General features: G+C 36.0%; 2 protein-coding genes, 1 non-coding gene and 2 pseudogenes across 3 annotated transcripts; 2 read left to right on the top strand and 3 right to left on the bottom strand.

Moving 5' to 3' along the window:
- Positions 1-18,027: 18,027 nt before the first annotated feature.
- Positions 18,028-20,332, top strand: LOC139900843 (transcription factor bHLH91-like; annotated as a pseudogene).
- A 325-nt stretch (positions 20,333-20,657) lies between these two features.
- On the bottom strand, positions 20,658-30,813 carry LOC139897250 (protein transport protein SEC23 C-like; annotated as a pseudogene).
- Positions 30,814-36,673: 5,860 nt separating this feature from the next.
- On the bottom strand, positions 36,674-37,141 carry LOC139900842 (uncharacterized). The gene has a single exon (XM_071883595.1). The coding sequence runs from the start codon at positions 37,139-37,141 to the stop codon at positions 36,674-36,676; it is 468 nt and encodes a 155-aa protein (XP_071739696.1).
- Positions 37,142-37,192: 51 nt separating this feature from the next.
- Positions 37,193-38,437, bottom strand: LOC139900841 (uncharacterized). The gene is made up of 4 exons (XM_071883594.1): positions 38,183-38,437; positions 37,963-38,100; positions 37,527-37,701; positions 37,193-37,461 (listed from the first exon to the last, which is right to left on the bottom strand). The coding sequence occupies exons 1-4, from the start codon at positions 38,435-38,437 to the stop codon at positions 37,193-37,195; spliced, it is 837 nt and encodes a 278-aa protein (XP_071739695.1).
- A 20,635-nt stretch (positions 38,438-59,072) lies between these two features.
- Positions 59,073-59,179, top strand: LOC139903478 (small nucleolar RNA R71). Its single transcript, XR_011778295.1, has one exon. It is a non-coding gene; the product is annotated as a small nucleolar RNA R71 (small nucleolar RNA).
- The last annotated feature ends 12,910 nt before the right edge of the window (positions 59,180-72,089 follow it).

The following is a 72,089-nucleotide window of genomic DNA, read 5'->3' as shown; positions in this document are numbered from 1 at the left end:
TACATATACATATATAATATACCTACTTGCAAACACTTACACAAATACCTCATACACGCTAGCAATTTATATAGCATACCATCGCAAAGTATAACGCTACAATCTTCAAGACCACAAGCTAGCACAACAATAGCATATATAACTCGAATAATATAATACGCCACACAACAACACATAACCATGGTTAACTAATAGTACGGGGGAATGGTACTTCGAATTTCCCATCGGTGTTCCCAACAACCGTTAGTGTACAACGGAGTATAACACTAACCCCTGAGTAGTATCGTACACGCGAACTTTAACCCACCCGTCACGTGAAATGTGGCATCGAACACGCGAACCTTAAACCCACACTTCATGCCCACACACATGATTATATGGTATCGAACACGCGAACTTTAACCCATACATCATGCCCACACACACACACACACACATATGGTATGGCATCGAACACGCGAACTTTAACCCATACCACATGCTAATACGATGCGGTATCGAACACGCGAACTTTAAACCCACATCTTACCCTACACAGATAAATACATTATATACACACATGTATAATCATTCCACTCACCTCGAAATGCCCGCAAGTCATGTATGTTAATCGCCTCCAAACGCAACCGAGCAAACCTTTTACCTATATTACGCATATAGATATACAAACAATGTACATACATTCTCCACAAGAGAATTCGACGCCAAAGCCCTTAACCAAGGGTTTATACCTACCTCCACAAATCCGCTCATTTAGACACATAAAGTGGACTTCACCAATTACCACTACGGGTGGTAATTCCGACCCATTCAAAAACGTCATTTAACACTTAACAAAAACGTTTAACATCCATTTAATCCAAACTAGTGTCATCGTCAATTTTGACCCAATTCGAAGACAACCCGTTTTGACATAAGTCCAAAAATGCCCAAACTAACCAATAATCACTAACACAATTGAAAATGGCCCTAATATACCAACTAAATCAATTCACAAGTGTTAAACACTTATCTTACCCAATTTGACACATAAACCCTAATTTTGACCCAATTCAAAACTAGTCTTCCAAACATACCCAAATGGGTTCCAATACTTCCATAATCACTAAACTAAGTGATTACATTCAAGATCAAAGTCTAATCATAGCCAAAACGTCAACCAACCCAAAACCCGCCAAGTATCAAAAATAACAGGTCACAATAAACCCATTTCGTCATCTAAATGGGTTTCACAACTAAACAAGCTCAAACCCTAAATGTACACAAGAATCTTAACAATTAGACTCAGAGTTAGAGCTTACCAACACTACCAAAACGTAGCCGTGAACGAGGTGAACAACATTAACTCTTGCACCTTAACCCGAAATCAACATCCTTCTTCTCCAATGGAGCTTTCCCTCTCTAAAACTCTCCCTCTCTCTAGGGTTTGGAGTGTAAGTGAGGATGGATGTGAAAAATGATCCAAAAGTGGATCTAAAACTGATATTAAAGCCTCAAATCCGTCCACAAGTGAAGAGACCAAAGTACCCCTTTTAATTTGAGTAAAATAGAGCTGCTGGCCCGTCAGGCCTCTTGGACGGCGTCCAAAAAGGTTGGACGGCATCCCAATGAACTGAGTCTGAAACGGAAACTTGTTTTGGTCATAACTTTCAAACCGTAACTCCGTTTTCGACGAATCAAATATCGTTGGAAACGTAATGAGATTTACTATCCAATGGTAAGGTTTTAGAACCTCAACTCCAATTTTATTTGGGATCCAAATATACGCTTACATGCCTCGCATTTCGAATGACGTTCGAAATAACGCGTAACTGAAAAACGGGTGTTACATAATTACCCCGTCTTTAATATTTAGCCCAACATCACGATTACTTTGATCTAAATAATCATAATAATAACTTAGCTACGAGACATTAATTTAAAAAGGTTGAACATAACTTACAATTATTAATAATAGCGTAGCGTTACACGGACAGAATTTCGACTTACACACTTACAACATTCGCTAACATACCCTTATTATTATTAATCTTAAATTAAAATTAAAATTATAAATTATAAATTATATATATATATATATATATATATATATATATATATATATATATATATATATCGCAAGAGAGAGAGATTGAAAAATTGTGTAAAAATTCGGCCAAAACACGCGAACTTTATAGGACCTGAGCTGATACAGTATGCCATGCGACCGCATGGCTTTTACACTTCCTGGCCATGCGATCACATGGCCGCCTTTTCCTGGTGACATATGCTTCCAAAAACGTGGGCTTCTCGAGTTTTATATAATATATATAATATAATATATATAATTTTATATAATTAATTATATATTATATTATATTCTTGTACTCCGTTGACTTGTAATTTTAGCTCCGTTGCGTCGCGCGTTGAGAGTTGACTCTGGTCCCGGTTCCGGATTTTCGAACGTCCTTGCGTACAATTTAATATCTTGTACTTTGCGTTTTGCGGCTCGTACTCTTGTAACTTTTAGACGTTTCTCATCAATAATTTGAACCTCGTGATTTGTACTTTGTACTTTTTAGCTTTTTGGTCGTTTGTGTCTTCAAATCGTCGAATCTGTCTTTTGTCTTCACCTTTTAATCTTTAAATGAATATCACTTGTAAATAGAATAATTGCAACTAAAAGCTTGTCTTTCTTGAGGGATAATGCTATGAAATATATGTTCGTTTTTAGCATTATCAACGAGTTTGAACAAAAATCCTCAATTCGATTATCATTAGTTACACTTGCTAGGTGTAAGCGAGAACTTATGTTATATGGCCATATGGGTTTGACAAACCCTCATTCGGACGGTTCGCTACCATTATTCGGATGAAATATATTTTCGAGAAACAGTGTATGTTCTAACACTATTGTGATGGGGTTCTATGGATGGAAAGTTAAGCCTTGATAATTGGGTGCTCGTGATAACAATTTTAGAATGGTTTACTATTATTTGAATGATATAAATCTTGTGGTTCATTTGTACTTACTTACTTAAACCTATGATTTCACCAACGTTTTCGTTGACAGATTTCTATGTTTTTCTCAGGTCCTTGAACGTTTTTTGATACATGCTTCCGCTCATTACTTTTGATACTTGCTTGGATGTCGAGTATACATGCATACGTAGAGCGTCTTTTGACTTAACTTAATTTGTGTCGCATAGGTTTCAATTGTACTTATAACATTGTAACATGTTTGGTCATTGAACCTACTTTTGTAAACCTTAAAACATCTTTATAATTGAAATGAATGCGACATATTTTTGGTCAAACGTTGTTTTAAAAGACTTATGACCACGTGACGGGAACTAAGTAGACGGCGCCGTCAATGACGATTTTGTCGGGTCGCTACAGTACATGTGTTGGACATTAATGTGTGCTTACACATTAATCATGCAATATGTTATATTGCAAGTAAGCTTGCTAAAGCTAAAATCATAGTGTTGTGCAAATATCCATATGATTGATCTTAGAATAACTATTTCTTGTTATATGTGAGTATTACTTGCTACTTGCTAATATGTTTGATACTCATTAATTTGTCTACTTTTTAACATTCTCTTAAACTTGTTACGTGAACACTAGGATTCAAATAACTAGTTTACTTCAATGAATTAAGTGTAAAATGGTTAACAAACAATAATGGCCAATAATCTATTTGGTCTTGTCTAAGTATAACATTATGTAACATGTCTAAGTACAACTTAACATTGATGTCTTTACACACTTAATGTTTAACTTAGAAAGACATCTTTCAATTAATCTTTATTTAATCTTGAAATGAATATGATTTGTGATTAACTGAAACTAGAAAGTTAATGACATGTTGACTAGTCTTTAGGATTGAACCAAATGCATTAATGAACCTAACTAAGTCTTGACCAAACTGAGATTACCTAAAATGACAATCAAGACACTTCTCCAAGAATGTTGGGTTTACCACATTTGGAGTGTTATGTCATTTTCACATAATAAGACCAAATCTCACACACTTAATGCATATAGTACTTGTATAGGATATTGGGTTTCTTTTGCAGGTGCTAGATGAAGTAAAGATTCCAAAATATGGTGTTCAAATCTGAGTCGAACGGATATACAACGGATACATATTTTGGACTGAGGCACGCACGGTCGAACCACGGTCGACCGTGCCAGTGACCGTGTGATAACGGCTAGTTTTTGAATTACACTATAAATAGCAAGGATTGGAGAGCATTTGAAGCTGACCCTCTTACACATTTCAAAGGCTTATTTTTAGATATCACAAGGGCTTTAATTACTACTCAAATGTGATCAAGCAAGAGAAGATTCTATAATCTTATATATATATAGAATTTGGTTGTTGTAAACTTACTAATCAAAATTGTTTATCTTGTGAGTTTACTAAGTGTGATGTATGTCCTAGAATTGTCTTAGGATCATCATTACAAATTGTATGAGTCTTGTAACTTCAATTAGTAGAAGCATAGGCTAGCTTAGTGATCTACTTCCTTAAAAGGACTTAGGAAGTTGATTAATCTTATTTAGAGATTAGTGCTTGTCCAAGTTGAAGACAAGTTGAGCTAGGTTGGAGTGGGTCTTTCAAAGGGATAGAAAGATTAGGTTTGTTGTCAACCAAAGAAGGTGAAGACTTGTAAATTGGATCTTCACCGGGTTTGGAGAAAAGTGCTTAGTGAAGCAAGAAATCTCGATTAGTGTAATCGAGTGGATTAAGGTGGATTAGTTAACATCCACCCGAACTACTATAAATCGGTGTATCTGTGTTCTTTACATTACTCTACTTATCATTTTGAACATAAACACCACACACATCAAGATTGAGTTGAATTCAGAGGTGGAGCCAGAGTTCCAAGTTACTGGGTGCACTAAATAAAACGTATATATAATTCCATTACACCTATAGTTAAAAGAAGAAGCTAAAGCCACAAACATTTTTACAAAAAGAACATATGGGTAATACTTATTAATTAAAATCAAATAACAATTATTAATTACATCATAAAATATGTATTACCTTATTTTATATAATTATACATACAAACTGTTTAATACATTATAATTAGGAGAAATGGAATTGTTAGATACGAACTCTTTTAAATTTGAAATTGTTTATATGTTTTAACTTTAATGGTCAAAGGTCAATACTTATAATTTCCTACGGAAGACACGTGTTCATTTAAGTCATTTGTGATAATTGTAAACAAGTTGAGGGCTAGTTTGTAAAACTAATACATAGTAGAAGGGCTAATATGAAATAATAGTCATCTCTCTCATATTCTTATCTAGCCGTCCCCCATTTCTCCTCTGTTTTATTTACATTCTATTTCTTCAACATTTTATGATATAACTACATAAAACATACAAAGGCTCCCCTAATCTAACGCTCCTTGTATTTTGGTGCACCATGTAATCACTCGCACAGCCCAGTGTGAACGTCGTCGCTGGGTGCACTAGTTAAAAAGCACACACTTTTTGTAACATCCCGCCTTTTTCCATTTACTTTTCCGTTATACTAATTTAAACTCCGTTATATGTTTATAACATCTCCTGTTAATACGCGTTTTAAAATATTCTGTTTAAGTATTTTCCGCACCCGACTACAAACTCGAGGGACTAAAATTGACACGGGGCAAACTAGTTGACTAGGTCAACTAGTCCACCCCAATCACCACCATTCAACCATCTCCCTCTCTCTCTCTTTCTCTCTAGCAAGAACACACACACATTTACCAAATTCATTCAATCATCATCTAAATTCGACCTAGGAGGCTTACAACAAAATAAATTACATATTCGTGATCCTCTCTTCATCCTCTTCATTTTGGTACCAACTTCATCTCGTTTGGGTAACATTTCTAAAACTCTAGATTTCTCTAAATTCGTGTTTTTGACTTGAAATGGTGCTAGTTAGTGTCTATGGCTCATTGTGATGTCGTGTATGTAATTTGTATGCTCGATCTCGTTGTTTTAGTATAACTAGCATGAACTTGAATTTTGGTGTGTTGTTCTTGAATTTTGGATGATCATATGTTGTTAGATGTTAAAAGTTCATGTTCTAATTGTGTTCCTAGTATCACTAGCTTCAATTTGATGTGTAGGTTGCTTGAGAAAACTCCATAAACTTGATTAGTGATTTTTGGTGAATTTGGGTTAGGGTTTGATAAGCTTGAAATGAATAGATGATACATTGAATGCCATGAATTATTGTTAGTAAGTAGTTAGTTGTATTGTATGCTCGATTACCTACAAAACGGCGTGTTGTATGTATGCATTAAATGCCCGAATCATAAATGTGCACTTATCAAATTCGAGTATTAAATGTGTGCATTAATCGATCATTTATTTTGGAAAGCCGATTGTTACAAATAATGTTTTTGGTTAGTGAAATATATTTAGTTGTGTTCTTTGTCAAATTACCTTTCCAACGATATAAGGTGCGAGTTCTAAGAGTTAGCGGTTTGTAATTTATGCTTGAAAGAGTTTTGATTTGGGATTTGAACAATTGAGACTGACCAGGTACCAGCGCACGGCCAATGCCGCGGCGCGGCCAGCTTATGTCGCGGCGCGACATAAGCCGTGGTCAGGTTCTGACCTCCATGTCCAAAATACGAAAAATGTTTGGCATACTACGGACCTCCGATTCACATGAAACTTGTTCTAACATGCTCATATATGATTAAAAACCTCAGAAAAATAGTTCGGGACCCGACCCGAACATGTTGACTTTTTCGTTGACTTTGACCCGACCAAGTTGACTTTTAATCAAACTTAACCAAATATTTGTGCAATCGTTCTAACATGCTTTTATACTTGTACCTTGCATGAAACATGACAATTTGATTCACATGCTATTATGATCGAGTCTTAACGAGCCATAGGACTAATTGAACATCTTTAACCTATCGTGTTTACCGTTATTGATACAACCTATTGTTTAGGTCAAGACTAGCATTGTTCTTTGCACACGTTTACTTGTTGAAGTACTTTACTACTCGTGCACTCAAGGTGAGATCATAGTCCCACTTTTACTCTTTTTGAACTTACATTTGGGATGAGAAAACATAAACATTTCTTTACTAAGTGAACACAAGTACAGGAAAACAAACATTCTACATACGAGTTTAGAACAAAATCCTCAATTCGGTTATCATTAGTTACACTTGCCGGGTGTAAGCGAGAACTTATGTTGTATGGATCCATATGGGTTTGACAAACCCTCATTCAAACGGTTCGCTACCGTTTACGAATGAAATATATTTTCGAGAAACAGTGTATGTTCTAGCACTAAGTGATGGGGTTCTATGGAAGGAATGTTAAGCATTGATAATTGGGTGCTCGTGAAACAAACTTTTGGAATGTATTACTATTATTTCATTGATGCAAATCTTGTGGTTCATTTGTACTTACTTACTTAAACCTATGATTTCACTAACGTTTTCATTGACAGATTTCTATGTTTTTCTCAGGTCCTTGAACGATACATGATACATGCTTCCGCTCATTATTTTGATACTTGCATTGGATGTCGAGTATATATGCATACACGGAGCGTCTTTTGGCTACTTTTAAATTGTGTCGCATAAGTTTCATTTGTACTTATAACTTTGTAACGTAACTTGTGGTGGAACTATTCTCGTAAACTTTGAACAATCTTTACATTTGAAATGAATGCGACATATCTTTTGGTCAAACGTTGTTTTAAAGACTTATGACCACGTAACGGGACCTAAGTAGACGGCGCCGTCAATGATGATTTTGTCGGGTCGCTACAGATGGTATCAGAGCGTTGGTTGTAGGGATTTAGAGTTCATTGGTGTCGACCCCGAGTCATAGGGTACATTGGTGAGTCTAGACTACAACCGGCATATAGACTTGAAGTAGGAATTACTTGACTACTTGTGCATTTATACTCGAACGCTTCTACTCATATCTACTCTTAGTTCATCTTAATCTCACGTTGTTTAATTTGATTGACACGCCACCTTGACTATATGAAATGATGTCGAATGCACATATGAATCAGGGTAATATAATTTCCGGGATTATATTACGGTGACTCATATGAACGTTCCGACATTATGACATAAAGAATTTAAGGCGAGTCGAGGAAAAACTTCTCTTTATCTTTATTCTATATCACGGTTAGTATTATTGAGAATACTAATCAATGATATTCTTGTGTCTTGAAGGAACAATGGCTCCTCGTCGTGTACGCCGCAATGAAACTCCCGAACAAGCTCTCGAACGGATGATAGCTACCGCCGTAGATGCGGCCATGGCCGGTCACTCATCCAACAACAATAATAATAACAACCACAACAACAACAACAACAACAACAACAATGGAGCCGGTAACTCAAACGAAGGATGCTCCTATAAAGCTTTCATGGGGTGCAAACCTCACACTTTTGATGGAACCGGGGGACCGGTCGTGCTCACCCGATGGTTTGAGCAAACGGAAGCCGTCTTTAGCATAAGCGGTTGTCGGGACCAAGACAAGGTCAAATACTCCACTCACACCTTCGCCGGTGTCGCTCTTACATGGTGGAATACTTATGTACAATCGGTGGGTACCGATGAAGCTCACGCCCTCTCTTGGGCCGACTTGAGGGAAAAGATGATTGTCGAATATTTCCCTCGTGAAGAAACCCGAAGGCTCGAACAAGAGCTAAGAACTTTAAAGGCGATCGGAAATGATCTCAAGGCTTATAATCAACGATTTTCTGAACTAGCCTTGATGTGCCCAAATCTTGTGAACCCCGAAGCTTTAAGGGTTGAACTTTACATGGATGGTCTTCCAAAGAGCATCAAACACGGAGTAATGTCATCCAAACCCCCTAATCATCAAGAAGCTTTGAACATGGCCCGCAAATTGATAGAGACAGTGGATGAAATCGTAGTACCGGCACCTAAAGCCAAGGACAAGTCGGGTAACAACAAAAGAAAATGAGAAGCTCCCCAATCAAGCAACAACAACTTTGCCAAGAAATCTTTCACCTCCGACGGCAAGAAGGGTTATGCCGGAATTCTACCTCTTTGCAACAAATGCAACAAACATCACTTTGGCGAATGTAGTAAGCTAATTTGTCATTGGTGCCAAGGAATTGGTCATAAGGCCAACGATTGTAAAAGTGCCACTCCCGTCGCTCGAAAGTGGCCCAATGCACCAAAGACGGGCACTTGTTACGAATGTGGCCAAACGGGCCATTATAGAAATGCATGCCCGAAGAGGAAAGATAACCCCAATACGCGCGGCCGAGCTTTCAACATCAACACCGAGGAAGCCCGGGATGACACTGAACTAGTCACGGGTACGTTTCTTCTCAACAATTCTTATGTCTCTTGCTTATTCGATTCGGGTGCCGATAAATGCTTTGTATCCAAGACTTTGACTCATTCTTTTAGCACTCCACCTCTTCCATTAGATACCACTTATACCATTGAAGTGGCTAACGGGAAACTATTAAGTGCCGACACATATTACCGGGGGTGTACGTTAAACATTTTGGGTAAGGAATTTAAAATTGACTTGATACCCATGGAACTAGGAAGCTTTGATGTAATAATCGGTATGAATTGGTTAGTCAAAACGAAATCTCACATCCTTTGTGATCTTAACGCAATCCGAATTCCTATCGAGAATGGTGAACCTTTGATTGTTTATGGCGATAAGAGTTGCACCAGACTCAACCTCGTTTCGTGCCTTAAAGTTAGAAAACTACTCCGTAAGGGTTGTTTTGCGATCCTTGCCCACGTTAAGAAAGTCGAGTCCGATGAGAAGCATATCGATGATGTGCCAATTGTTAGTGACTTTTCTGATGTATTTCCCAACGAATTGCCGGGTCTTCCACCTCATCGACCGATTGAATTCCAAATCGATCTTATTCCGGGAGCCGCACCCGTAGCACGTGCACCGTATAGACTTGCTCCATCCGAAATGCAAGAATTGCAAAGTCAAATCCAAGAACTACTTGACCGTGGTTTTATCCAACCTAGCCATTCACCTTGGGGCGCTCCGATTTTGTTTGTTAAAAAGAAATACGGATCCCTACGAATGTGCATTGATTATCGTGAACTAAATAAATTGACGGTTAAGAACCGATATCCTCTTCCTCACATCGATGACCTCTTTGATCAACTACAAGGGTCTTGTGTATATTCGAAAATCGATCTCCGCTCGGGTTATCATCAATTAAGGGTTAAGGGGGAAGATGTCTCCAAAACCGCTTTCCGGACTCGTTATGGTAGTTATGAATTCCTCGTCATGCCATTTGGTCTCACTAATGCACCGGCGGTGTTCATGGATCTTATGAACCGCGTGTGCAAATCGTATCTCGATAAATTCGTTATTGTGTTCATCGATGATATATTGATCTATTGTAAAAATGAAAAAGAGCACGAACAACATCTCCGACTTGTGCTTGAACTCTTGAGACAAGAACGACTTTATGCCAAATTCTCCAAGTGTGAATTTTGGTTGAAGGAAGTTCAATTTCTTGGTCATGTTGTAAGTGATCAAGGTATTAAAGTCGATCCCACGAAGGTCGAAGCCATTAGTAAATGGGAGACTCCTACTACTCCTACTCACATTCGTCAATTCTTGAGTCTCGCCGGGTACTATCGTAGATTCATCGAAAACTTCTCTTTGGTTGCACGTCCTCTAACCGCATTAACTCACAAGGGAAAGAAATTCATTTGGGCGACCGAGCAAGAATCCGAGTTCCAAATCTTGAAGACAAAGCTAACCACCGCTCCTATCTTGTCACTTCCCGAAGGCAATGATGATTTTGTTGTATATTGCGATGCCTCGAAACATGGTTTTGGGTGTGTATTGATGCAACGAAAGAAAGTCATTGCTTATGCCTCCCGACAACTCAAAATTCATGAACGAAACTACACGACGCATGATCTCGAACTCGGAGCCGTTGTCTTTGCACTTAAAATGTGGAGACACTATCTTTATGGAACCAAGAGTACTATCTTTACCGACCACAAAAGTCTCCAACACATTTTCGATCAAAAGCAACTAAACATGAGACAACGACGGTGGATTGAAACTTTGAACGATTACGATTGCGAGCTTCGTTACCATCCCGGGAAGGCAAACGTAGTAACCGATGCCTTAAGTTGAAAAGAAAGAGCGGTGCCTCTTCGTGTCCGAGCTTTAAACATCACCATTCACAGCAACCTCAATAGTCAAATTCGTGTAGCCCAAGATGAGGCCCTCAAGGATGAAAACCTTTCACACGAGCTCTTGAACATTCTCGTCTCTCGATTCGAAATTAGGGAGACCGGACTCCGATATTTCGCTGGAAGGATTTGGGTGCCTAGTTATGGGGACCTACGAACCCTTATTTTAGATGAAGCCCATAAGTCACGATACTCGATTCACCCCGGTGCCAATAAGATGTACCACGACCTTAAACAACTATATTGGTGGCCGAACATCAAAAGGGACGTAGCTACTTATGTTTCCAAGTGTTTGACATGTTCCAAAGTCAAAGCCGAACACCAAAGACCGTCCGGACTACTTCAACAACCCGAGATCCCGCAATGGAAGTGGGAAAGAATAACGATGGATTTTATCACCAAACTACCAAAAACGACGGGCGGTTATGATACCATTTGGGTTATTGTTGACCGTCTCACCAAATCCGCACACTTCCTTGCCATGAAAGAAACGGACAAAATGGAGAAACTTGCACAACTTTACATTAAGGAGATCGTAGCCCGACACGGTGTACCTTTATCGATTATCTCCGACCGAGATGGCCGTTTCGTTTCTAGATTTTGGCGTACATTGCAAGAAGCGTTGGGAACGCGTTTAGACATGAGCACCGCATATCATCCTCAAACCGATGGACAAAGCGAATGTACAATTCAAACCTTGGAAGACATGTTACGAGCTTGTGTGGTTGATTTCGGAAAAGCTTGAGACAAGCACTTACCTCTCGCCGAGTTCTCTTATAACAATAGTTATCACGCGAGTATTAAAGCCGCACCTTTTGGAGCGCTATATGGCCGCAAATGTCGTTCACCTCTTTGTTGGGCCGAGGTAGGCGACGTGCAAATCACCGGACCCGAACTCATTCACGAAACCACCGAGAAAATCGTTCAAATCCGAGATAGGCTTAGGACGGCCCGAAGTCGTCAAAAGAGCTATACCGACAAACGACGAAACGATCTTGAATTTCAAGTCGGTGACCGAGTAATGTTAAAAGTCGCACCTTGGAAGGGTGTAATCCGTTTTGGGAAACGCGGGAAGCTAAATCCGCGGTATATTGGTCCTTTCGAAATCTTGGAGCGTATTGGAACCGTTGCTTATCGTTTAGATCTTCCGCCTCAACTGAGTTCCGTTCATCCTACCTTCCATGTATCTAACTTGAAAAAGTGTCTTGCCGAACCCGATATCGTCATCCCTCTCGAGGAACTTACTATTGATGACAAACTTCATTTTGTGGAGGAACCGGTTGAAATTGTGGACACCTCCGTCAAGACATTGAAACAAAGCTGAATCCCGATTGTTAAAGTCCGTTGGAACGCCAAAAGGGGACCCGAGTTTACTTGGGAAAGACAAGATCAAATGCAAAGGAAGTATCCTCATCTATTCGTGAATTCAGAAACGCAAGATCTCGAGGAAGAAACAACGACTACTACGCCTACTTAAATTTCGGGACGAAATTTCTTTTAAGGAGTAGGTAATGTAACATCCCGACTTTTTCCATTTACTTTTCCGTTATACTAATTTAAACTCCGTTATATGTTTATAACATCTCCCGTTAATACGCGTTTTAAAATATTCCGTTTAAGTATTTTCCGCACCCGACTACAAACTCGAGGGACTAAAATTGACACGGGGCAAACTAGTTGACTAGGTCAACTAGTCCACCCCAATCACCACCATTCAACCATCTCCCTCTCTCTCTCTTTCTCTCTAGCAAGAACACACACACATTTACCAAATTCATTCAATCATCATCTAAATTCGACCTAGGAGGCTTACAACAAAATAAATTACATATTCGTGATCCTCTCTTCATCCTCTTCATTTTGGTACCAACTTCATCTCGTTTGGGTAACATTTCTAAAACTCTAGATTTCTCTAAATTCGTGTTTTTGACTTGAAATGGTATTAGTTAGTGTCTATGGCGCATTGTGATGTCGTGTATGTAATTTGTATGCTCGATCTCGTTGTTTTAGTATAACTAGCATGAACTTGAATTTTGGTGTGTTGTTCTTGAATTTTGGATGATCATATGTTGTTAGATGTTAAAAGTTCATGTTCTAATTGTGTTCCTAGTATCACTAGCTTCAATTTGATGTGTAGGTTGCTTGAGAAAACTCCATAAACTTGATTAGTGATTTTTGGTGAATTTGGGTTAGGGTTTGATAAGCTTGAAATGAATAGATGATACATTGAATGCCATGAATTATTGTTAGTAAGTAGTTAGTTGTATTGTATGCTCGATTACCTACAAAACGGCGTGTTGTATGTATGCATTAAATGCCCGAATCATAAATGTGCACTTATCAAATTCGAGTATTAAATGTGTGCATTAATCGATCATTTATTTTGGAAAGCCGATTGTTACAAATAATGTTTTTGGTTGGTGAAATATATTTAGTTGTGTTCTTTGTCAAATTACCTTTCCAACGATATAAGGTGCGAGTTCTAAGAGTTAGCGGTTTGTAATTTATGCTTGAAAGAGTTTTGATTTGGGGCTTGAACAATTGAGACTGACCAGGTACCAGCGCACGGCCAATGCCGCGGCGCGGCCAGCTTATGTCGCGGCGCGACATAAGCCGTGGTCAGGTTCTGACCTCCATGTCCAAAATACGAAAAATGTTTGGCATACTACGGACCTTCGATTCACATGAAACTTGTTCTAACATACTCATATATGATTAAAAACCTCAGAAAAATAGTTCGGGGCCCAACCCGAACATGTTGACTTTTTCGTTGACTTTGACCCGACCAAGTTGACTTTTAATCAAACTTAACCAAATATTTGTGCAATCGTTCTAACATGCTTTTATACTTGTACCTTGCATGAAACATGACAATTTGATTCACATGCTATTATGATCGAGTCTTAACGAGCCATAGGACTAATTGAACATCTTTGACCTATCGTGTTTACCGTTATTGATACAACCTATTGTTTAGGTCAAGACTAGCATTGTTCTTTGCACACGTTTACTTGTTGAAGTACTTTACTACTCGTGCACTCAAGGTGAGATCATAGTCCCACTTTTACTCTTTTTGAACTTACATTTGGGATGAGAAAACATAAACATTTCTTTACTAAGTGAACACAAGTACAGGAAAACAAACATTCTACATACGAGTTTAGAACAAAATCCTCAATTCGATTATCATTAGTTACACTTTCCGGGTGTAAGCGAGAACTTATGTTGTATGGATCCATATGGGTTTGACAAACCCTCATTCAAACGGTTCGCTACCGTTTACGAATGAAATATATTTTCGAGAAACATTGTATGTTCTAGCACTAAGTGATGGGGTTCTATGGAAGGAATGTTAAGCATTGATAATTGGGTGCTCGTGAAACAAACTTTTGGAATGTATTACTATTATTTCATTGATGCAAATCTTGTGGTTCATTTGTACTTACTTACTTAAACCTATGATTTCACCAACGTTTTCGTTGACAGATTTCTATGTTTTTCTCAGGTCCTTGAACGATACATGATACATGCTTCCGCTCATTATTTTGATACTTGCATTGGATGTCGAGTATATATGCATACACGGAGCGTCTTTTGGCTACTTTTAAATTGTGTCGCATAAGTTTCATTTGTACTTATAACTTTGTAACGTAACTTGTGGTAGAACTATTCTCGTAAACTTTGAACAATCTTTACATTTGAAATGAATGCGACATATCTTTTGGTCAAACGTTGTTTTAAAGACTTATGACCACGTAACGGGACCTAAGTAGACGGCGCCGTCAATGACGATTTTGTCGGGTCGCTACACTTTTAACCTCATTTTAATTCACTGGACAACCCGTTAGACAATTCTTGGACTGGTGACTGGTGGCACGTGCCACCATAGTCTATATGGTGGCTCCGCCTCTGGTTGAATTGGTTGATCATAGTTAATCAAATTTAGTGATCAATCGAAAAAGTGTTAAAAATGTATTAAGTAACTATTCACCCCCTCTAGTTACTTACAGCTTTATTTATCGTTTTGCTTTAGTTTATCCATTTATTGTCGTGGGTTATGTAATTGACGATACGATCATCACATGTTCTCGTTAGGGTCCACTAAATTTCTAGCAGTTAATTGGTATTCCTACACTACCATTCATGTAGTATATGATATTTTTCTTGCTTTTTGTTTTCAAAACCCTTTCCCTCCCTTAGACTATCCCTAATGCATTGTCACCAGCACTCTCTGACCATGATTTTGGCATCAGTGATGCTGGCTAATGCCGCTAACGCGGGGTCGGCGTCACCGGTGACCTTACGTTGACGTTTGTCAACCAAGTAACGAAGGATAGAGATGGCGTTTGAGTATTTTCAACCAATCACAATTTAACACGGAAATATTTATATTACTAATTTATCTTTTTTTTCACTCAATTTTCAATCATATTTTTCCAAATCATCAAAAACCTTTTCATTCACTTAAATTTGAAAATAATCACTATTTACTTTCACTCTATGACATTACCACCTCATAGTCAAAAAATTATTTTTCATCAAACAGTGCATCATCTGACTAGACATCACTGTCACTTTAGTTCACGGTTAAAATTGGTCTTAGCAAATGTTTTAAACCATAAAATTCAAAAACTAACAATAATAAGCAAACATCCATATTGCGAATGGCACCTCATGCTGCTACTTTTCTTAGTTTGCAGGTTTGGTCACACTGATGCACATAGTGTACTACCTGCATGTATCATTGTACATTATTTAACTCTGTTTCTGGAGTAGTATATAATTATACATATTTATACATTTTTTTTTTATTAAGTTTGCAATAAGAAAATAATTGATACTATATACTCTCAACTTTTCATTATATGTGTTTTGTATGAAAACACTGACAAGTTGTAGAAAACTCTACTAGCTTCACCAATTAAATATCATCTCTCCATAATAACTTTCATTTGATTAAATAAAAATAAATTGGACACTTAGATTTTGGATAATCGAAAATAAAAATGTAAACATTATTTGAATTAAAATAAAAAATAAAAAATGATTGGTAAAAGAACTTTCGGGCATAGATAACGGCTCATCCATGTACTTTGTGTCATGGGTTAGAGGGAGATCATGAGTTCGATGTTTAATAATGACATGATTTTCTTTAAAACAATTGAACACTAATAATGGTGGTATATATTGACCATATAGGAGGTTTTATCGGATTCGTTCACGGACCTCTATCCAGAAACACTGCCCGAATGGCTGTGTTCCTGGGTACCGTCGATCGAATTCGGGTTTCCGCCCGAATGTGTGTTATACGTGTAAATGATGAGAGTCATTGAAATAAATAATTTAGTGATTTCAAAAAATTGTCGTTTAAAAAAAATTTGATTGGTAAAAAAGGAGAATGATACGATGAAAAGAAACATGTACAAATAAAATCAGATCAAAAGATCAGTAATGCAGGTGGTGGGCCCTACCAGAATCCCCCAAATAACAGACTTTCTCATTCTGTTGCTTGTTGCTTCTTCTGGTAATTCCTTTTTACCAACAGAAAGTTGCTATACAATTTTTTTTTTTTTTTTACACTATTATTTTACGTTAATTAACTTTCTTTTTGCTATACATTATTTTATCTCACTTAATTAACTTTATTTTACTTTCTTTCACTTTAAATCACTTCTATTTATTTCATTTAGCACGGTACAATTTTATGCAAACAAATAATCTATTTCGGCCATACTAAACATGGTAAACATGATAGCTTATGACTTATATACTTATCATTTACTGGGTATTATATAACCAATTTAATGAGTAGATCCCAATGGGAAGGCACACACATAGCTTATGACTTAAACCCACAATATAAAACATCACACCATATGACTATGATCCAAAGTTTTTTTAATAATTGATTAAATATTTCCTTTTCCTAAGGACGTAAATTTATATAATGGTAACACTATAAACAAGTTTCCCATTTCCCATATTGAAATTATAAACTATAATTATATTAGTACATATGACTTAGATTAGTATGTGTTTAAAGAAGGCTCTTAGATAGGTATTGGTAAATGGTAGTCTCACCGCGAAGTTTAATATCAAACGAGGGTTACGTCAAGGTGATCCGTTAAGTCTTTTTTTTTTTTTTTTTCTTTTTCTTATAATCATGGAAGAGCCACATTTGTGTTTAAAAAACAAGGTGGATGAAGGTATGATATCAGGAACATGTGTTGAGCTCTCGGGTTCTAAATTATTGCATCTTTTTTATGCGGATGACGCGGTGATCATCTCAGTTTGGAACAAAGAAAGTCTCGACGATACGATTCAACTGCTTAACGATTCCTATTGTTATTCAGGGTTGAAAATACATGTTTCGAAGTCCACTTATTTGGTCTCGGGATGCAGGACACGGTGATTGATGATTTTGTTCACGATTTCGGTTGCTCTAGAGGTAAGTACCCGTTTACATATTTAGGTCTTCCTCTTGAGGTAACTATGAACACATTCAATTATTCCCGACTTAACTCATTAGTCCTTACAATCCCCGACTATAGCTTTTACGATCATTTTAGTGTACGAAAACATTCGCATGTGTTTAAACTAAATTTATTGTGCACCAATTTGTTTGTTACTCGCAATATTTAGTACTTCTTTCTTTACAAAAATCAATTTTATTTTAGTACTATATATATAGGTGCATAGTACTTGTGTAAATATCATCTTCACTTCCAGTCCCCTGCTCACAACCTGCTTCCATTTCTCTTTCTAAAAATTTCAATTCTTTTTTGTTTCTCTCACTAAAAAACTTCCATAAAAATGCTTGAGAATTCAGACATGTTTGAATCAACATCTTGTTATGATCCAAACTCAATAATAACCAACCAACAATTCCTTAATATTGATCATCATAACCATCAAAATTTCTCAAATTTCAACAACAATCAACTTCCCAATTTCCCACAATCCTTCAACATTCAAAACCAACAAAAACAAATCAATAATTACAATTATCATAATAACAACAATTGTTTGACTAGTCAAACTCCACCACCTGACCTTCTAAATCTTTTCCAATTACCAAAATGTTCATCGTCAAAATCATTTTCTAACCCGACCCACATTGATCAAGTTTCGGGTCAAGTTATGTGTGACCCATTAACTCCTTTGAATAATCTTGTTCCACAACCTCCATTCTTCAGAGAATTGGTAAATTCGCTCCCAAACGGGTTTAATTTGTCGGGTTATGGGTCGGTTTTTGGAGAAATGGGTGGTGTTCATGAGCAAATGTATCAGGAAGGTGATTCAGTTTTGGAATTTGGTGGTGGAATCATTACTGGCAAAAATGGAGATAATAAAAATAACAAAAGTACTAAACATTTTGATACTGAAAAACATAGAAGGGTACATATGAATGGCAAGTTTGAAGCTTTGAAGAATTTAGTCCCTAATCCTACTAAGGTATGATTAATTTTAATGAAACCCTTAATTAATTTTCAATTATTAAAATAAATAAAATAATAATGAAATTGAAACTTGCTTGTTTGTATAATTACTTGCTAGTAGTCTATGCATTTTACTTTACTTTATGTAATGTAATTGTAATAATGTTAACTTAATCTTGAGTTAAACCCTGTATAATTTTGGTGATATTGATGGTATTTGAGTAGTTTGGTTTATGTGAAATATGTTTAATTGTTGAATTAATTATGGGTATTATGTGATTATGTGTAAGAATGATCGAGCATCGATAATTGGAGACGCGATTGAATACATAAACGAGCTCAAGAGAACAGTTGAAGAACTAAAGATTTTGGTAGATAGGAAAAGGTGCAATAGAGGTAGGATGAAAAGGCACAAAACAGAAGACGATTCGGCTTTAGACGTCGAGAGTATTTACACGAGGAGTAACGGTTTTGGGGGTGGCGATACGGGTCATGATCAGCAGGGTTATAATGGTAATTCAAGTTCTTCGATAAGGAGTTCATGGCTACAAAGGAAATCGAAGAACACTGAAGTCGATGTTCGAATTGTTGATGATGAAGTTACAATTAAGTTGGTGCAACAAAAGAGGGTGAATTGTTTGTTATTTGTTTCAAAAGTTATTGATGAACTTCAACTTGATTTACATTGGTGATTTCTATAGCTATTTGTTCAATACCAAGGTACAACCTTTTTAACACATGAGATGCATTGTTAAGTTGTATAGTACAACCCATTTGTGTAAAAGAATTTGGGGTTAATTCTCGGAAATTTTTACTATTGTGAATGACATGTGCAGATTTGTGAAGGGTCCTCTGTTTATGCAAGTGCTATAGCAAATAAGCTAATTGAGGTGGTGGACAAACAGTATGCAACTAACCCCAGTCATTTTCAGCTACTAGGTAAGAAATTAACACAAGGTACAACAGTTTATGCGTAATGTACAACATTTTAGGCACGAGGTACAACTCTTTTTTTGCATAATGTACAATTCACTCGATAGAAATGAGAGGGATGCACTTTTTACATGGTGTTTCTACATTTGGACATACAAGTATCCCTTGTATATCTGCCTTTTTCTTCTTTCAGGTCTATGTTTACTTCATATTTGAATTTTGAAGATTAGAATATGTCTATTTATCTACCGTTATGCTTTACTTACAAAATACTAAAATCATTTTTAGTATAGTTGTAATTCATGTCTGTAAATAAGGTTACAAAAAGTTCATACTGAATTATGGTTAGCATATTCTGTTACTTTATCCCATTTACTTAGAAGATGTGATTGAATCAACTTAGTTATAATGATACAACAACAAGGTTAAGAAAATTGCATCTTGGTATTACAAGTCCACACAAAATGTATGCTTTCACAAAGGCAATTTTTTTTTTTTTTTTTTTTTTTTTGTATTTACATAAAAATTAATTAATGTTAACTGTTTGTTCGTTAATTTTGCAGATTAATGAGGAAAGACAGCAAGAGTTGGTAGGATGGATTTATTTTGAGAAATTTTGGTTCAAGTTTAGATTCAGACTTCAGGAGCAATTTACAAGTAGTGAACTAATTAGAAATAAGTGCAAGGGCATTTTGGGCACTTGGCAATATTATTTGATTATGGCTTTTGAAAATGACTTACAATAGGGGTTTATCATAGTTATATATGATACATTAATTCGATTCGATTATAGAAACTTGTTTTGTTATGTTTAATATGAAATGGAATTACTATTTACTATTACTATCCTTGTTGAAATTAAGCCCAATGAGTACCATAGAGGCATTACAGTTTTAATTGAACAAAAGTAAGTCTAACAGAGTGTCAACAAATTATTTTTAAGTGTTTATTTCTTATAACACAGAAAAAAAAAAAAAAAAGATAGACATTTTCTGAATAGGTATTTAGACTTGATAATCAGCTATACAACTAAAAAAAGATATCCAAAACACTCCCCAAGTATCTATCATGTGGAAGAAAAAACATGTTACCTGTATACAAATTGTGAGATAAATATATTTCTTCAAACTTAGTAAACATGTGCAAAAACTACAATACTACAAGAGAAATGAAATGAAATACTGTACAATCTACTTGGATGTGCAATCTTAAAAAATTGTAGAAAACTATGGTGTACACTGTTCTAGAATCATTTATTGAACTGCCAGTCGTTGAAGATGGTCTAAAAAGATTTCAAAGCTGACATCATCCGTAAAGAGAACATCGCCACCTGGCATAGGAGGAACATCTGAATTATATGTAGCCGATGGGTTTAGTTTTGCCAGTAGAAAACGAGCCTGCACAATTCGTACAATTAAAAACGAATATTTTCCTTCAATACTAAATCTTATTAATGCGATCGGTTCGCAAAGCGAGTCGGAAACTCAGATAATTCCCAAAAAAAAAAAATAATAAAATAAAAATGTATTACCTGAGAGCCATGTTGATCACAAACGACTAAACGAGGTACTGGGAATCGATCCTTTACTATAGCTTCAGCATCATCAAGAGGAGCTTGCAACAATTGAGCAAAAACCTGCAATTTAATAAGAATTATAGTTACAACAACAACAACAACAACAATACCCAATTCCACTAAAGTGGAGTATGGGGGAGGTTAGATGTAGGCAGTCCTTTCATCTACCCTAAAGTAAAAGGGAAGTCATTCTTCTACCCAGGATACCTATCGGTCCCCAGGTAGAGGAAGTCGTCCCTCCCTATTCTGTAGAGCAGAGAGGCTGCTTCCTAGGGACCTCCGACCAGAAAGAACCATGAAATCCGATATGTGAAGTAAAAATATACAAGTAAAGTTGGCAAAATAGAAGCTTTACCATGAATAATGTATACTCCAATACGATATATATAGGTAAATAAAGCATATAACAATATTGAGTAATATAAAATATAAGTAAAATATGTGAGTGTCAAATATGCAAGTATAACAAGTAATGTAAGTACAATAAGTATACGTAAACATGTTGGTAAGAAGCATATAGGTATAATATGCAGTATAAAATAGATGGTATACTATGTAGACATAGACAAATAAGTATGCTATGTTAGCATAAAAGCATGTGATATGTAAGTACGTATAAATTAATTGCTATATAATGTAATACAAACATGTAACCATATAGTGCAATAAAACATGTGAATATGCTACAATAAGTATAGATATATTATATATCCATAAAACATGTCCAACCAATACGTAAAGTCCCACGAAAAAAAAAAAAAAAGACATACATGAAGTGCACACAAGCAAGTAGGCAAGAAATATAATATAAATATATAAGATAAATAAACACCATGTAGAACCTAGTCATCTATTCTAATTCTACTCCTCCACAAATTCCTATCAGAAGTCATGTCCTCGGTCAATAAGAGCTCCTTCATGTCAAGCTTCAATCTATCCTCCAACCTACGTTTGGGTCTACCCCTTCTCCTTAAGCCCCCAACAACGAGGGTCTCGACTCTCCTAACCGGGGCTAAAAGTGGGCGCCTCATAACATGCCCGAACCATCTAAGTCGTCCTTCCCTCAACTTGTTGGTTATGTTCCCAACTTCCAAGTTCTCCCTAAAAACTCCATTTGGTATCATATCTAGCATGGTCTTGCCACACGTCCACCTAAGCATCCTCATTTCTGCCACCTCCATCCTCCTCTCTTGGGCTTTCGTCATTGGCCAACACTCTGAGCCGTACAACATGGCCGGTCTGATTGCTACCTTGAAAATTTTCCCTTTCAATTTAAGGGGTACCTTCTTGTCGCACAACACCCCTTTCGCTGCCCTCCACTTCAACCATCCTACTCGTATACGATGCGTCATGTCCTCATCTATCCTTCCCGATTTGTGAAGCATCGAGCCTAAATATCTAAAGGACTCTTGTGGAGGTAAAATCTGATCCCCAATTCTGACATCCACTAAATCCTCTTGTTCTTCTTCGCCCGTCTTGAAATCGCATCTAAGGTACTCCGATTTAAGTCTGCTAATCCGTAGGCCATTTGATTCTAGTGCAGTCCTCCACTGCTCTAGCCTTCTGTTAAGCTCCTCCTGGGAATCCGAAACTAAAACAATATCGTCGGCGAATATTAGGCACCATGGGATGTTATCTTGTATCCTCTTAGTTAGTTCGTCTAGGATCAAAGCGAAAAGATATGGGCTAAGGACCGATCCCTGATGTAAACCTACCTCTACAGGGAAAAACTCTGTGTTTCCCACTGCCGTGTGTACGCGAGTCTTCGCCCCATCGTACATATCTCTAATAGTTCTTATATATCTACTTGGGACACCCCTAGCGTTAAGAGTCTTCCAAATCAGCTCGCGCGGGACACAGTCATAAGCCTTTTCCAGGTCTAAGAACGTCATGTGTAGGTTCTTTTGTTTTTCCCTATACTTCTCCATAAGGCTTCTAACGATGTGAATCGCCTCAATCGACGAGCGTCCTGGCATGAAACCGAATTGGTTCTCTGAAACCTTTGCTCGCGTCGGAGCCTCGTCTCAATCACTCTCTCCCAAAGCTTCATAGTATGACTAAGTAACTTTATGCCTCTGTAATTACTACATATTTGTGCATCTCCCTTGTTCTTGTAAATGGGGATGACCTCACTGAGTCTCCATTCCATAGGCATCTTTGCGCTTCTAAACGTCGTGTTGAAAAGGTTTGTCAACCATCTAACCCCATCGCCTCCTAGGCACCTCCACGCCTCAATCGGGATTTGGTCTGGTCCTACTGCTTTGTTTCTCCCCATCTTTCGTAGGGCTGATCTAACTTCCTCCTGGTTAATCCTCGTGCAGTAACAGTTGTTTTGATATTCACGAACCTCGCGGAGTTCCCCGTTCCACTCTGTTCTTTCCCTACCAAAAAGGGATGCAAAATACTCTTCCCATCTTTTCTTAATAAGGTCTTCTCTCACTATACTTTGACCCGCTTCATCCTTGATATATTTGACGTTAACTAAGTCCCTGCCTCTTCGCTCCCTAGCTTTAGCTATTCTATATATGTCATTGGCTCCCTCTTTAGAGTCTAGTTTCCTATATAAATCTTCATAAGCTTTGTCTTTTGCAATTGCTACGGCCTTCTTTGCTTCTCTTTTAGCTTCTTTATATCTTTCTTCTACCCTAGTTCTCTCTGCAGGTGTCCCTTCTCCAAAAGTAATGAGCTCCCTAAACCTCATCTGCTTTAACACGACTTTCGTTTGGACATCGTCACTAAGCCACCACGATTCTCTACTACTCTTATGGGCTCTCGATGTCCCTAATGCCATCCCTAAAGCTTCTTTTGCCACCTCTCTGATAGTGGACGCCATGCGGTTCCATAACTGGTCCACGTTAGCAGGGGCTACGTTATCCCCTTCTACACTCAATCTATCGGCCACAGTCGTTCTAAAAGTCTCTGCCTTCGCTCCATGTAGGTTCTTCCAAAGGATTCTATGTTGCACAACCTTAGCCCTCCTACGAACTCTTCCCCGGGTAACTAGGTCCATGATCAACAATCTGTGCTGGGAGGAGCACGTATATGCTGGAAGGACCTTACAGTCCCTACATGTCCTAAGTTCCCCTTTACGAAGGAGCAAAAAGTCAATCTGGGTGCAACGGCCCCCGCTATAAAAAGTGGCTAACTGAGCATCCCTCTTCTTGAAAAAAGAGTTAGCTACAACCAACTCGTGGGCAATGGCAAACTCAACGATTGAGCGCCCTTCTTCATTTCTAGGACCAAACCCAAAACCCCCATGGGCTCCCTCGTAACCTTCTGCCTCCACTCCTATGTGTCCATTCAGATCACCTCCTATAATTAGTCGATGATCCGCTGGGCACCCCCTCACTACCTCATCTAACAATTCCCAAAAACTCTTCTTTTCCGCATCACTTAAACCCACATGAGGTGCGTACGCGCTAATGACCGTGAAAGTTTCCTCCTTAATAATTAGACTAACCGACATAATCCTATCGCTAAACCTACCCACGTCAACAACGTTATCCTTATGTAGATTTCCCAAAAAGATACCTACCCCGTTCCGTGCTATCCTAGAACCCGAGTACCACAACCTATAGTCCTTAATATCCACTGCCCCTTCACCCTTCCATCTAGTCTCTTGAACACACCCTATGTCCACATTACACTTAAGAAAGGTATCAATGAGCGCAATCCTCTTACCCGTCAAGGTTCCTATATTCCAACTACCCACTCTAATCCTACCAAGGGTGGCCACCCTACTACCGCCTCTAACCCCTCTGGACCTACCCACCCCTAAACTAGGAGGACATGACCTCAAGTTACCATAGGTATGCGTAAGATCTATATTAACCTATATACCAAAAGATGACCCAAGTAGAGACTAAAAATAAGAAAATATGACTATGCTAAAAAGTATTTGTTATTACTTATGATATTAAGAACAGAAAATAAAATAAAATATAGATGTATGCTATGGATAATATAAAGATTTCAAAAGGAAAAGCAAGTGTAACAGTGATATCACTACAAATATAAATATATCAGTATAGTCTATATAAATATAAATATATCAATATATGTCTAGACAGAAATACGTTTATACTTTTACACCTAATAAATACAAGTATAAGAAAGCAAGTAAAACAGTGATATTAGTAATAGACAAGAATCAGATAGCAGTTAACACAAAGATAAATTGAGAGAGAGAAACGTAACCAGCCGGAAAATTTAATTTCCGGTAACAGGCGGCGGTGGTGGCGGTGGCGGTCAGCGGGAGTAATGCGGTGAGGCAAAGGGTGGTAATATTCTATGCGAAAAAACCTTCTTGGGCCAGGAATGGGGTCTGTGATTGTTCACTCGTCGGGATTTGACCGGAAAAGCTTGTAAATTGGCCGGAAAAATCGACCTACGGCGAATGTTCTTGGCGGCGCGTGGGACCTCCGACGCCGACGAGACTGGTCTGGTTCTGATCGTTAGCTATAATCGAGTTAAATAGGAGTGGTGGTGTCTTCTTAAAATCGACAGATTTGATGAATTAGACTAGCAAATTTTTGGCACTCTTGGTACAAAGTTTACGTTGGAGAAAAAAGCGGAAGAGAAAAAAGCGACAGAGTAGAATTATAGTTAGAAAATTAATTAAACGAAAATTAAATAAACGAAATATTAATATTAATTAAACATAAAACAGTATACCTTGTGTTCGGGCTCGTTTTGGTAGCCAGCTTTTCGCCACTGAGCAATAGTAGACCCATGAAATACAACGACCGTAAAATACGAATCTAAAAGAAGGATCCGGTCAGCAGCAATGGATGCCACATCTAAGAGAGCCGGTTCCGCACCAGAATTAAAAGCGTACGATATTAAAGAAGGCTGAATCATCACAACTGAATTTGCAACATTTTCTCGGTTCATAATCATTCTAAAATATGCCGTCTCATCTGGGCTGTTATTAAACACCTGTAGAACAATTAAGAACATCTCAACTTACAATTTTGGATACTTTATAACTTTAGTACAATTATAGCACCTGAACAAATTGAGATCGTCTCAAATTAAATACAAATTGAGGAATAATTGATAAACGTGGAGATAGGACAAAAGAAGATGGACTGTCTTTCTGATAGTCCCCAAAGCGAGAACATAATTGTATCAATGTTTTATCAAGCCACCTTATGGGATCAAATTCGGCCTGCATATTGTAAAAAGACAAAAGAGTTTAGTTGATGAAAGAATCAATAAATACATCGTCATACCGAAATCATCACCCCTGAATGTAAACTATATATGTTGCAACATTTGAAGTAAGAATACCAATAGTCAGGTATTATATTTGGTCAAATAGCTTGATGATGCACATCATATAGTCAGGTATTTATGCTATATGTTTAGGGTCACCAAGTGGCAGCCTTAATTATTTCACTCTTCCCGCTTCTTTATTTGCAGTTCTCGTTTTCAGTTTCTTACTTATAAAGATGATTTACTGGGCAAAATCTTTCTTTTCCTACAGTAACTACATCATATTTAGAAAACTACAAAAGGTAAGCGATATTTGGGCACATAAACTATTAAGTTAACTGCAGCTTGACTACTTGACCAATCCAGTATCCATGGTTACAAACGACGGTTGCGGCAGATGTTGTGACGGTTTGGTAGCTAGCCCGTCCCGTTTAGCCCAAAAACGTTTAATTAGTCGGTCAACGCTAAAAAGTATGGTAAACGTCGGTGAATGTTGGGTCAAAGTCGGTCAAAAGTTGACTTTTGGTCTGACCTTGTTTTGGTGTAAACGAAAATCCCAAGCCCATTCAAATATTAGCTTGAAAAAACACTAATTAACATAGTATCTCTTAAAGATAAATTAATAAATACAATATCACATTATAGAAAACATTTACATATTTAATATATTTTTATTTATAAGTCAACGTTGGTCAATGTCCGTCTCGACCTTTCATGATCCTGACCGAATCGTATCGTCTCGCGTCTTTTTCAACCTTGCCAGTATCTAATAAATTTTAGTGTGTTTCAGAAAAGAATAAATTACCTCTGTTTCCATTTTAAAAGAAACTAAGCGTCCCATGACGACAGCAGCAGCTTCTTGGTCGAAACCAGCAATTAAATCCTACATATGCAAAACCAAGTTCATATTTTTTGCCAGTCAACAAGTATATATCACTTTTTGAAATAATAAAAAACCCGCCATAAAGAGAAGTTGAAAAAAAACGAGAGTACCTTAATATACAAACAAATCAAGACACAAAAATAATCCGAAAAAATGTTCAACAATTTTAATGAAATATGCAGATGAATTTGACATCAAACAATATCTATGATGAATTAAAACAGCAACATGTCAAATAACCGGTAAACTTTACGAATTTTGATCCTTAATTTGCCATGCAAGAATTCTATACGGATACTAATAAGGTCAAATACTCGTTTCTCATAATCATTATAAAAGTTAAAATAAAATGGGTTGAAATTGCCACCTGTATGTTTCCTGGTCCGGTTACCCATCTTCTCGAGAGGGTGGTGACTCGAAGCCTCATTTGTCCATTGCTATGCTGATAACTGTCTCAGATTACGAGTAGCAACTCAATTCACGTTCTAACAACCAACAAAACAGGCACATAGTATTAAAAAAAAATTCAATCCGTCCTTACTAAGTCAAAAATTGGAAATAAAACTGATTGTTTGCAGCTTGACCAATAACATCCGGTTTTCCTTTTTCACGATATCAAATATTAAGCACAACGAAGTCGATTTGTCGAGACCGCACATCTTCCAAGCAGTAGTACCCCCTTGACCAATAATATTGTCGGAGCACAACGGACCTTTCTGCACAAAAACAAGATTCAGTCAACTATATTGAATATCTAATAATAAATAATAAAAACCATAATTTTAAAATCGCAAAATGAAATATGAACCTTTTCAAGTGACGCGCATGGACCAAGAACCCCTTGAATTTTGATATCCTTTGAGACGTTCACCTCGAATATACCACTGCGTATATTGAAAACTTCATTAAAAACAAAAATTAAGTAAAATAATAGTCTCATGCACTAACAAACACGACAAGCAAAAGGTGAAAACGTTACTTGGATGCTAGACCCAAGTCATTGTCACCGGATTGAAATACACGCAGGAGAGAATCTTTAAAAACGGTATGGCCAAAGCTTTCGGCAAACACAACAAGTCCTCCCGTTTTTTCAACCGCAACTTTAAGTTCAGCGACCCCAACCTAAAAGAAATAAACTTTTAGGTCAACTTAGTCAAGGTTTCAAATATCCATGATCAGGGAATACTTGGTTGGAACTTTTTAGGGAGTACTCGGATTTTGACCAAGTTTGACTTTGATCGATTTTGACTTATTTTTGACCAATTTTGACTGAGTTTGACTGATTTTCCGAGTAGTCCCGAGTAATCCATAAGTTTTGACCGATTTTGACCAAGTTTGAACGAGTACTCCCCAAGTTGCATAAACCGAGTACTCATCAAGTAATTCCGAGTTCTGCAAAACTGAACTTTGCTAAAATTTCATTTAAATAAACATAAACAAAGACATTAATTAAAGCATACTAAATAAAGAAACTGAGTATATATTGACCAAAACCAGTGACAATTTCTAGTTATTTCTGGATTCTTAAATCTCTGTTACAGTTGTATTAATGCATAACTAAAAAAGAAAATATATTAAGCAAATATAACCTGATCAAGAGCACAAGCAAACACATCAAGAACATGTCCTTGATTTACAAGCTGTTTTGCAAGTCCTTCATATAACTTCACTGCTTTGTGAAAAAACGGAGCAGCATCTTTATCCAAATCCTTGTGAGAATGGATAGGTTCAGACAAGGCTTTCGATACAATCTAAAAAACAAATAGATATCATCAACACTTTTGTGACAATCAGAAAAATATATTATACATAAACATAACATTAAAGAATGTTATAGACTGTGACAATAATACTCACAGAACCTGGCCCTTCAGTTGCTGGCCCACCCAAAAACGCCATAATTCTAGCCCCGGAACCAGGAACACATACACCCAACAAATGAGCGGCAACGGTTAGCGCAGTGCCAGTTGACCTTGGTGCCCTTTGATCTACAGGAACAGGCCAAGGATCTTTTTGAAGCTCATCTAATACCTATCATAATATCAAGTTAAACTTCCACATTCACACAAATGCTTTAAAGTTTCCACTTCAACACAATTGAAACAAGCAACTAAACATAACAAACAACTTCAAAAAGCCCCATAACAATATAAACAAATAACTACGTTAAAAAAATAGCAACATATTTGAAGATGTACCGATTCGTGTAGTACAACAACATTATCCGATCCCACCTAGGCGGGGTACGCCCTGTTCGGGCTACCTGAGAGGGCGAGTAATCTGACCCCATACTGATGTACCCAGCAAAGCAGGATTTCTCCCTGGCTGTTTCGAACCCATCCCTAGCCACCACTAAATATTCGTCCTAGACAAGGTTCGAACCTGAGACTTCTTGCAAGGAACTCAGGGCCTCCCTGGCCACCACTAAATATTCGTCCTAGACAAGGTTCGAACATGAGAGCTCTTGCAAGGAACTCAGAGCACCAACCACTGGGCTATCTAGTGATGTTTGTTGTAATATAATAGAAATAAGATACATTACGAAAATTACCGGTACTATTAAATATACTAAGGTACTATTAAATATACAAAAGTGGATATTTGTACCGTTTAATGCAGTGTGCTATTGAATTCATTCTAGTCATTATCCCTATAATTAACAGTACACAAAAGTTTAACTACATTATATACAAACTCTACATAATGTAGTCCAAAAAACATACCGAATTCAGCGCGAATTCACAATCTGCAGCGGGCAACAAGAACCTATTAATACTTTCATGCGAAAGTCCATCTCTAAAGCCAGCAACAACACCTGTAGCCGGTCTCGGCTTCTTCAAAAAGAATCCCATTTGTTCCAAAACCTGATCTTTACTAATCTCCTTAGCTCCATTAAACACATAAACCTTATTCATCTTACCAAAAAAACCCAATTCATGAACACAAACATATCTCCCAAAAGTAATCAACCCCACAAGTGAATTCCCAGGTATTTCCCCAATCACCCTCTCAAGCCCTAATCTTAAAAACCCAATTTCCTCCTCAATCATTCAAGTGTCAATCACAAAGAAGAAAACTTGAGGGACTAATTGTGTAAATTGCGACACGGGTCTTTCGTTTTGAGGTTCATATTCAATTGTAGTGTATTGGGGAAACAATTCAGCCGGAAGATTGTCTTCGGAAATTGATTGGTAGTGATGGGGGAAGTGATTCCGGTGAAGACAAAATGAACAGATCCAGATTTTGGTTGAGAAATCAACGATTGAAAATGGGTTTAAAACCGATCGACAGTTTTTGCAACGAAGAGGTGAGTAGGGTAGAAGAGGGGTGGTGTTTGGTAAGGGTTTGATTGGTGTGTAAATTGCTGATATTGGGATTACAGATTGAGAAGCTTCTTGTTTGGTTCCTGGGATTACATTCCATGGCATCCGTACACCATCTTGGGTTTCTAAATCCAAGAATTCTGTCATCTTTTTAATGAACTGAATTTGATTACTTTAATATTTTGGGGTGATGGTGATCAGTGAGTGCAGTCGAGTTTAATTTGCAGGAAGAATAGAAATCAACTAGAAAAAGGAGCCGCCTGATGCCGCGGGGTTTTGGATTGCGTATTCATAGTTAACGGAGCGTATTATAAGTGTGTATATGTATTGAATATAGTCCGATATATTGAGCGTTTTTTTCAAGTGTCCGTTTCGCGTATAGTTAGTCCCGTTGTGTTCGTAAGATTTTTTTGAGTTGAACGATGGGTTCGGAAAAATTTAACTCGTACCGAGCGAAAAGATAGGACCCGCTAAAGATTCGGGTGGAATTTGTTTCTTTTATTTTAATAAAAATGTATATTTACATTTTTTTACCGATGAGAAAATGAAAATTAGAGGGGTCATTGTGTAATTTGAGGCAAAGGTGAGGGGTCGATTGTAGTGTGAACGCAAACACAAAACTACAATCTAAAACAATTGAAACTACAAAAATCTTCATGAGTTTTAGAATGTAAGGGTAAAAAATCTTCATGAGTTTTAGAATGTAGGGGTAATATATCAATTAAAAAGTGAGTGACATTTTAAACCCCGCAAGTTTAGTACTTTACAAATAATACCCCTAACTTTTCGATAAATTACATATTACGACGAATGTTTTATATTTACGGGGTTTGGCTTCGTCTATTTGTATTCATCAACATATCACGTTATGCGTTCATGTTTCGTATATTATTTTATATAAAATAATAATATACAAAGCGAGAAAAATCCTTGTTTTGGTCCTTTTCCAGCACACAATGCAACACATCAATTAAAGACACGACGCACCAAATATTCACTGATATTATTTCGTCCAGTCTAGGCACATGATGTGGTGCATCATGCAATAGATGTGGCGCATCCATCGGTCCATTTCTACCATTCAGTTTGCAATTTGCAAACTAGTTTCCTCGGCTCTAGCTATCTCGTTACCCCTTTGACAGACGTGTACTCCATACTTTTCGAATCCGTTTTAGGGCAATGAAAAGATAGCTACCACTTTCACCTTAGTAAATTCAGTCCACTAAAATGATTCGTTGATAACACTAAAATAAATAACAACTCTCCTCCATTTTAGTGTAATCCTTGATTTACTAAAAATTAACATACGGACAAATCAATACATCAATGGAAATGTTTCAAAAATTAAATTTCCACCTAATATATTACACAGTTCAAGTATATTTAAAAATAGGGTGCTCGTAAACCCATCAATCCAATTTAATAAGAGAAGATAATATACACATCAGTTTCATACTTTCTACAATAAAACTTGACAATTTTATAAGCCCTGTGTTTCAGTTCATTCATGAATATATCAAAAGCTAAGTCCTAAGCTTTTTTGAAGCGACAAATTTTATGTTCATATTGGTAGTTTTCTTTAATCTTGTTCCCGCACTATAATGTTTCAATAAAATTACTAAGAGTTATAATTAAACCTTACTTTATCTTACGGGTCCGAACACATACCTTAGGATCATATTATACATGTGTTTCAATCTTCAGATTGTAGTCTTTCCACATTGAATTCAGCTCTTAGCATTGTACTATAAGGAAATTGGGTATCCCATTTTGAAAGATCTAAATTGGACTTCAATCCCACATCATTAGCCTACTTGTGCGCACTTAAGTCTCCGGCTAATTCTTTTGGCAAGTGATTTTGTAAAATTTTGTATTGATCCAACAAAATTCACTTATATCACTTCATTCGTGATCAACCACGAAACACAATTTGTCTAAGGCATAAGTATCTAGATTTTTCCTTTTGTGCATTTGACGATATGCCTTAGTCATAGGGCACCCCATAACTAGGGACCAAAATGACCTTTAATCTCATTCATTTCGACTTCAATTAATTTCTCTTAGTCATCCTTTTATCCAAGGACTTACCAAATTCTTACTTTACCATATGAAACTTACAAGTACTCAAGTTAATTGATTGATTAGTCATAACACATGTCCACTTTTCACAACTCACAAACGTAAACCTATAATTTGTACACCCTTAATAATGTATCTCCGTTATCATCATGCACACAATTATTACCATTACATTGGATAGTGAGATTATAATTATAAACATACTTTAGTCAACTTCTTCTAAGACCAAGAAGAAATGACAACAAGTTTATAGTTTCAATAATCTCAACATTAATTTCTTAATTCAAGATACCACATCTATACCAAGTGTAAAGTCCAACAACTTGTAGTTGTATCACCATATTGATCAATAGTAAACTCAAAACATTCTTAATATACTTTAAGGATTCTCATTGTGTATTAAACCATAATTCATGGTTGAGTTCTACAAGTACTAAAATACTTAAGCCACATCACAATGTATTATACTAGACCAAAAATGTTTTTGGACAACTGTTAGAATCACCCGGGGGGACTTAACTACACACGCGTTCATCTCCTACACAGTTATACCCGCCCCCCAACTGCGTGCCCAGGAGGAAACCTGCACCAATCCCATACGGGGCATGGACGGTGAAACCCCTTCCCCTTTACCGCCCAACCCGATGTGGGAAAGGTGTCATTGGTGGAACTTCTTGGCAGGGATGAAATTGTGGGTTAATATGTAGCCAATAGGGGTCGAACTTCTGACCTCTCCTAAAGGAGGCAGACCACCAACCGCTGGACCACATCACAACTTCTATGCTAGACCAAAATTATGCTTAACTTTTTCAACACTTGTACTATATTGGTCACTTGATGTAATCACATACATCATACCACCAAATTTCCAAAGCATAAATTACATTCAATATCGTACCGGTATTTTTGGTCTATTAAGCAACATCTAATCCTCATTCCATATAACAACATATTTGTTTCATTAACTTATACCATCTTGATAGACCATCAAATGATTTGTGGACATAACTCAAATGAAAATCATTGATAAAGACTTCATGATTATTTTATTCGGTAACAAAACGGTCATTTGACAACCATATATAAGATTGTTTTTGTGACTTTTACAGTGGATTAACACCATCCGACAAATAGCCCCATAGATGTCACCAATCAAACCATTGTCTTACCAACTATAAGTTTTAACAACCCATAAGTCCATAACCACCATAGAATAATATAATATCTATCCGTCCATTACAATAATTATTAACTATTATCAATTCTTGAACCGTTGTAAAACAACCATTTTTAAATGCATAGAAAACTAATAGTTATCCTTTCACTTTGATAATTACTTAAAACCAAGAGTTACCCGCACCAGTAACATGGTATCATATATAAGTTTTTAGTGCTAATTTCAAGTGTATTTGTTCTTATAGTTTTCAATGCTTTTTGTCTATTAGGGTGTGGTTCAAATGGGCAAATAAAGCTTGTAAGCACATGTTGACCCCATCTTGTACTTAGTATGATTTCTTTCACTCTTTGTGAAAAATCATTTTTAATTTCATTCCAATTTTTTGCAAAAAAAAAAAAAAAAAAAAAAAAAAAATGGTAGCAATTTCATAATGAAAAGTCATCATGCAATTATGGACATAGTTACTCCGTATAAAATATGTCAGAACATAAAAATACAAACTATGGCTTTCCACATGCATTAAATAATTTATTATTGATGTATTTGATGTATATATAAACATAAAATGACGAGAGTTATTTAAAAACTTCATCCATTTTGTTGATCAAAGCATTTTATAAAGAATATATTCACTTGTAGTACTGTTAAAAAAGAATATTACATCTAATGTTTTCATTGCAACCATTAATGCGCATAAGATCATAATTTATGATCTTATATTTCATATCACTGATCACCATCCATTCATGTCATCGGGTCATTTATTTTTAGAATTATGATGCACCAGTTATTTCTCAAATTATGATCATGAAACACCATATGGTCTACTAATGTGTATTGAAAATATAAAAAGAAATAACCGTTTTTTTTTAAAAAAAAAAAAACACCATTGTATTAACTAGGGGTGTTCATTTTCGGATATCCGAATTTTCGGATATCCGAAAATTCGGATAGTGAAAAACCCCATCCGAAATCCGAATCCGAAATTTCGGATATCCGATTTTCGGATATCCGAAATTTCGGATTCGGATATCGGATTATCCGAATATCCGATATTTTTGAAGAACTTTGAATATTTTCGGATAATTTTCCGGATATTCGGATAATTTTCCGGATATTCGGATAATTTTCGGATATTTCGGATATTTTTCGAATTTTTTCGGATTTTTCAAAAATTTTCGGATATTCGGATATCCGAATATCCGAAAATTTTAAAAACTCCATCCGATATCCGAATCCGAAAAATCGGATATCCGATTTTCGGATATCCGATTTTTCGGATATTTTCGGATTCGGATTTCGGATAATTCGGATTCGGATTTCGGATTCGGATATTTTGAACACCCCTAGTATTAACATGTATGGAACTGTACATTATGGGCATAGCTTTGTTTAAGCCATGCCAATACAACGAAACACATGCAAGATAAAGCTACACGAAAATCATTACAATAATTACAGAATACTAGGAAACACGAAATTTACTAAGAATTAATATGTTAGCCAATTCCGGTTCTCGCCGTCCCTGAGACCCGGTCAAAAATCGAATTTAGTAGCCATTGATGCCATGCGACCGATAGTTTTCCCCCCCTTTTTGAGGTCCATTCGAAACTCTTAACTTGCATTTCATTGAAGATTGTTAAAATAGAAGTATAGCCCAATCTACTTGTGTAGTGTGCTCGGTCCATTAAAGTTTCTAGGGTTTATATGTGTCCTTGTATCCCTATATATCATGCTATAATAAAGTTATACCTACGAGGTTCTATTATTCAACATGGTATCCGAGCGGTATGATCCTGGGTAAATCCTCTATAGCGATCATCACCTCCCACCCGTTTAACCTCACACTGCAATCAAATTAATTGTTCTTTTCTCAATTCAAATTCTTCAGTAATCTCAAGATGCAAATTTTCGTGAAAACCCTGACTGGTAAGACCATCACTCTCGAGGTCGAGAGTTCAGACACCATTGACAATGTCAAGGCCAAGATCCAAGACAAGGAAGGGATCCCCCCAGACCAGCAGAGACTTATCTTCGCTGGAAAGCAACTAGAAGATGGCCGTACTTTAGCCGATTACAACATCCAAAAAGAGTCCACACTTCATCTTGTGTTGAGGCTCAGGGGAGGGATGCAAATTTTCGTTAAAACCCTTACCGGAAAGACCATTACCTTGGAGGTCGAAAGCTCGGACACTATCGATAACGTGAAGGCCAATATTCAAGACAAGGAGTCTACCCTTCACCTTGTTCTTCGTCTCCGCGGTGGTAATTGATGAAGCTTTTGGGTTTATGTGAATGACTGTGGTTATTGAACAATTGTTAAGTGTTTCTTTGGGATAATTGTTGGTACTTTGCTATGTTTTAAATAAATATGTTCAACAATGTTTGGTGACTTATATTGGCTATTTCTTGATGTTTAAAAAAAATAAAAAAAATCTCTCTCTTATTTTGCAGTGTTGAAGAAGATTGTGTTGGCAATAAAAGTTCAAAGCTCAAGTCCTGCTCAATCCTTAGGCAAACAAGCCACGACGTAAAAAAAAAGGTCACGGAAAAGGAAACGCAGTCAAGCAACGGAACCAATCAGCGATTTCAATCAATTCGATACAACAAATTAGAGAGAAAATTGTGTTTTTATTTATTCTTTTTATGTTTAGTATTTCTTGTCAGTTCGAACTTTCGCGATTTCGCCGTTCGAACTGCGGGGAGTGTTAAAATAGAAGTATAGCCCAATCTACTTGTGTAGTGTGCTCGGTCCATTAAAGTTTCTAGGGTTTATATGTGTCCTTGTATCCCTATATATATCATGCTATAATAAAGTTATACCTACGGGTTTCATTCTATAACAAAGATTTCCACACTATATTTGGATATGTTCTTGAAAACTTTCTCGTTTCTATTTTTCCAGATTTGATACCCGGTAATCCACCTAACCGCTTGCCATACCATATTCCCCTGGATCATCAAGTTATTCCCGTTGTCTAAGCTAAAAGTTGTAGGAAAATCAGTGAGGATAAAAAGAGTATTTCGGCACCACCAATGACACACCCGAGACCAAACTTCATTCGGAAAAGTGCACCCAAGTAAGATATGTTCAATAGATTCTAAAGCGTTGTCACTAACCGAGCACCGAACCGAATCGAGATCAACACCTCTTTTGTCGAGCTCAAGACGGACCGATAGCCTACCCCGAATAACTTGCCAAACAAAGATACCTATAGATTTTGGGATGAGCTTATCAATCATGGTTTGTCCATGACCGACAAACTCACCCAAAATATTTTTATCAATTAAAGTCGACATAGTTTTTCTAGATAAAATACCGCTAGTATCCAAACGCCAAAACCACTTATCTTACCCGCTGCTGAATTTCGCATGCCTTGTAATCTGCTCGACCATAACAGCCAATTCATCCATAGTTCTGCCACTTGGATTTCTGACCCAATTCCATGTAATTCTTAAACCCGTTTCGTCCCGTTGAACCCGATCACAAACATTACAATTTTGCTCCATTTCTAACATGTAAAGTCTTTGAAATATATCCTTGAAACATTGAGAACCGATCCAATTTTCCGTCCAGAATTTAGTATCTGTGCCCGTACCGATCATCTTCTCAAACGAACCTTATAATTGATATCCGTATGCAATGTTTTTGAACATGTCTTCACAATAGCACTCCAGAGTGTACCTCGAAAATTACACCGATTATTTGAGATAATTCCCAACCCTCTGTCCCGTACATAAATGTTTTTGACAATTTTGATCCAAAGGGCGTCATTCTCATTAAGAAAACGCCACCACCATTTGCAAATAAGTGTCACATTTTTTGCATTTAGAGACACAATATCAAGCCCGCCAAAATCCTAATATTTTAAAAGTAATTTAGAGATATCCCCAATCCCGCCCCAAAAAAACTTACAACGCAATCTTTCAAGCAATTTGATGACACGCGAAGGGGCGCGAAAGATTGAAAAGAAGTACAACAGTAAGCTCGAGAGAATCGATTTGATAATAGTTAATCTCCCACCAAATGAAAGCGTTTTTGATTTCCACTCCGAAAGTCTTTTTTTCAAATTTATGAGTTACCGGGAGCAATCATTTTCTTTGTTCATCTTAAAGCCCACCGTGAGACCAAGATAATCAAATGGTAAATTACCGTCTTTACACCTGATTTTTTCAGCCACTCTTTTCAATTCTGTACCCGAAATCCCGACACCATATAAACAGCTCTTTGAAATATTGATTTGCAAACCTAAAATCTTCTAGAAATTCTTAAGGATTAACATTATATTTAAGATATTTCGCCGTCTCCACTTTCCAATAAACACTGTATCGTCCGCGTACTGGAAGATGTGTAATAGGGATATTTTCCGTACCTACAGAAATATCCTCAAACAGACCTTCTGAAGCCGCGTTCTTAACAAGTAAACTCAACCCTTCATTTGCGAAAATAAAAGGAAATGGAGATAGTGGATCACCCTGTCGTACCCCCTTTTCTAAGTTAAATTCCTTAGTTGGTGAACCATTTACGAGCACCGAATTAGGAGCCGTCGAGTGAATCCATTTAACCCATTTTGACCCGAAACCCATTAACCGCATTATGTCAAATAGAAATTTCCATTTTAATGAGTCAAAAGCCTTTGAAAAATCACCTTTAAATATGAATGATTTTAATTTTTTCCTTTTTGAATCACTAACAGCTTCATTTAACATTAAAACCCATCTAAAATTGACTTGTTTTTCAAAAAAGTTGTATGTTCACCCCCGACAAGATCCGGTACAACTTCTCGAAGACGATTGGAAAGTATTTTTGAAATGACTTTGTAGTAACTCCTGATTAAGCTTATTGGTCTATAATCGCCCAACCCCATCGAATCTGACTTTTTCGGAATTAAAGGAATGAAGGACGCATTGTACCCAAAACAAATTTCTCCCCGTTCCCAAAAGAATTGAACTGCATTCACCAAGTCGATTTTAATGACACCCAAAAGTTTCTTAAAAATTTGAAGGGAAAATCATGCGGCCCCGACGCTTTCGAGTTATCGCAACCCGAGATGGCTTCTCAAATTTCCTTTTCACTAAAAATATGTTCCATCCAACTTGCTTGTTCAGGTGACCTCTGTCATACCCCCAAATAGGGCCTGGGGTATTTGTGACTAATTATATCAAATTACAGTTGTATATACGAGAACGACTCTATATGAGACGATTTGTTGAGTTTTACAGCGGAAGATAAATAGATTACATTAAATGTTTTTAAATGAATTGGTAAGTAATGCATGAAGACTCCAAGCATGGCAAGCAATCATCATCAAAGCAGCAGATATACAGCGGAAGCAATATTTAAGTACCTGAGAATAAACATGCTTAAAAAGTCAACACGAGGTTGAGTGAGTTCATAGATTTGTCATAAATAATGATTACAGTAATAATGTTAGACCATAAGATTTAGTTTGTAAAGTTGATCTCCTGCATGATCAAAAGTTATGCCAGTGCGTGATATTTAGACTAAACGTTGTTTGCCCCGTGACAAGTTGTTCTGTCCTTGTCGTTTAATTTCATTATCAAGTAATACAAAGACTTAGTCAAATGTATCGGGGACGTTACTCCCGATAGGCCTATCTCCAATAATTAAGAATGCCGTAGCAATTAAAAATATCATTGTAGGGACTTAGTCGGACATAGCCGGGTATAGCATAGTTTTAACAGTTGGTACTGATATTTAGACTAGACTTTCAAGTTTACCCCGTACAAGTTATTGTTTATACTTGTCGGTTGGGGACTTGCTGGTCATAGCCCAACATATCACAGTTTAATAGTTGGTACTGATATTTAGACTAGACTTTCAAGTTTGCCCCGTACAAGTTATCGTTTATACTTGTCGGTTGGGGACTTGCTGGTCATAGCCCAACATATCACAGTTTAATAGTTGATACGTGTAAAATAGTTATAAAAGTTGCGCATGTATTCTCAGCCCAAAAATATATAAAAAGGGAGCAGATGAACTCACATTAAATAGCAGTTGAAGTATTCTACGCAAGAAGGAAAGTAAAGCAAGTAAGTGATCTGGATATCAACCTTGAGGTATAACGTTTGATTAGTTAATGTCTAACTTGACATAAAGTATGTTTATTAATATAGCATCTATATTGACAGTGACGGTTTTCGAGAAAAGTTTCTATTTCTCAAAAGTTTCTATTTTTGAAAACCTACTATTTATGAAAAACTTCCACTTATAGTAAGCTTCTAGTTTAAGAATGTTCGGGTTATAATTCTTAACAAAGATGTTGTACAATCTCGCCCAAACTTCGTCGCTAACATGCAAGTCACTCGAATGATCTATTGTTACCGAGCGGCCCAGGATCTCTTGACCAGAATCTAAGTCTTGGCATTCGAGATCCACAAGCGTCCCATAATGGTAACAAGGATCACCCTAGGCCACAAGTAGCGGTGATGTTTGTAGTCTTTGTACGCTATCTTTAATTATAACCTTCACGTTAGGTGCGTATATACATATATATTCAATAACTCAATTTTAATTATAACTCCTATATATTAATTCATAAAAATACTTTTATAGTAACATATATTACTAATTATAACATGTTATTTATTTTAATTTTAATTGCATATAATTTATAACATTATTTACATGTTTCGGTTAAAAAATAATAATAAACCGAAGTAAATAGTAAATAGTAAAAAGTAAAAAGTAAGAAAAAGAATACTTACTAGTAGTAATTCTTCAAAGAGAGAATGAGAGAAATTTTGGTGTGAGTTTGAATGAGAAATGAGGGGTATTTATACTTGAAAAAATTAGGTACAAAGAATAAAATAATTAAAAGAAAAAGAAATATTTTAATTTTTAATGGGATTTTAAAATTCAAAAGTATTAAATGTTAGGTCATGGGATAATGCACAAAATAAAATAATAAAAGTAGTTTTCCATTATAATTTTTAATTAAAAAGTAATTTATTTATTTATTTATTTATTTTATTAAAAAAATCATTTATTTTAAGGATTTTTTTATATATTTTTTTTAAAATAAACAAATTGATTTACTACTTTTCCAAGAATATTTGTCAATATTTTTTTTATTCATAATAACAATACTGATAATAAAGATATTAATTATTGATATCTTGTTTAAAAAGGATATTAATAATAATAATATTAATATATCAAATTAATGCGTAATTATTTACAAATAATTGTTCGTGAATCGTCAGAATTAGTCGAGGTTAAATGAAATCATATAAAGATTTTTGTTTAAATTTTGCCAGAAATTTACGGGTTGTCACAGTATCCCCCTGTTAATAGAAATTTCGTCTCGAAATTTAGTTGTTGCCATCAGTCAGCGTTGTTTGTAAACAGGTGAGGATATTTTCGTTTATTTTTGGTCTTCACGTTCCCAGGTATGCTCGGGTTCTTTCGTGAATTCCAACTAATAGGATATTGTTTTGTTTCTAGCGTTTAAATCTTACGATCCATAAATTCTACGAAGTGCATTTTATTATTAATGCGGAGGTTATCTAAAGGATTTAACAAGAGTGTCATTGATTACGTTTTCCTCAGAAAGAGATGATGACGTTATACAAGCATTTCAATATACATGAAATGTGTGATGAATAATAGTGAGCTTATTTAAACCTTGAGCATTTATGCCACAATATTAGGGTAGACAAAATAGAGAGGAGTTCATGAAAATCATAATCATGAAATTTGATAGAGATCGTCATTCTTTACAACAAGAATGATGAATATGAGTTGAAAAATAGAGTTTTATCGATATTAAATAATATGGATAAAACGATTCGATTATAGAAAGAGTATAAATGAAACTATCACAAAAGAGTGAAATGAGGAAATTAAATGTTCACCTTAACTTTTGATATGGTTAAAGTTAATTTCCGGAATTCAAGGGATTTAAAGAAATCTTCATAATTTTTATAAGATTTGATTCTCCGGTAATTAAGAAAATTAGGATTTTTTTTAATTAAATGCGGTGAATTGTCTCGATTGCTGTGTCTAGAATTTCGCTATAAATTAGCTTCTTCCGTTTCATTATCTTCACCACTTCTATACTTTCTTCCTCAATTCATACTTCCAAAAGATTTCTTAATATGCTCAATCCAGTTCTTATTCTTGACCTTATATTGGTTATCGCCATAATCTTCCTTCTTTTCCAACTCCCACCAGAGGAGTCTGTTTACTTCTATTATGCTCTAAGATTTATTGTGTTTTTAGTTCTCCCATGTCTTTATATTGCTATACGCATTGATATACACGGTTTGTAATTTCAGTGTTATTATTGGGCTTTATATTTTCCCTTATATGTCGAAGCTTCATGCTTTCGTAAAGCAAGTAATGGTCCAGAATTCGTAGGTATGAAGTTTCTAATGATCATAATATACAAAGCAGAAGGAAAGGTAATAGCACGATTTGATTTGTCAAATTACCAGAATATCCGGAAAGATAGGACTATAAAAAAAAATATGTTCTTGATATGTTTAGAGATTTAAGTAGAATGTAAGAGTCGTGTAACATGGCAAATGATGATTATAAAGTCTATAAATCATCATCTTCCATTAAAAATTTAGCATGACTTACTGTAATATAATAACGTTGGCCTGACGTCATTATATTATACTAACTCATGCTTCAATTCCCAACACTACTTCAAATCATTCATAATTTAAACTTGAATTTTACAGAATATAGAAACTAAAACAGTTTCCTTTATGATGTGATAAAGATATCGCAAGGAGACAGTTAATTGCGGTCAAGAATCGTTATGAAGATATCTTCAGAAATATAGAGAATATTTATAACGAAAGATACGGTGATATCTTAGAATTTCTAAGATCCAATGATGAGAAAAATTCTTCTGTTTCCTCTGTATTTAATGCTACCATATCTGAATCATTGGTTATTAATCCGAGATGGTTTCAAGAAATTTTATTTTTAGATGATTAAACGTTGATTGTAATCGTCAACGGATCTAATGGTTAACGAATAGGCGTTATTGATTTTAAAAGTACTGAATGATAATTTCGGTGGTTTGATATGATAATTCATCATAGAATATGAATGAATATAATTCATGAGAATCAGAATTTAAGAATGTACAATGTAACATATTAATGTGAGATATAAATATTTCTAGGGTATTATCTACCAGTTAAAATATTTTCACAATTAACAGTTTGTACAAAAGAGTTTTAATTACAGTCTTTATGAAAATATACATACATATATATTTTCCTTCAGATGTAATCATGAATTTAATGAGTTAGTATAATATTAACTCATTTGATTTACGGTTGAAACGAGAATGAATAATCTCTAAAACCTTAGAGATTTCATAATTGTCGCAAAATATTTCGCTAATGAAGTTATGAATCAATACATTCATCATTACACTTGATTTATTATGAAATGGAGTTTATTGTGTTGAAGCAGTGATTAACAATTGTTAAGTCATTAACGAAGGGTGTACATCATAGCATATTAGTGATATGAATTAACCAAGTAGTACATACTAGTTGAGATTCACACGTAATTGCTTAGTATGATAAGATTTATTATTGTTCCAAATCATATATATATATATATATATATATATATATATAAGGTATACATATATAATTCTTCACGAAGAATGAGTTAATACATCTTAACTCATTATTACTAATATTCCTTGGTATCTATGGGCGTATGATGTTGATGTTTGAGGTACTGAGTGTGATGTTGAGGCGTGGGATGCGGATGTTGTTGTTGATGAAGCTGATGTTGTTGGTGGTGATGCTGATGGTACTGTTGGTACTGGTGTTGCTATTGCTGATACTGGTGCCTTCAGTGCTTGTGGTGTTGGTGATGTTGGTGGTATTGCTAGTACTGGTGGTGCTGGTTATGCTGCTGGTGTTGCTCGTGGTACTTGGGTAGTAGGTGTGAGCCTAGCTTCCAAATCGTGCACCGTTTCCTCCAGGGTTTCTAATTTACGCTCGAGTCTATGGATTTGTTCTACCCATTCCTCCGTAAGGTTTGTCAATTCTTGATATTTAGTTTGAAGTCTTCTAACTTCTTCTAATAACCCAATCTGGTTAGAATTCGGGATTAGAGGACGAATACTATCTTGGGCTACATCGAGTCGACCTTCGAGGCAGAAAATCCTTGTGAAAAGAGTGTAAACGGTATTACGAACAGGTTCGCCGGTAAGCGGATCGAGTACTCCGACATTTGGTGGTAAGTTTGGCTCATGATAAGGAGTACCTTCTTCGTTTCTCCATAGGGTGAGTATTTCGCCATCCCATCCTCATTTTCTGAAGAAATTATGGTAATTAATCGGTGGGTGTGCTCCCGTCACGTTATCTTCGGAGCTAGAGGAACTTGAGGAATCAGGTGAGAAATCCATATTATGTGTTTGGAATAGGGTTTGATATGAAATGTGTGTTGACTATTAAATGATATATTCGTTTCCTTGAATACATATATATAGCAAAAAGGTATCCGTAATTTATGGAGGGAATTTAGGAAAAGCGTTAGACAAAGTCTATTGGGATAGATATGATAAGATATGATTTATCTATACTCCATTTATGTAATAATGGTGGTATGACGTGTCGAGATTAAAATGATAAGTATGTAATCAGATAAACTTTCGATTAAAAACTTTCAATTCGTATACTGTGATAACCCAATGACATTTTTCGGTTCGCAAACCGATGCATAAAGGTATAAGGAATATATGTACGTGATATAACAGGGAGTTATATACGTTTGAGTATGAATAGTAACAATTATAGGAGTTTCAAAAAATCATGGATAATATTTCATGTAATACATATGTAATACACAAAACCATGATAGATGGCATAGGAATGTCAAGAATTTCAGAAATCATGGTGTCGCATTTAAATACGGTGGCGTAATTGGATAATACTTAGGAAAGTGAGCAGAGTTTTTAGGTTGGCTCGGCATTCTAAGATAAGTAAAGTTTCTAAAGCATAGTGTGGCATTTAACAGTTAAAGGCAACAAGTAAAGGCGCTACGGTCAAGGAAAGTTGTAGTCCTACATTGCTAAGATACCTAATTGTATATGGCACACATAAAATGCAATCCTGGTTCTCTACAACAACCTACTCTGATACCAATCTGTCACACCCCCAAATAGGGCCTGGGGTATTTGTGACTAATTATATCAAATTACAGTTGTATAAACAAGAACGACTCTATATGAGACGATTTATTGAGTTTTACAGCGGAAGATAAATAGATTACATTAAATGTTTTTAAATGAATTGGTAAGTAATGCATGAAGACTCCAAGCATGGCAAGCAATCATCATCAAAGCAGCAGATATACAGCGGAAGCAATATTTAAGTACCTGAGAATAAACATGCTTAAAAAGTCAACACGAGGTTGAGTGAGTTCATAGATTTGTCATAAATAATGATTACAGTAATAATGTTAGACCATAAGATTTAGTTTGTAAAGTTGATCTCCCGCATGATCAAAAGTTATGCCAGTGCGTGATATTTAGACTAAACGTTGTTTGCCCCGTGACAAGTTGTTCTGTCCTTGTCGTTTAATTTCATTATCAAGTAATACAAAGACTTAGTCAAATGTATCGGGGACGTTACTCCCGATAGGCCTATCCCCAATAATTAAGAATGTCGTAGCAATTAAAAATATCACTGTAGGGACTTAGTCGGACATAGCCGGGTATAGCATAGTTTTAACAGTTGGTACTGATATTTAGACTAGACTTTCAAGTTTACCCCTTACAAGTTATTGTTTATACTTGTCGGTTGGGGACTTGCTGGTCATAGCCCAACATATCACAGTTTAATAGTTGGTACTGATATTTAGACTAGACTTTCAAGTTTGCCCCGTACAAGTTATCGTTTATACTTGTCGGTTGGGGACTTGCTGGTCATAGCCCAACATATCACAGTTTAATAGTTGATACGTGTAAAATAGTTATAAAAGTTGCGCATGTATTCTCAGCCCAAAAATATATAAAAAGGGAGCAGATGAACTCACATTAAATAGCAGTTGAAGTATTCCACACAAGAAGGAAAGTAAAGCAAGTAAGTGATCTGGATATCAACCTTGAGGTATAACGTTTGATTAGTTAATGTCTAACTTGACATAAAGTATGTTTATTAATATAGCAACTATATTGACAGTGACGGTTTTCGAGAAAAGTTTCTATTTCTCAAAAGTTTCTATTTTTGAAAACCTACTATTTATGAAAAACTTCCACTTATAGTAAGCTTCTAGTTTAAGAATGTTCGGGTTATAATTCTTAACAAAGATATTGTACAATCTCGCCCAAACTTCGTCGCTAACATGCAAGTCACTCGAATGATCTATTGTTACCGAGCGGCCCAGGATCTCTTGACCAAAATCTAAGTCTTGGCATTCGAGATCCACAAGCGTCCCATAATGGTAACAAGGATCACCCTAGGCCACAAGTAGCGGTGATGTTTGTAGTCTTTGTACGCTATCTTTAATTATAACCTTCACGTTAGGTGCGTATATACATATATATTCAATAATTCAATTTTAATTATAACTCCTATATATTAATTCATAAAAATACTTTTATAATTTTTAGTAACATATATTACTAATTATAACATGTTATTTATTTTAATTTTAATTGCATATAATTTATAACATTATTTACATGTTTCGGTTAAAAAATAATAATAAATCGAAGTAAAAAGTAAAAAGTAAAAAGTAAGAAAAAGAATACTTACTAGTAGTAATTCTTCAAAGAGAGAATGAGAGAAATTTTAGTGTGAGTTTGAATGAGAAATGAGGGGTATTTATACTTGAAAAAATTAGGTACAAAGAATAAAATAATTAAAAGAAAAAGAAATATTTTAATTTTTAATGGGATTTTAAAATTTAAAAGTATTAAATGTTAGGTCATGGGATAATGCACAAAATAAAATAATAAAAGTAGTTTTCCATTATAATTTTTAATTAAAAAGTAATTTATTTATTTATTTTATTAAAAAAATCATTTATTTTAAGGATTTTTTTATATATTTTTTTTAAAATAAACAAATTGATTTACTACTTTTCCAAGAATATTTGTCAATATTTTTTTATTCATAATAACAATACTGATAATAAAGATATTAATTATTGATATCTTGTTTAAAAAGGATATTAATAATAATAATATTAATATATCAAATTAATGCGTAATTATTTATAAATAATTGTTCATGAATCGTCGGAATTAGTCGAGGTTAAATGAAATCATATAAAGATTTTTGTTTAAATTTTGCCAGAAATTTACGGGTTGTCACAACCTCTTAAACTGGATAAAATTTAAATTTAAATTAGAGACTGGATTGTGTTCCGTAAATAGACCTTTATAAAAAGGGTGTATCTCTGATTTGATGGCTTCTGGTTCCTACTCCCATATGCCATTGATGTACAGCCTACAAATATTATTTTTTTACAGTTTCGCCTTTTGTTAAACGAATAATTTTTTTTTGAGTTTTCTTCCCCATCTAATACCCATTTAAACCGGGATTTCTGACTCATCATATTTAACTTTTGAGCTCCCTTTTTAAACCAAAGACCCCGACTATCCACCCATTGTGTTCTTTCAGCTTCTGATAAATCGTTCAATTTGCTTTCAGTTCCAAACTAGCGCCACTTTTTTAAATTCTTCAATTTTTGAATCTAATTTCCCGAAACAAGTCTTGCTCCAATTCTTAAGAGAAACACGAAATTTTTTTAGTTTTTTACAAAACTTTAAGTATGCCCTATTACCTATTACTGGAGTATTTCAAGTTTCGCGGATGATGTTTTCTGCTTCAGGATGGTCCAGCCATTCATTTAAAAATTTTATGGGTTTTGGCCCGAAATCAACCCATTTATTTTTCATTAAAAGCGGACAATGGTCAGTATCCTTCCTGTTGAGAGCTGTTACAAAAATGTCACCCCATCTATTTAAAACTGTTCGGTGACCAAGAAACGATCCAATTTGCTTAACTTCATACTTTTCTCGCAAATCCTTGTGAACTTTTTGTCTACTAAAGGTACTTCAATAAGTTTTGAATTGTTAATGAACTCATTGAACATAGCCGCCCTTCTCGTATCGAAAACACAATTTCGTCTTTCAGATTGATTTCTAACCTCATTAAAGTCACCATAAAAAACCCAATCTTCATTGTCAAAATTCAACAAATTCTCTAGACTTTCCCAGAAAACCTTTTTCTTGGCGTCTTGGTGAGGTCCATAAACATTGACTAGGATTGTGTCATTATGTTGATCTCATCAACAACCTTTAATAGCCAAGGAAAAGCTCGCCTTCTACCGCCTCACTTACATAAAAAATAGATGGTTCCCATGTCAATAATAAACCACCCCGAACATTAGTTGACAGTATCTACATATTAAACAATAAGATAAAGAAAGAGAAACGCGACAGAAACATACTTTGAGGTTGTCGTGTCCGCAACTTTACGTATTCCAATTTTCTTTCAGAAATCTGATTCATCAATCGATGTCTCAACAGAATCCTTCAAGTTACTCGGTGAGTTTTCAATAAGGACTTTCACCGATTTCGGCTTCGATTTGAGAGAATTTATCCTCTTCTTGATTTTGCGACTATGAACCTTACGAGCCCACTTCTTAGCATAGAGGATTCTTGAAGAGACCTTCCATCTACCTATACGGTTCGATATTGAGGTTTGAGAACTAGAAGAGGACGTCGACAGTTTCTTCAAATTCTTACTTTTCGATTGTGACCTACCCGTTGATTCATCGGAGACAGATTGGGTAGAAGGGGGAGAAATTGAATCATCGAGTGTATCGTTTCCCTTGACAGAAGCTGATGAAATTCCCGTATCAATTAAGTTATCCATACATTCCTCAAGAGTTAAACCAATAGACTTAGGCTCATCACAATTTATCCCAACAGGCCCATCAGTTCAGGACATAGTTGAAACAACCCCAACCCGTTATTATACCTACCCAGAAAATGTTCATTTTATTTAGCGCATTAATATTGATAACAGCGACACCATAATTATTTTTACAAAACATTTCCAATACTTGACAAGTTTAAACAAATTTAATTTATACATTACATAAGTTAGGTGTCAAAATGGGCATAACAACCCAAGACTCGTTTAACACAACCAAAAGACACTTTCGACCCAAAGCGTTTAACTTCAACACTAGACCGAGCATGGTGATTGGGAAAACACTACCCAATCCTAAATCGAATCCAAAAGCAAAGTCTCCTAAAGCAACCCACAATAATTCACTAATCCCCGTGCTTACCGTTGCCACCTCTTCCTTGCGAATCTATAAAAAAATATAAATAACGAGAAGGTAAGCAATAAAGCTTAGTGAGAATAAACATACTATATACATACATATGCATAAAATGAATACGTATCACCAGAACAAGTAATAAACACATACCACATCCTTGTATAACTAAGCAAACTATACATAACGTACCACCATGTCAATCCGCAAGATTAGCTACAACACAACAATATATAGATATACGCAATACCCAAAAACCCGAAGGTTAACCCCTTAACCTTAAACGCATGAAAGTTGGCTGAAAACTCACGCGCCCCAGTGTATCCGAGAACTGACACGATACGCTACCTCAATCCACACAACTATATGGATGACCGAACTACACGAGACATTGTGAATCCGAACTACACAAGATTCACTAGTGAATCCGAACTACACAAGAATCACTACCCTAAGACGCAACAACAACAATGGGAACGTCCGAACTACACATGACATTGTGAATTTGAACTACACGAGATTCACTAGTGAAGTCGAACTAAAAGAGAATCACTACCCAAAACACCTCAACAAAATCAACGGGGTTGACCTACTTGTCAATGTGAATCCGAAACTCACGAGATTCACTACCCCACGGGTGGTAACCCAAAACGCACAAACGTGTCAAGTGGGCCTAAACTCATAGGTCCATCATCCCACACACATGTAGAGTGAATCCCAACGCACAAGGATCACTCTACCCTACCCGCACCCATCCTATGCAAACATACACATATAATATTGTAAGTAACTAGAGGGGGTGAATAGTTACTTGATACGTTTTTAACACTTTTTCAACTGATCACTAAATTTGATTAACTATGATCAACCAATTCAACTAAAACTTGATGTGTGTAGTGTATATGTTCAAAATGATAATCAAGGTAATGTAAAGAACATAAACACAAGGATTTATAGTGGTTCGGGTGGATGTTAACTAATCCACCTTAATACACTCCCCAATTACACTAATCGGGATTTCTTGCTTCACTAAGCACTTTTCTCCAAACCCGGTGGAGATTCGATTTACAAGTCTTTAACTCCTTTGGTAGACAACAAACCTAATCTTTCTATCCCTTTAAAAGACCAACTCCAACCTAGCTCAACTTGTCTTCAACTTGGACAAGTATTGATCTTCAAATAAGATTAATCAACTTCCTAAGTCCCTTTAAGGAAGTAGATCACTAAGCTAGCCTGTGCTTATACTAATTGAAGCTACAAGACTAATACAATTTGCAATGATAATCCTAAGACAATACTAGGACATACATTACATTACGTAAACTCACAAGATAAACAATTTTGATTAGTAAGTTTACAACAACCAAATTCTATATCTAAAAGATCATAGAATCTTCTCTTGCTTTATCACATTTGAGTAGTAATTAAAGCCCTTGTGATATCTGGAAATAAGCCTTTTAAATATGCAAAAGGGTCAGCTTCATATGCTCTTCAATGCTTGCTTTTTATAGTGAGATTCAAAATCTAGTCGTTGTCACACGGTCATAGGCACGGTCGACCGTGGTTCGACCGTGCGTGCTCCAATCTAAAAGTATGTATCCGTTGTATAGTCGTTTGAATCAGATTTGAACACCACATTTTGGAATCTTTACTCCATCTAGCACCTGCAAAAGAAATCCAATATCCTATACAAGTACTATATGCATTAAGTGTGTGAGATTTGGTCTTATTGTGTGAAAATGACATAACACTCCAAATATGGTAAACCCAACATTCTTGGAGAAGTGTATTGATTGACATTTTGGGTAATCTCAGTTTGATCAAGACTTAGTTAGGCTCATTAATGCATTTGGTTCAATCCTAAAGACTAGTCAACATGTAATTAACTTCCTAGTTTCAATTAATCACAAGTCATATTCATTTTAAGATTAAGCAGATATTAATTGAATGATGTCTTTCTAAAATAAACATTAAATGTGTAAAGACATCAATGTTAAGTCATACTTGGACAAGTAATCACAATGTGTTACTTAGACAAGACCAAATAGATTATTAACCATTATTTCTTTGTGAAACTTTTTACACTTAATTTATTGGAGTAAACTAGTTACTTGAATCCTAGTATTCTAACTAGTAAACACATAGCAAGCATAGTAATCAAGTTGGAAAATTGATGAGTATTAAACATATTAGCAAGTAGCAAATAATACTCACACATAGCAAGAGATAGTTATTCAAAGATCAATCATATAGATATTTTCACAACACTATAGTTTAAGCTTTAGTAAGCTTACTTGCAATATAACATATTGCATGATTAATGTGTAAGCACACATTAATGTCCAACACATGTACAAGAGAAGAGCAATCTCTAGTTGGAACTTGGTGACCATCCTAAATGTGTCTAAGTGTATTTTAGGATTACAAGTCTTTACTAGTTACACCTAAAAACTTTGTTTTCATTTAGCCTTAATTTGTCTTTAAGTGATTTTTAATTGTAATTAGTGTTCTAGTGACATTAGCTTATGTGTGTTTGCACTTGGTGATCATCCTAAGGATATCTAGACAGGTTTTAAGATCACAAGTTGTTGATTAACACTTATGTGTTATGCCTAATCATGGTTAATTTGTCATTAAGATGTAATTAAGCGTAATTAACCAAGATTAGTGTTTTTATGACCAAAACTCAATTGAGTATGGAGAGGGCATCTATTCTAAGCGTGTTGAGAAAGGTTCCATGAATTATAGATGTCGGGAAGTAGTCAAACTAAATTTGATCTAAAATGGTGACAGATAACTCTATGGTCGCACTACGGTGACCGTGGTGGTGACCGTGCAACTTGTTTTCACAAAATTACGTTGCAATTCAGTCTGGGCTTCTACGGCTAAGTATACGGTCGATCGTACTTTGACTGTGTACTTCAATGGTCTTTATTTTCATTCTATAAGTTTTTTCTGACTTAGTCATTTGCAAGATCAAGTATGGATTAGTGAACTTGCGTGTTTTATGTTAAGATGTAGATCATCACTTATGCATATGTATGTGTCATCATCAAAACAAATTCTTTGGTTAAGCATCATACTTAACTTAGTCGGTTAGTCCATTAACCAACATTCAACCAACAAATATATTTACACTCACCTTAGCGCCTTGATGAATGAAACTGAATAATCTGCAACTCGTCAATGGAATGTACCTATTCCATTTATCACATAACAAACAACATGATATGCCCAAATCGGACGGTTTATTTATGCGTTGTCGTTAGGTCGCAAAACGTCAATTCGGGATATCAACAGAAGAAGTTGATTGTTTAATTTATATATGCTGGGCCTAAATCTATTATTCCTTCCTATGGGTTAGCAAGGGCAAATATGACCTAGGGTCGTTCCTTGGGTGGTCGAATTTGAAGCGGAGCTTATTCAGATAATTTAGTAATTAAGATTGAGTTTGTACACAATTTAGTATCCAAGACTAGTAGCCAGGTACACCTTGTGTGGAGAGGCAGGATCCCTTTGGTCCCAATAAATTGGCGACTGTTCGGAAAATCTAACAACCAAGTCCAACCGGTTTATTCTAGACACCAATTTATCCGAAATATCAAATTGTGTAAAGACAATAGTTGGGTTGATTTGATTTGTAATTGTATTTAAAATATTAAAGCAATGTAATTAATTAAAATAAGCTAGCTAGCACGCAACAGCTAAGGACAAAGAAGACGTGGTTCACCATGATTTAAGATAATGTAGTGTCGGGATGATTATGAGACACTCTTTGGATAGATATACCATGGTGTGAACACTAGATTCCCTACTAAGTGGTTTCCCAATTAGCATGTCACGAGGAACTAGGCTTTGAAGATTCTGATCGGATGGACTATGCTCAACTCCCGACACTTTATCCGGTTTAAGGATATAAGTGGCCCATCTTGGATACAATGCATACCTTGGGCGCACGAATAAAGTAGCATAGCCATATACATATAATATCCAACCTTTCTTAACACCTTAGTGTATCACCCAAGTGGGTGGTTATGGTTGTGCTTCGAATTCTTTTATGTGAATGGTTTGGTAAAATCTAAGGGTTTGTATACAAATTAGAACCTCTGATGGTTCTCAATCATCCTTAATGATTTATAAGCTTAGTTTGTATCGTAGTGTGTTAAATTCCCATTTATGATTTAAACCAACCCTTACTTAAATCTACCCAATAAATCCCTTAGTTATCCACCATGTACTAGACTTATAGTGGTTCCATAGCTTCTAACCTTGACCATGCTCAAATGGTCCTATAATACATCAACACTGTACTCTACTGTTGCAACAGTATTTCTTCGAGTCTTATACTCTTGACCAATGTCTTGATCAGGTCCTACGGTAATTCTCCATGTACTTTATAGTATTTCCGATGGGTTCATACCTTGACCAATGTATAAACACTGATAATTAATTACCTAATAATTGTCGACTTTATAAAAAGTTTTAATCACGTTTATTGGTGAAAGGACGATAATAACAAAGTTTAAAATCATAGACAGAAAGCGAGTACGAAACGATAATCAGCCCTAACTAACATTATTAAATCATGGCAAATAATCAAGCAATTACTCACACATCATGGCAACAAGCATTCCTAATATTAATAAATCACAAACATCAAACAAGAATATTATAATAAATTAATAAAATAAATGATAGATGTTACCGAATAATGTCGGCAGAATAACACTTGTATTTCTTCATAATATCCGTAGCGTTACAATGCTTGAAAGCTTCTACTACTAACTACATACTATTCTCCTATTGATCACTAGAGAGCGACAATAGAGAGATAATTATTTTCCTAATCTCTGTACTTTTCTCTCTCTAGAATCTAGAGAGAAAGTAGAGAGAGAACTAATCTCCTATAGATCACTAGAGAGCAACTAAGTGAAGAATTGGTGTGTGTTGAAATGGTGGGATGAAGCCTCATAATTTATAGGAAATGCTTGGTGGAAAAATTGTAAATAAATGGTTGAAAACGGTTGGCAGGCCGTTTGGCAGGCCGTTTGGCAAGCCGTTTGCTGGATCGTAACTTGTCTTTCACCGTTTTCGCTCTAGAATCTTCGTTTTAGCTCCATTTTTGACAATTCTTGTGCCCATACGTTCGTAATTTAATATCCTACAATAGGAGATTAAGTAAATAAACTTTTCCAAAAATTATAAAATAAGTTATTTAAATGCGAGTTAATCGTCTTAGCCGGTTTTGCTCGTTTTTCCCCATTTTTCATTCGTTTTTAGTGATTATTGAAACATAGCCTTTGTAATTACAAAATCTACCAAATTAACCAACAAAGTGATTATTTTGGCGATAAAGTTTAGAACTTTATGGTTTTAGGGCTCTATATCGGGGGTAAGAACGTGACTTTTTGGCCGATATCAAACATCTCACACTTAGACTTTGTTTGTTCTCAAGCAAACCTTTCTTTTATTTTGAGTTCAAGGGTGCTTCTGAGGTTTCCGTTCTATTATTCAAGTGGCTTGTTATTTATTATAAGAGCAAAATTAGACAAACCGTCTTCTAAAAGGGTAGAAACTATCTCTGCAAGCATGAGGGGAGGTTACATGACTTTGGCTTCCTTACATGGGTCACTCAAATCACTCAAGTATTTGGAGTTCCCTATCAATCTATGAAATGAATTTGCTCATAGCCAGTCATGTTGCAAGTATTGTCATAGGCTTGACCAAGAATCAAATCTCCACCGGTTAGATAAGGACGATACTGATCTTCTCCCTAATCATTCTTTCAAGAAGAAGAGCGGGGTTAAAGGTTGGTTTGCAGAGAAAAGTGAAAGTTTTGATATGGTGAAAAGGGTGATTTTTCGAATCATTGAAATTTAGAGAGATTCGATAGATTTCGGTTTCATGAAGATATACTTTTTCTAGGAAAGATGGTACTCTATTTTTGTTGAAGAGTTCTTTTAGAGGGTGCTGATTTTTAGCGAAGAGTTTGCTTCTTTTCTTCAATCCTCCTGGGTCACAATCTTCATTTTCTTGGGGATATATGCTCTTATTCGGAGACTTTTCTCTTCTTTATTTTTGAGACTTTGCTCAACTTTCGTTTATTTTAGATATCCCATCTTCATAACTTTGTCTATTACTTCTTGTACCCAGAGAGAAAGGTATTTCACAAGAAATAGGTCTTTTTGACCTATCAAAAATGGAATTTTGGAATTTTTCGACAAGTGTTTGAAGTAAACTTGGTCGATCTATCTCTTTGAATTTCTAAATTTTGAAAATGAGAAAGGAAAGACGGTGGAAAGGGTAACGTTTTTGATAGTGAATTTGGGATGTGAGTATTTCCTAAATCATCTACTCTTTGGTGTGAGTTGGTCGGTTTAAATGCGTGGAGTGGAAACGAAAATGTATGGTTTTTGTCTTCTCTATTCAGAATGATTTCGGAAGGAGTATTGCACCTACACCACGTATGGCGCTTACTAACCATTGGCCTCGAAATGTATGTCAAGGTCAAGTTCTAACTCTAAAAGCTAACATCGGCACTCTCAGCAGAAAAGATAGTGAAGCATTAAAAATGAATGCTTATTGGGCCATTTTTGGGGTACCTCACAACAATTATATTGGGTCGATAATGCCTAGTCATGCAATACTCTTTTAGAGAATCGGTTCATCCTTAAGAAGATTTATGTCCTCATTTGTCTTAATTTTAGAACAAACACGCCCGATTTTCGAAAGTTCTTTTTCAGAAAGTATCATTTAGCCAAAAAATTTTGAAAAATTTATGTTGAGGACAAGGAATCTAAATAGTAGGTATACTCGAAAAACTTAGTTAAATTTTAAGTTAAGAACATTTTCCGAGCATCCCCTAGCTAATTACGGTGTACTACACCGCTATCCCACACTTAGAGGAACATTGTCCCTAATGTTCATTCTTAGATTTTAGGGACTAAAATCACACACTTAGAGTTTGAACATGTCGGAAAATGTATCTAAGCTTAATATTGGGTTGGAATCCTACACTTAGTGATAAGCTTAGGATAAGGTATAGTTTAAGGATATACCAAAGCAAAATAAACAAACGAAGAGAAAGAAACGAATTACTCCCCTTGGGTGCGGCTGCGAGATGAGGATCTGAAGGTAGGCTGAGTCGAAACCATCTTCTGCTGGATCCGAATTGGTCTTTTTGAAGTGTACTCGAGCTCATTAAGGCATTTTCATCCTCCATACAACATCCACCAATAACTTGCAATGAAATAATTAACGGGTTTCCTTGTCTTTTCATCATTATTCAAAGAGTCTCCACCACAGGCATCAATAACTTTCTATTTCTTGTAAAGATAGAAAACATTAATCCTAGACAGGTGATTAAGCTTTAGGCCATAGACTCACTGATTAGCGTTTTGATGAAAAAGTTATTTGAAAACTTGAAGGTTTCAAAATTAGGTTTTTGAAAATTCAACAAGTCAGTGTATGACTAAAAAGCTTAATCCCACACTAAAAGTGTTGACTGCCTTTAATTTTAAGACTTTTGAAATAATGTATCAATTAACTCACTTAAGGCCCAAGGCAAGTAGGAGAAGTAAATTCGTCCTAAGAAACGTTGAAAATTTTATTTTAAGTTTCACTTTCTCTTTTATTCAATTAACCTAGTTGTCCTATGATAACTACTACTAAAGTTATAGAAAAATAAACACACAGGATGCCTCCCGAGAAGCACTTGTTTTTGTTCGAGTCACGAGCCTGACTCTAGCCTAATTTCTCAGGAAATCTAGGCGGCTCCCTTGCATCCATCAGTAGACACAAGAGGTAATATTGGAACATACCGATGAAATTGAAGCAGATATAGAATAAGGTATGTCCAATAAGAGGAGAAGGTGGTTTGAAGTGAATGCTTTGTTTAACTTGAGGTATAACAAAGCTATCAGCTTCTTTTACCTCCTTGATTTGTGCGGGTTGGTCAAACGAGAAGTGGTAATATTGGAACATACCGATGAGATTGAAGCAGATATAGAATAAGGTATGTCCAATATGAGGAGAATGTGGTTTGAAGTGAATGCTTTGTTTAACTTGAGGTATAACAAAGCTATCAGCTTCTTTTACCTCCTTGATTTATGCGGGTTGGTCAAACGGGTCCTCATCACTCCATGGTGTGTATGTCATTATGTATTTGAGTGATGGTTTATAGGGTAGCCTTGACGTAAAACCCGTATTTCTTCCATGTGACTTCAGGTTGGTCGTAATGTTGTACTCTAAGGATGGAGGTAGGACGATGTCCATTGACGTCTCCAATACGGTAACAACATTAGCAACTACTTTGGTGCTAGAATCCTCCTTCTCTTTCTTCTCATCCAGGCTTTCCATTTCAATATCTTCATCCACCTCCTCGTCACTCTGGTCGGGAATTTCAAGTATAATTGGTTTAGAGAGTTCTTCTAGAACGAAATCCTCCTCAGTCATTAAAAGATCAAAATAAGGTGGGAGTGAAGATTGGGTTGGTGTGGAGTGGTTATTCTTCTTGTCTTCTACTTCTATCTTCTTCTCTTCATTCTCGGAATAAGAGGTGACTTTTCTAGTGGATATGGTATTTACTTCGCCGTTCCCATCAGAAGGACATGCAGACTCGTTGATTGTGAAAGTGACCTCTTCTCCACGGGCTCTTAAGGTGATAGTCCGTGAATAAACATCAACGATTGTTTTGGCTGTATTCATGAAAGGCCTTCCTAAGATGACAGGGGTTTTCATGTATTCTTTATAATCCATAACCACAAAGTTGGTAAAAAAAGGAATTTGTCGACCTTAACCATGACGTTCTCAGCTATTCCCTTAGGATATCTATTGGATTGGTCAACTAGCTGGATGCTCATTCTAGTAGGGTTAAGGTTTCCAATTTTGAGTTTCTGGAATAGTGAGTTGGGCATGAGATTAATGCTGGCACCAAGGTTAGCGAGAGAATATATAGTACCAGATTGGTAGATAGAACAAGGAAGGGTAAATCGTTCGGTATCCCTTAGTTTTTCAGAAAGAGTATTTAAGAGAATGACTGAACAATCTACATTCAGCGGGACATTGGGTACTTCGGATACCTTATCCTTGGTTGATAGGAGTTTCCTAAAATACTTCTTACCATGAGAATTTTTAGACATAGTGTACAAAAATTTACCGTCAAGCTTGAAAGATTTCATCTTGTTATGTCTTTGCTTGAGACGGTCCGTGAATGGAATGGGTGTTTTCCCAGTGGATTTAGGTGATGACTCAATGACTACTACCGAACGGGTATTAGTTAGTTTCTTCTCCTTAGAAGAAACTGAAGGTTGGCTATTTGCCACCTTTGAGTCATTATTAGGACAACCTAGAGAATCGAGACATTGATTTAGCTGGCTTATTTGATTTTCGAGACTACTCAAGTGATTAGTCATGACTAAGTCAACTGCGTCTTGTCTTGCTGTGATCATGTGGATGATTCGCAGTAGGACATCGTCTGGACTTGTATTTGGTGGGGTAGTGGGTTTGGTAGGTTGGGTGTGTGGATGAGCTAGGATATTATCAGAATATACAACATAGTCCTCACATTCAGCCTCGTATACCTTGGACGGATGTGGGTCAGTACAATTCTGGCATAATTGCATTTGAGACACATGTTGCGGGAGTTTCTTTATCTCTTCAGCTTCTTTGGTGAGGTTTTCTAGCTGGTCCAAGAGAAATTTGATGGTTTTATGTTCGATAGGATCGGAGGCGGAAAGCGGTGTTATTGATGAAATGTGCTTTTCCGTGTTCCAATCGTGATGGTGCATAGTCATTTCCTCGATCAATTTCCAAGCCTCATCAGCGATGAATTTGATGAAGTTACCTTGAGAAACAGCATCAAGAATAGACTTGTTGTTCTGATCCAGACCTTTGTAGAAGGTCAAAATTTGAACAGAGCTCTCAAGACGGTGGTTCGGGCATCTTCGAAGCAAATGTTTAAATCTCTCCCATGCAGTGTAGAGTGATTCATCGGAAGCTTGTTGAAAGTTTATGATGTCATTCCTAAGTTTGATTTGTTTTGATGGGGGAAAGTACTTGATTAAGAAAGTTGTTGCTATTTCCTCCCATGAGGTGATAGAGTTGGGTTCTAACCCCTCGAACCAGGTTTTTGCATGAAGAGTTAAGGAATAGGGGAATAGATACAGATGAACTACATCTTGGTCAACCTTGTTTTGCTTATATGAGTTGGATAAGGAGAGGAATCTATCTAAGTGAGAGTTGGGATCGTCAATTGGTAAGCCGTGGAACTGGCAATGGTTTTGAATGAGTCGTATAATGCTATGCTTAAGCACAAAAGACGCTCCGTTAACCTCTGGATAGAGTATCGGTCCTCCTCGTCCTTCTAACGAGGGTTTGGTGATGTCAGCGAGAGTGATGCGTGCGGCCATCGTCGAACTATCAGCAGGTAAGTGTGGATCTCGTCGGATGGGTACAATATATGATATCGGAAAGAAGAAAAGATGTGTCGGAAGAATTCTTAGCGATCTAAGTAGGTTAAACCATCCTAAAGGTTCACTAATAAGGAAGTCCATTTTAAACTTTTTAATTAATCTAAATTAAGCTACTATTATCTAACCTAACTACGGTAAACTAGTAACTTCTGACAAAGCTAGTCTTAGTCAAAAAGGTCTCTTAAAAACTAACCTAAACAGGCTCCAAATCGTACTACCGCTCCCCAGCAGTGGCGCCAAAAAATTAACTACTCCCTGATATGCCCAAATCGGACGGTTTATTTATGGGGTGTCGTTAGGTCGCAAAACGTCAATTCAGGATATCAACAGAAGAAGTTGATTGTTTAATTTATATATGGTGGGCCTAAATCTATTATTCCTTCCTATGAGTTAGCAAGGGCAAATATGACCTAGGGTCGTTCCTTGGGCGGTCGAATTTGAAGCGAAGCTTATTCAGATAATTTAGTAATTAAGATTGGGTTTGTACACAATTTAGTATCCAAGACTAGTGGCCAGGTACACCTTGTGTAGAGAGGCAGGATCCTTTTGGTCCCAATAAATTGGTGACTGTTCAGAAAATCCAACAACCAAGTCCAACAGGTTTATTCTAGACACCACTTTATCCGGAATATCAAATTGTGTATAGACAATAGTTGGGTTGATTTGATTTGTAATTGTATTTAAAATATTAAAGCAATATAATTAATTAAAATAAGCTAGCTAGCATGCAACAGCTAAGGACAGAGAAGACGTGGTTCACCATGATTTAAGATAATGTAGTGTCGGGATGATTATGAGACACTCTTTGGATAGATATACCATGGTGTGAACACTAGATTCCCTACTAAGCGGTTTCCCGATTAGCATGTCACGAGGAACTAGGCTTTGAAGATTCTGATCGGATGGACTATGCTCAACTCCCGACACTTTATCCGGTTTAAGGATATAAGTGGCCCATCTTAGATACAATGCATACCTTGGGCGCACGAATAAAGTAGCTTAGCCATATACATATAATATCTAACCTTTCTTAACACCTTAGTGTATCACCCAAGTGGGTGGTTATGGTTGTGCTTCGAATTCTTTTCTGTCAATGGTTTGGTAAAATCTAAGGGTTTGTAGACAAATTAGAACCTCTGATGGTTCTCAATCATCCTTAATGATTTATAAGCTTAGTTTGTATCGTAGTGCGTTAAATTCCCATTTATGATTTAAACCAGCCCTTACTTAAATCTACCTAATAAATCCCTTAGTTATCCACCATGTACTAGATTTATAGTGGTTCCATAGCTTCTAACCTTGACCATGCTCAAATGGTCCTATAGTACATCAACACTGTACTTTACTGTTGCAACAGTATTTCCTCGAGTCTTATACTCTTGATCAATGTCTTGATCAGGCCCTACGGTAATTCCCCATGTACTTTATAGTATTTTCGATAGGTTCATACTTTGACCAATGTATAAACACTGATAATTAATTACCTAATAATTGTTGACTTTATAAAATGTTTTAATCACGTTTATTGGTGAAAGGACGATAATAACGAGGTTTAAGATCATAGACAGAAAGCGAGTACGAAATGATAATCATCCCTAACTAACATTATTAAATCATGGCAAACAATCAAGCAATTACTCACACATCATGGCAACAAGCATTTCTAATATTAATAAATCACAAATATCGAACAAGAATATTATAATAAATTAATAAAAGAAAGGTTAGATGTTACCGAATAATGTTGACAGAATAACACTTGTATTTCTTCATAATATCCGTAGCGTTACAATGCTTGAAAGCTTCTATTACTAACTACATACTATTCTCCTATTGATCACTAGAGAGCGACAATAGAGAGATAATTATTTTCCTAATCTCTGTACTTTTCTCTCTCTAGAATCTAGAAAGAGAAAGTAGAGAGAGAACTAATCTCCTATAGATCACTAGAGAGCGACTATAGAGAGATATTTGAGAGAGAAGTGAAGAATTGGTGTGTGTTGAAATGGTGGGATGAAGCCCCATAATTTATAGGAAATTATTGGTGGCAAAATTGTAAATAAATGGCTGAAAAACGGCTGGCAGGCAGTTTGGCAGGCCGTTTGGCATGCCGTTTGGCAAGCCGTTTGCTGGATCGTAACTTGTCTTTCATCGTTTTTGCTCTACAATCTTCGTTTTAGCTCTGTTTTGACGATTCTTGCACCCACACGTTTGTAATTGAATATCCTACAATGGTAGATTAAGTAAATAAAATTTTCCAAAAATTATAAAATAAGTTATTTAAACGCGAGTTAATCGTCTTAGCCGGTTTTGCTCGTTTTTCCTCGTTTTTCATTCATTTTTAGTGATTCTTGAAACATAGCCTTTGTAATTTCTAAATCTACCAAATTAACCAACAAAGTGATTATTTTGGCGATAAAGTTTGGAACTTTATGGTTTTAGGGCTCAATATCGGGGGTAAGAACGTGACTTTTTGGCCGATATCGCAACACATTTATGGTGGATCACAAACCAACCCAAATTGACGCTTAGTGCAATTTTGACCCAATTGCACTTCCAAGCACAACCAATGCCAAAGCTAACCAATAATCACTTAACGTTAATTATAGCGCCAATTAAACGAAAACACAAGTATTAAATACTTGTCATCTCCAAGTCAACCCATAAACCCTAATTTTGATCCATTTTAAAATTAGTCTTCCAAACACACTCTTATGAGTTCAAACATCATCACCATCACTAGTTTACACACTTACAAGTGATTAACACTAACTTTTAGACCTAAACAAGGCCAATTAGTATTCCAACCCAAAACCCACCAATAATGAGTCTAAAACCCACTTACTAGCAACAATAAACTCACTTCATGAGCATCAAAGGGTTTCTCAACAAATCAAGCTCAAACCCAAACTTTGAATATCATACTAACACATGAAATTCGGAGTTAGAACTTACCACCACTACCAAAATGTAGCCAAGAACGAGATGAACAACTTTAACACTAGCACTTTGATGAGATTTCCACTTCTTCTCTAAACTAAGCTTTCTCACTCTAAAATCTTCTTCTCTCTCTAAGATTAGATGGGACTATTTTGTGTGGGTGAAAATGAGGCTTGAATGAGCCTTGGATTAGTTTTTATGGTCTCAAACCTACCCACAAGTGAAAAGACTAAAATACCCTCATTTTATCCCTTAAAAAGAGGTCAAATTTGTCCCTGACTGGTTGATCTCGCGATCGCAATGGTCTCGATCGCGCTCGCAATCCCACCATAAAAGTAGCTATTTTCCCTGGTTCGAATCTCGCTCCCGCGAAGTTTGATGTCACGACCGCAGTTTGGCAAATCCCAAAAACACTGTTCGAATACAAGCATTTCGCACCCACAATCCAAGGGGTCGCGACCGCGATCTTGCTAGTTCATCCTTTCTTTGTTTTTCGAGCGGTTACAATAGTATATGCCACTTCCTCGCTTAAATGGGTTTTTAAAGGAGCATTAACGCAATCTTCAATACAACTAAACCTACCTAGCCCATTAACATCTACATAAGGTTGAACCCCATTGTGACTTCCTTCTTTCTCACCCACCTTTTCATTTTCAGTTTTATCATCCACGCAATTCTCACGTGCATTGTTTCTATCAACGTCATAATTAGGGTTGGTTACAGGCGCCGTCTCCTCGACTACCGAAAAGGATTTTCTCGTTTCCATATTTTTCGAGCCTCGTTCCCCAGATTGATTGGATCCAGGACCTGTCGAACCATTCGAATTCTCCGGCACCAGAGAGAATTTTCTGACTGGGTTGTTTTTATTTCTACCAATTTCATCAGGGTTGATCTCTGGTTCATCTCCATTCGAATCATTCTTATCTGAAGAATAGTTGTATGAAACCCAGGTGTTTGAATCTTTATCTTTATCGTCTAGGTTGATCAGATACAAATCATTCTGATCTTCAAATATTTTTTTCTCGAAATGTTGCCTCCATGCTTTATCTTCACCATATCGTTAATAAGATCTGGAATTTTTAACTTTGATTAAGACTTTTCTGAAAATTATGTTCTGGTTTCCTTTGAGGCTACAGTTATCGACATCAAGAATTTTACCCCACTATCCCATGATTTTTTGAAATGATTTTTCATTCCAAGCAGTAACTGGAAGGCCCATCACCCTTACCCAAGCTAGCCTACCAGGAACGGGATCGTTTGGATCCCATCGTTTGAGATATGTGAACCATCTTTTGATACCATCATTTTCTTTATCTAGGATATTAGAGACCATTTTTGTAGAAGAACATATCAACATAATCTGAAGCCCTCCTGGATATTTTACGTTAACTTCTTTGAGCCCTTCTGCATCTCAAATAGTTCTTATTTGGTTGAGTATTTCAGCACACTTTACCTCGCCAACTAGGGCACGCTCAAGTTGATTACAAGTATCATTGTCATCATCCAAGTAAAGTTCTCTCCATCAATATCCCTTCTTCATAAGGGATATTGTTTCATGGTTATTCTTTTTCGTGTTGAAGTACACCTTTAACCACATCTCTGAAGTTTCTATGATCCTGACCATTATTACAAGGTTTTGGGACTCCACTCGAATGAATATTATGCTGATTTGCTCTTTCGTTAGCCACCACAGGTTCTTGTTTATCTTTTGGTCTTAAATCACGAGCTTTAAAATCTCGCAAAACCTACCATCTTCTAAAGTAATCTTGTTTAATTTTAAACGAAACACTTCCACATCTGAAACTGATGATTTTTTGAACCTAGCGGATCGTTGCTCGTTGGAGAGATTCTTCTTAGGAATGAATACATCTCGAATGACCCCGTGGTTCTTGTAAAGAATCCATAAGTCAGAAACACTCAAAGAATTCGGGAAGTTAATATCAAAAATGAAATCACGTTGGGTTTGATTATCTGTATCGAACAATTCTTGTTGCCTACCGTGTACCCAGCTCGATCATTCATTGAAGCCTTGCGTGATCTCCTTGCTTGAACTTGCACCCACTCTCTCCGTTGTTCACTCTCTCATCGTTAATGTATTAATTATACTTATATAATAAATTCACTATTTTAGGCTTAAGCGAAGATTCATTGCTTATTTGAACTCAATTGCATGAAAACTTAGTCAAATATTGATTTTGAGCTAGTAACTTGAGTTGATCTGATTAGGTTTATTAGCTTATATAATTGCCAGTCTAATTTAATGTTGTCTTAATCTACACCACAAGATTAAGAAGACATTTACGATGTGATTATTTGAATACTGTAAGTTAGGATCTTAAGTTTGAACACTTACTTAGTTAATATATGCTTTAAGTTCTACTTTGTGAACTTTATGTGATAAATAGCTTAACGATTAGGGATAATAATTGGTCTATGATTGTTAGATTTCTATTTATTAATATGAGTAATGAAACTATCTAATATTAAATCTCATATAATTTATCCGTCCTGGTAACCACATGCTTTTAATTTCTTGTGTTTCTATTACTTTCTTTTAGTTTATTTTAATTCAAGTTGATTCAAATTCTACCTTTCTCAAGATAATCTCATTAAAGTTCAAACAAAGACAATTTATAATACTAACAAATCACTCTTAAACAATACTTGGAATAAAAACAACTTATATCTTCTACCCGTAATTTCATGGGACGATCCTTAACTTGTTAATTACTATACTACCTTGATCAAGTTTTATTGCTTGTTATGGTGTTAAAGTGAAAGGTAAATTAAGATAATATAAATTTAAAAGTTGAAGTAAAGCTAAGCACTACTTTGCACACATTTTTGACACACCACCACTCCTTTCAACATTTCTATTGTCAAGTTTGTTAATACATTAAGTCCTTTTGTAGCGATAATAAACAAATATGGGGAGAGAGGATCCCTTTTCGGACACCTCTACCTAAGTTAAACTGATTTGTTGGAGATCCATTTACCAACACCTAGACTGAAGCGAAAGATAAGCATGAGTGAATCGATTTCCTCCATCGAGCCTCAAAACCCATCCTTTCCATGCTATCTAAAAGGTAATTCTAATTAATTAAATAAAAAACCTTTTCAAATTCGGCTTTGAAAATAAAGTAAGACTTCTTTTTAACTTTCAAGTCCCCGATCGCCTCGTTGGCGAAGAAGATACCATCTAATGATACGCATAATGATCTGTCTTAAAAAGGCATACTACTAGTAATACTCCAACTGGAGTATAGCCGGCATGAACGACCCTGGGCAAGGAACATCTCCCCGGTTCCACTTTAGTAGCCTGATCAGAAGATTACTTACGTGGGCATTCGGGTACAAACGTACCGGATAAAGGGCTAGTCGGGACACAACATAAAACATATCTTACCCGGACATGTGTGCAGGCTACCGGCATCACTCAGCCAGGTGTAAAAGCATTGAGAAACCAAGAACCATATCACATAAAGAAGGCCGGCTGGACCATGAACGTCGGGCACCCAAAAGCTTTTACAAAGTTACTCACAAACCGGCCACAATCTTACCCAGTCATAGCACTACCGTGAAGAAACACTTGAAATAAACATCAGATAAAACCCCTTTTCTCTGGGTGAGAGCAAGACATTCATCCATTACACTCTAGCCGGATCTACCACACTCTCGGAATTACCATGTCTTTCCAACCCAAGTGTCTAGTCCCGGGACAAGCACTTTGTCCCGGGATAAGCACACCTTCCAAGAACAAGCACATGATCCTAGAACAAAGACACAAATGGGCTGCACGCCACGTCAGCCACGAATCTAGAAAAGTTTGTTAGGATCTGTTTGTTATTCCTATAAAAGGGACAGGTGCCACATCAACCCTCGGGATTAGCGAAGTTTGTTATAACCATGAAAGGGACAAGTGCCACGTCACCATTCCCTCACAACATTTATAAATATGCAAACAAGATCATCCATTTACCCAACAATGGATGCATTAACATTACTCTGCCAAAATCAACTACGATAAAGTTTCTCAAGTTGCTTAACTCGACTCCGATAAAGATTCCGGTCGATGTAAAAATTCGTCATCATCCTAAGATATTAACTTATTCGATCTCAGTCAAATAAGCTCAATTCCATCGATTGTTTTATGTGACGCCCCGTATAAAACCATCATGTACGAATCGTCAACAATAGGTCCATTACACGGTATAATACTACATGCTGTTTTAAAATAAGTAATGCAGCGAAAGTGTAACACAGCGAGTCTGTAACAGCAAGTCTATAACACCAAGGCAACAAGTCTAACAGCGGAAGCAACAAAGTCTAAGCACCTGAGAAATACACGCTTAAAAGGTCAACACGAATGTTTGTGAGCTATAGTTTGTTTGTAATCAGTAATGTAATGTAGACCACGAGATTTCATATTCAAATGGTATGAAAAGTATATGCTTATCCGTGGGCACCCGGTAACTAACTTAACGTAATATTATCACCTAAAAGTACACTTGGCGAGTGCGTATGTTCTCGAAGTATTAAACACCCGTTAAATGCTAGCGCGACTAGCCCGAGTGGGGATGTCAAACTCTATGGATCCATATCTAATATTCGCGTTCACCAGTTCAAAAACCAATGATTAAACGTTACCGTGCTAAGGGGAATCTTTTTGCCGTTATATCACCCACACATATATAAAGTTTAAAACTCGTGTGTAGTATGTAAAACATAAAAAGCGTATGTATTCTCAGTCCCAAAAATAGTTAAAGTAAAAAATGGAAGCTATAACTCATAGTGAATAAGTAGTAAAAGTCGATATGAAAAGTATGTAGGTAGTAAGTCGGTTCGAAAGGTCATCCACCTAAGTCAAAGGTCACTAGGTCAGTATATTGTCCCCAAAAGTTTAAAAGTGAATAAATTAAGTCTTAAGTATCATCATCATCATCATCATCATTCGTAAAAGCTAAAGTAAGTTTTCAACAAGAATAGAGATCAAAACAAAAGGCTGAATTTGGATAGCTGCTACGACCTCTAACAAACCGAAAAGATGCGTGGTCAGTGGCCAAGGTTCTGTCTGTGAGTCCTCTAACCGCTATCGAATTTTCAGATCCTTACTCGATGTTGCTTGACCGTGGCAACGGTTCAAGCGCGAGTAGGTCAGAATTTTTAGCACGTCGTTACAAAGGCGTAGTGACTTTCGGAAGGCCATAAATCCTAAACCGTATATCGGATTTAGGCGAGTCCTAAACGAAAAGTCATCTACTCGAACCGAACAATCTGAAAATATATTTTCCAGAAGTCCTAGGGGTCTGATCAGACACCAAAAAACAGCAAACAAGTGCTCCAGTGGGTTTCTTGGTGCTTGATGCTCATCACGGTTCTCATCCTTGATGCGTGTAAGCTTCAAGTGTACAACTCTTTGATGTTTTAGCATCACTTTGACCAAGTTTCAACCATAAACACACAACTAAGAGTAAAAGCTAACATTCTACAAGTTTTGAACATCAAGGTTGTCTCTTTATTGCATAAACCCAATAAAGCTTCAACCTTTGTCCTTTTGACACAAGTTTATGCATCTTCATCATATAAGATGATGAAGACTTGATTTTTATAACCATAAAAATCATAAAAAGGTTCCAAGCAAGTGAGATCTACAATAATAACTTAGATCTTCAAGTATTAAGAAACTTTAAGCTAGAAAGCTTGGATCTTTACAAGATTAATGAGACCATAAGCTAAAAAGCTAAGATCTAGTAAAAGTAATGAGGCCATAAGCTAAAAAGCTAAGATCTTTAACAAAATAATGAAACCCTAAGCTAGAAAGCTTGGATCTTTAATGTTCTTGAAGATCCTTAAAGCAAAAGGCTAGATCTTCAAGTTTCATGAAGATCATAAACACAAGTTTTGATCTTTTTAACAAAATAAAGGGATCATAAGCTAGAAAACTTAGATCCAACAAAGTAATGAAGATTCAAAGCTAGAAAGCTTGAATCTTTCATGTTCTTGAAGGATTCAAATCAAAGTTTGAATATTCAAGATATAACAAGATCAAGAAGCTAAAAAGCTTGATTCTTGCATGATGATGATGATGATGTCGATGATATGAAGAAGAAAAGAAGAAGAAGAAAATTTGAAACTTACAGTTTTTAGAGTGAGAAAGACTAGAGAGAGAATTAGAGAGTAAGTGTGTGTCAAATGTGAATGAGATCAAGTGTATAATGGGTGAGATTTGCTTGGTATTTATAGTGAGGATTGGTGGTGGTGACCGTAGGCATGGGGGGGGGGGGGGAAGGGGACACCTTTTTGCTTTTTGGTTAGTGGTGGTCTAAAGGTGGTGCTTATTGTTAGGATCTCATGCAACATTTGTGATTATGGTTAACAAAAATGCTAGTATGTTGGCTCTTATAAATGGGTTTTTATCTTACATTTATATGGGTCATAAACTTATTAAAATTGGGCTAATTAAATAGCCCCTTAGCTAGAGTAGGGTGGGCTAAAGTCCAACAAGGTAGAAAGTCCAACAAGACTAACTAGTGAGCATAAGTAAATTACTTAAGCTTAATTAAGCAACCAAAAACCCAAGTAATTGTTATTAGGAAATAACAATTAGTATTACGTAGTCGTAATATTCCAATTACGACAAAAGTTAAACGTGTACCAAAACACATAGCTCGTTCTAAACTTCAAGTGACATTAACGGTCATAAAAGCATTCGGGGATCAAGTTAAGTAACTAAGTACTTAATGGCACATTTTATGGTATTAACGAAAGTAATTAACATGAATTAAGATCCCAGAATATAAACCAACACAGTACGCATGAATACGCAGTTTCGCAGAAAGTAACGAGCACAAAAGCAAGTCGAAAAATTCGGGTTGTTACATTACCCACCTGTTAATGAAAATTTCGTCCCGAAATTTTAAGCTGAGGTAGACGGTAGAGTTGTGAAGAGGTAAGGATACTTCTGCATCATCTAATCCTCTCATTCCCAAGTAAACTCGGGTCCTCGTTTAGCATTCTAACGGACTCAGACAATTGGAATCTTCTTGCGTTTCAAAGTTTTGACCTCACGGTCCATAATTTCAACAGGTTCTTCCACAAAGTGGAGTTTGTCGTCAATCGTAAGCTCCTCGAGTGGTATGACAAGCTCTGGTTCAGCAAGACATTTCTTTAAATTCGACACGTGGAAGGTGGGATGAACTACACTCAACTGAGTCGGAAGATCCAAACGGTATGCAACGGGTCCAACACGCTCCAAGACTTCAAAAGGACCAATATATCATGGATTTAGCTTCCCACGCTTTCTGAAATGGATTACACCTTTCCAAGGTGCGACTTTCAACATCACTCGGTCACCTACTTGGAATTCGCGATCTTTACGCTTAAGATCGGCATAGCTCTTTTGACGATCATGGAGCGTCACTTGAATTTGGACAATCTTCTCGGTTGTTTCATGGACGAGTTCGGGTCCGATGAGTTGCTTTTTGATAATGCTAAAAACGAACATATATTTCATAGCATTATCCCTCAAGAAAGACAAGCTTTTAGTTGCAATTGTTCTATTTACAAGTGATATTCGTCTAAATAATAAAAGGTGAAGATAAAAGATAGATTCGACGAATTGAAGACACAAACGACCAAAAAGCTCAAAAGTACAAAGTACAATCCAAGAGGTTCAAATTATTGGTGAGAAACGTCTCAAAATTACAAGAGTACAAGTCGTAAAACGCAAAGTACAAGATATTAAATTGTACGCAAGGACGTTCGAAAATCCGAAACTGGGACCAGAGTCAACTCTCAACACTCGACGCAACGGACTAAAAATTACAAGTCAACTATGCACATAAATATAATATAATATTTAAATAATTCTTAAAATTATTTATATATTATATATATATATTTATAAACCGTCGGCAAGATGCAAACAAAGACATGTGAGCTCTCCCAGCTGGCCATGCGATCGCATGGCCTGGAAGAGTAAAATCCATGCGATCGCATAGCCCCATTTTGAGGGTCAGGTCCTATAAATTCGCAGTTTTGGTTGATCAAAAACAACATCTTTTTCTTCTCCTCAATCTCAACGTATATATATATATATATATATATATATATATATATATATATATATATATATATATATATATATATATATATATATTATAATTTTAATTTTAATTTTAATTTTAATAATAAGGGTATGTTAGCGAATGTTGTAAGGGTGTAAGTCGAAATTCTGTCCGTGTAACGCTACGCTATTTTTAATCATTGTAAGTTATGTTCAACCTTTTTAAATTAATGTCTCGTAGCTAAGTAATTATTATGCTTATTTAAGCCAAAGTAATCGTGATGTTGGGCTAAAAATATTAAGACGGGGTAATTGGGCTTTGTACCATAATTGGGGTTTGGATAAAAGAACGACACTTGTGGAAATTAGACTATGGGCTATTAATGAGCTTTATATTAACTAAATGATACCTCGTTAATTTAATATATAGACTTATAATTTGATGTATAACCACATACGCTTGGCTGGGTACGGTGGGTGGGATATCTATAAATACCAATAATTGTTCATTTTACCGGACACGGAACTGGATTAATAGTTAATGGACTAGTTGAAACAGGGGTGGATTACATTCAAGGGTAATTGGTGTAATTGTTAACAAAGTAATAAAACCTTGGATTACACGCAGTCGATAACCTAGTGTATTCATTAAACAAAGTATTAAGACCTTGTTACAATTCGAATCCCCAATTAGTTGGAATATTTGACTTCGGGAATAAGAATAATTTGACGAAGACTTCCGCACTTTATGATTATGACTGATGGACTATTATGGACAAATCCGTATGGACATATCGAATAATCCAGGACAAAGAACAATTAACTCATGGTAATAAACTAAAATCAACACGTCAAACATCATGATTACGGAAGTTTAAATAAGCATAATTCCTTTATTTCATATTTAATTTCCTTTATTTCATATTTAATTGCACTTTTAATTATTGCACTTTAATTTATTGTCATTTTAATTATCGTACTTTTTAATTATCGCAACTTTATTTATTGTCATTTACTTTACGCTTTAATTTAAGTTATATTTATTTTTTTATTTTACATTAGGTTTTAACTGCGACTTAAGTTTTAAAATCGACAAACCGGTCATTAAACGGTAAAAACCCCCTTTATAATAATAATACTACTTATATATATATATATATATATATATATATATATATATATATATATATATATATATATATATATATATATATTTATATTTATATATATACAAATATAGTTTTAAAAAATATAGCGTTAAACTTGGCGAGTTCCCTGTGGACGAACCGGACTTACTAAAACTACACTACTGTACGATTAGGTACACTGCCTATAAGTGTTGTAGCAAGGTTTAGGTATATCCACTCTATAAATAAATAAATAACTTGTGTAAAATTGTATCGTATTTAATAGTATTTCCTAGTAAAAATATAACTATTTTGTATACACCTCTACGCACATCAC

This window comes from Rutidosis leptorrhynchoides, chromosome 3 (genome assembly GCF_046630445.1).
Source record: "Rutidosis leptorrhynchoides isolate AG116_Rl617_1_P2 chromosome 3, CSIRO_AGI_Rlap_v1, whole genome shotgun sequence".
In the NCBI taxonomy this organism is placed as follows: domain Eukaryota; kingdom Viridiplantae; phylum Streptophyta; class Magnoliopsida; order Asterales; family Asteraceae; genus Rutidosis; species Rutidosis leptorrhynchoides.
This window is presented reverse-complemented; position numbering and strand designations above follow the sequence as displayed.

What these genes read in the sequence shown, in the direction of transcription:
- LOC139900841 (XM_071883594.1), bottom strand. Translation starts at nt 38,437, where the DNA reads ATGCGGTTAATGGGTTTCGGGTCAAAATGGGTTAAATGGATTCACTCG. An exon ending in TCCCTATTACACATCTTCCA is followed by an intron (nt 38,101 to 38,182) that starts GTACGCGGACGA and finishes AAGAATTTCTAG; the next exon opens with AAGATTTTAGGTTTGCAAAT. An exon ending in TTGATTATCTTGGTCTCACG is followed by an intron (nt 37,702 to 37,962) that starts GTGGGCTTTAAG and finishes TTAAAATATTAG; the next exon opens with GATTTTGGCGGGCTTGATAT.
- LOC139900842 (XM_071883595.1), bottom strand. Translation starts at nt 37,141, where the DNA reads ATGTCGACTTTAATTGATAAAAATATTTTGGGTGAGTTTGTCGGTCAT.